This window comes from Elgaria multicarinata, chromosome 10, assembly GCF_023053635.1.
Source record: "Elgaria multicarinata webbii isolate HBS135686 ecotype San Diego chromosome 10, rElgMul1.1.pri, whole genome shotgun sequence".
Lineage (NCBI taxonomy): Eukaryota > Metazoa > Chordata > Lepidosauria > Squamata > Anguidae > Elgaria > Elgaria multicarinata.
The window spans coordinates 31,761,550-31,833,638 of record NC_086180.1 but is presented as its reverse complement, the minus strand read 5'-3'; the positions used below and the strand labels follow the sequence as shown (position 1 = coordinate 31,833,638).

Below are 72,089 nucleotides of genomic sequence, written 5' to 3'. Positions count from 1 at the left end.
TATGTGATTTTTCTTGATTTGAGTGGCCCAGTCTGATCTTCTCTGACTCGGCTTGCACAGAATAAGAACCCAGAGCATGAGATGAATATGGGTTATCATTGACTCGTGAGTTGTTTTGAATCATGTGTTGTCATTAATATGCAAACCCTAATCCAAAAAATATTAAAGACAAACATAGAAATTAAACTGGAAGCTTTCTTACTTGGACTAATGGACAAACAAATAAAAGAGAAGGGGGAACTTTATTTTTGTATATGACCACAGCAGCAAGTTTGCTATATGCACAGAACTGAAAGAATGTAACAATACCAACAATGGACGAATGGATGTTGGAGATGTTGGAACTTGCAGAGATGGCAAAACTTACAGCGATAATGAGAGAAAGGTCAACAACTATGTTTACGTTGGAATGGAAACCTTTGATAGAACATCTGAAAGAGATAGAGAAAAATGATGTATTTGTTTGTGGATTTTAGTACAACTCTGTGAATATAATGTATGAGACTCAGATAAGTTATAAGAAAGAACTGAATTTGATTGATATATAAATGGTAATTAAGAAATTAGTGGGCATTTTTGTTATGAAGAGCGCTAAAAAAATGTACTTTAACCATATCCTTAAAAGTTTCTACTGTAATTGTAGTTGTTTTATGTATACCTTTGTTTGTATGTATTATATGTGATGTCTGTGTCGGTGCTGTTAAAAAAAAGAAAAAGAAAACTTTTAACATGAAATATGCAAACCCTACACTGTCTTAACTTCTTAACCACCAACAACCTAGAGTTCACGATCCAACAACAAACTATGGTTTTTCTTCCTGGGTTGTTGTGGCTAACAACCCATACTTAAACTATAGCGCAGGGTTTGCACGTAGCAACAGCTTACAATTCAACAACAACCCATACTCAACCCATATAATGGTTGTCATTATATGAGAACCAGGCCTCTGGGTTACTTTTGTCTGGATCATCCATCCATCACCAGCACAATCACTACTGTCCTGTTGTCTTCATCATGATAATCATCAGCCACACCTTCCTTCTTTCTTTCAGACACATATTACCCACCAGTGTGCTTTTGCTTTGTAACTTCTGGGCAGCAACACCTGGAAATCATTAGTCAGCAGCCTATCCTCCTGCAACCATAACAATTAAATAACATTTGCCACACATGAATCTAGATATCTACTGGATTGGATCCCAGGAGTGTAAGGTTCAGTGCCAGAGAGAAAGAGAGAAAGATGTGTGAAAAGCGAATTAGTGAAATTAGGTTAGCCTAGTAAAAAACACACACACCACCTTTTGAGCCTTGGGCTGGAAGTGATCCGATCTATTGTTTCCCACCCTAGCAGGGGGTTTATTGTGTGATAAATAATTCTCCCTCCCCACCCTTTAAAAGTGTACATTTGCATAATCACTGCTTTGATGTGGCCAACAATCTAAGACTGGGACCCCCAAATCTTCCTATTGGCCAGAAGGGACAAAACAAGAGCCAATTTTTCACTACCATGACAGTGTGTGAGGCTGTGTATCAGGACCAGCTTTACATTCTGTGGTTAAAAAAAGAAGACCGTCCCTTTTAATGATTAAACTCTGGGAATGCTAAAGGGAAGTGATAAGGGGGGGGGCAGTGTGTCTCTTTCTCACTAAGAGCTAGGCTGAGATATGATCGTCCTTCACAGTTTCATTCTTCAATGGGCTCTTACTTAAAAGGGACTTGAAGTGGGCATTTGTATATCCTGCAAGAGACCAAGACAGATCCTTTCATTAATGAAGTTATTAACAGTTTTGGGTACAATCCTGTATATATCTAAGCACACCTAAGCGCTACAAAATGAAATGTAAGCACTTTGAATTGTGTCTTTGATCCTGCATCCAATGAAGTAGACTCAGGTCCATTATATTCATCAGTCTTAAAGGAGCCGCAAGATTCCTTGTTTTTTGTATTCTGGGTTGTGTCTTTTGAATGTGGGGGTGGGGGGATTTCATCTGTCAAAAATAGTAGCAGAACATATTAGACCCCCAAATCACTGTGATTTCTTAGACTCTAAGATGTAGAGTTCATTAGGATGATTTTAGTGTTTTAAATTGTGTTTTTGATTTATTTTTTATGTAATGTTGTAATTATATTGTTGTTTTAGATTCAGTTTTATAATTGTTAACCACCCTGAGTGTCATTTTTGGTGGAAAGGCAGGATATAAATTTAATAAACTTTCATAAGCAACAACCAACCTTCATCAAATGCATAAAAACAAGGTATTAAAGAAGGTTTTTCTTTGACACAAATATCTAGTAGGTTTTGTTCGTTATCTGTCACTGAAGTCCAACAGCCCTCTTTCTTCAGGATTTTCACTATGGTTTCTTCCCTAAGGTTTTGCAAATATGTAACATAAGTTAAATTAAATTGATTAATATTGGATAATGAACTGGCTAAGAGCCAGATTAATCAAAGTTTAAAATACATTTAATCAAACAGCAGTAAGGGATCATTTCAAATAAATGCAAAACTCACCCTGAACAATGGGCAAAGTGAGATACAGGGCTGCTGATTTAATTTATATTCCTACCTGATTGTATAAATTATTATAATGAGTTTATATAGTACTGTTGGAAGCACTTCACCTACATTATAAAAGTAATCATTGTAAGAACCCTGTAAGATAGGTCAATGTTGTTATTTTCAATAATCAGAGGGAGAAGCTGAGGCACATGCCAACTTCAGATTTGAGGGATGGGTCTTCTTGGTCAAGAAGGTACCCTCAATGGGCCCTTACCGCTGTCACCACTGTCCACTGGCTTCCCTTCTTCCCGTGGGCTCAATCTGCACAACCACCTAGACAGAGACTGCAAGGCGAGTGGAAGAGGATGCGGCTCCACTTGTCACTGCTTGCATGCTTGGAGAGGGCAGGTGAACAGGCGGAAGCAGAGCAACAGCAGTGCCAGGAGGCACTGGGCTGTGTGTGTGTGTGAGAGAGAGAGAGAGAGAGGGAGGGAGGGAGAGAGGGAGGGAGGGAGGGAGGGAGGGCAATGCCCCCCCGCAGAGAGGTGAACCATAACAGATGCCCAATAATGCTGACCCCTGACTATGTCAACGTGGCTGAGGCCAAGAGATGGTGACTTACCTAGGCCACCTAGTAAGTTTATGGATAAATAATGTTTGAACAAGGGACTCCGTGGTTTACAAGCGACTGGGTTACACAAGAGTGGTGAGGGAAATGTCTGTTTTGTTACTGACTGTAAACATAATGGCTGTAATACAGCAGGCAGTTGAGTGTGCTTAAGCCAAATGGACTTCACTGGGGCTTCTGTGTACTTCGCCTTCTCTTGGACTATAAAGTGTTTGATATCAGATATTAAATGTGGGTTATGGGCAGAACGGAAGGAATATTTTCCACTCTTCTGTAAGCCTTTGTGTTCACACATTAGTTCTCCCTGACGTCCTTCAGCTAAACAGGGGTGGGCAACTTGTGGCCCTCCAGAAGCTTTTGGCCAAAACGCCCATTAGACCTAGCCAGTGTAGCCAATGGTGAAGGATGATGGAAGTTATAGGGCCAAAGCATCCAGAAGGCCAAAAGTTGCCCACCCCCTCGCTAAAAGAATTGAGGTCAGAAGCCTTTTGTTCCTGCCACTCAGAGATCTTCATTTCAAGGGGTGCCCCAAAATTGGCAACACCAATTTCATCGCTCTCCAGTAGGGATGCCAGAGAGCTTCAGCTATGGGTTAGTATATATATGATGATTGATGATGATGATCATCATCATCGTATTCCACCTGCCTTCAGGAGGGTTAAAAGAAGGGGGGAACCTCTTCATTGCCATCAATTTCAGGGGAAAAGTAAGTGTGTGTGTGTGTGTAGAAGGTTTACCCCCATCTCTCAGAGTGCTGTTGGTCCAATTTGAATCAGGGCCACCCTTGCTTACATGAAGGTCAATAAATCTATCATGCATAGATACACTATGCATGATTAGAGGACTGTTTATAGTTTGGCAACTATAATGGGCTGAACCCAGCCTAACTAAGCCATGGTTTAGTCTCATTGGCCTTGTTCAGAAGACACCTTAAACCACAGCTTTAACCATGGTGAATAAGGCAAAAAGCCTTATTCATTGTGGTTTAAGCCATAGTTTAAGGTGTCTTCTGAATGGGATGCCAACAGGCACACAACTGCATAACAATTTTAACAATAAAGTCAAACAGTGGTAATATATAGAGTCAAAGTAATGCCCTATTTTATATAGTGCTCTCAAATAGAACAATTCAAGTATACAAAATTATAAAGATGACAACACAAGGCAAAACAAAGCAGGACAAGGCAATAGTTGCTTCTTGTAAAACCTTGGCAATAAGATATAACGGCAGACTAATATACTGTATTATTAATTATGACAGGATTCCGGTTATCTATCTTTTCCCATTTCATCAGTTCATTTCAGACTTCCTCAGATGTATATTCTTTCAAGTCACCGCGTGCCGTCAGGAGCCGTGGAGGTGTCGACAGGAGATAGTACTCCCTAAATTGCTTCCAGCTTATGCCCCAGCTGAAAATTCATTAGCTTCCAAGCAGCAAAGAAACGGTCCATCAGCTGATCAGTGGTATATTACCACTGTTTGACTATATTGTTACACAGTTGTGTGCCTGTTGGCATTCTTGATATTTGATTATTATCAACTGCAGCCCTCGTGTGTTTTGGTCTTCTGAATGGGGCCATTTAAATTTATGGGACTTTAAGTCAGTCATGACTATCTTGCACCACTGGTTTCAATGGGACTAAAGGAAGTCATTGTTTGCTCCATCGGTTCTTGTATTACAAACAGAAAACCTATATTGGTCAGAATGGACATTTGGTTCACAGGTAAAATGCCAAAGCATTGTGTAGCACCTTACTGAATTTATTATGGCGTACGTTTTCATGGCACGGAGTCCATTTCATCAGCTGCAGGTTTTCATGTGTCTTTTTTCTGCTTCCTATTTGACTTTCGTAATATCAACCCATTGTACCAATTGTCTCATGGGCGCTTCTTAGTTTCCTGCATGAATGTGTGTTTAGCCTTTATAGGTTTGGAGTGGACGCCGTCCCACAAGAACGCTGCTGTGGGGTCGGCTTTGTGAAAGGGAATATAAACAGACAACTCTCCATTCAAAATAAGTGTGGAAAAATAGGGGCCACTTGTTTCCATAGCAGCTCTTTGACATAAAAGCTTAATTTCTCCTAACAAAGAGGTCATCTTCCCTTGAAAACATCTTTATGATCCCTTTGTGCATTGTGCTTTTGGCATAAAGGCTTCTCCCCACTGTCAAAGCTCAACTGGCAGTTCTGTGTCTCTCAAGGGGGTTTATTGCCCTCCTTGGCATAAGAATAGCATGGAGAAGCCAAACGAAGTGCCAGCGTGACAAAGGCTCAGCCCCAAGGGGCTGTGTTTGCTTTCTTTCGGATAATGCATACATCTTGGAGCATATCAAATTAAAAAGAGTGTTCCTGACACACAACCATAATTTGGCTGTGTAATCTTAAACAAAGGTATTTCCCCCACCCCTTTAGACAAATGTGTCGCGACAAAGCCAGGAGCTGCATGGATGGTTATCGCTGCTGATCAGCCGTTCCTCCCCTCCATTTTCTTTTACTGATCACAATATAAAACAAAACGTACCATGCCAAACATCAGAGACTTGGAGAAAGACAAATCTTCAGTCCATTCCAGTTTGTGATTTTACAAACGAATACACAATAAAGCTCCAAAAAGAATGGAGATCCGGAAATATAATTTCTGTAAAGAGCATACTTTTAAACTTGGAAAAACTTCAGATCTGACCATAGGTGGATTCCACCTAAAAATGGTTTAAAAGACAATGATTTGGCACTTAATATTCTAACAGGTCTGCAAGTTTACTTAGAAGTAAATCCACTGTGTTCAATAGGTTGAATACAGATTTAGGCATCTGCAACTGGGCCCAAAAATGCTATTCAGAGGATTAGGGGACCCTTCTAAACGTATTAGGCAGTGGGGTGGGCAGAGAGATCCCTCATAATCAGGCGTAGTCTATTTCCATGAGTGGAGCTCTACTCACTGAAGGTGTCTCCATCTGATTCTGGCAGATTTACTTTCTTCCTGTTTCACATTTTACCCAGTGTTGGAATAAGACATGTTGAGGCCCTATCAAGATTCAGAGGCCTCCTACCATAAAAATAAAGAGAAATATGTGTATTGCATTATAATAGGAAGGGTAATGAAAGAGTATCACCCTCACTGTTAGGGTATGCTTATAGTGAAACAGTGTTAGATTAAACCTAGGGTGACCATATGGAAAGAAGGACAGGGCTCATGTATCTTTAACAGTTGTGTAGAAAAGGGAATTTCAGCAGGTGCCATTGGTATGTGTGAAATTCCCTTTTCATCCCAACAGTTAAAGCCGCAGGAGCTATACTAAAGTGACCAGATACAAAAGAGGGCAGGGCTCCTGCAGCTTTAACTGTTGTGATGAAGAGGAAATTTCACCAGGTGCTGCATGCAAACAAATGACACCTGCTGAAATTCCCTTTTTAATACAACTGTTAAAGATACAGGAACCCTGTCCTCCTTTTCATATGGTCACTCTACATTATATAACAGCTAAACATGTCTACTCAGCAGAAAGTCTAATTGAGTTAAATGAGGCTTACTCCCAGGTAGTAAGAATGGAGTGTTCTTGGTCCCTCCAAGTATGGTTTTCCATTCCACCCACCTCCATGTTCCATTTTTCTTTTCCAACTATCGCTCTACATTCAATGGCTACTGAGCATGCTCAGTGCTCATTGAAATATTTTTATATGATGGGTTTGCCACCTTAGTTTAAAGGGTTTTTTTTTGGTAATTCCCCAGCTTGTATACAGTCCAGTTGGCACTCACCACTAGAGTTTACTTCATCACTCCATTAGAGAGAGCCACTGTGGTGTAGTGGCTAAGGTGTTGGACTGGGAGTCGGGAGATCTGGGTTCTAGTCCCCACTCAGCCACGGAAACCCACTGGATGACCTTGGGCCAGTCACAGACTCTCAGCCCAACCTACCTCACAGGGTTGATGTTGTGAGGATAACATGGAGAGGAGGAAGATACAAAAGTATGCTGCCTTGGGTTCCTTGGAGGAAAAAAAGTGGGATATAAATGTAATAATAAATACCTTTTTCACCTTTTTATCCTTGCCTCTCCCTTTTTCTCCTCCCACTGTTGATTTGCCCCTCTGTCCTCACCATTCTTGCCTGTTGTTTCCCTACCTTTGTCAACATTTAGATTGTAAGCTACTTGTGGCAGGGACTTCTCTTCTTTTCTTTTCTCCATGTCACAATATCCCCAATTCACACAGCAAGTGCTGCTAAACATTACAGTTGATATATGCATGTAAACCGCATTAGAGATGCCAATCCCTGTTCATAGAAATGATACAGTAGGTGAGCTAGTTATTTGACGGCCACCACACTGCCACGGTAATGTATGAGCACCACTACTTGTTCATCTCTGAACACATTTAGGGCCTGTTCAGACAACACACTAAGCAATGGTTAGGCTGCTAACCCTTTTGCAGCAAATGGTTAGTGATCATGTTTAAACCATGGCTATGTAGCCATCATGGTTAGGAATGGTTCACACAACACACTAAGTCATGGTTCACAGGACACTCTAAGGCCTTAGCTAGACCTACTGTTTATCCCAGGATCATCCCGGGGTCATCCCTGTTCATGTAAATGACACTCAGGGGATCCCGGGAACAAGCAGGGACAACCCTGGGATGATCCCAGGATAAAACTTAGGTCTAGCTAAGGCCCCAGCCATAATTTTTAGCTCAAATGCTTAAATACCATGACTTAACGTATTGTCTGAACAGGGTCATACTGATTTTATACTACATTGACTGACATGATTTTCCTAAAGAATGCTGGGTTTTGTAGTTTGGTGATATGCTCAGAATTCTCTGTACAGATTCCTTCCTTCTACCTCTCCACCCTACCATGCCTCCTGTACTCCCTCCAATTCCTAGGGTTTTGTGAGAAGAGGGAATTCATGATAAAATTAGTTATCTTTTGTCATTTCAGAACTTTCAGAATTGGCAGTTGAAACAAAGTATGCAAGATTAAGGGTACAATCCTAAACACATTTACTTGAACGTAAGTTCCAGTGAACATGGAGGGACTGCCATGAGCACACCTGCTTAGAGCTGCGCTGCAAAGTCTCTAGAAAGGCAATGCATGCATTGTGCCTTCTAACGAGGAGGTTGTGCTTGCTGTACGTCAATAGTCATTTTCCATTTGTTTCCATGACAGAAATGTGTATAACGCCAGCTCCATTCAAGGCATCTGAACGTTCCTCTAGTGCTTATTTCTGCCTCTTATTTCTGAAATAGTTGATGAACTTCTGCCACACATGTAACCAAAGCCTTCACTTGAGGGTGTCAACAGGCTTTCTGTTTCACTTGACTGAAGTAATCAGATAAACTCAGCGTGAAGGAATAAAACAGAGCTCGAAGCGAGGCTGGAAGATAAGCCTGTGTTTTCTAGGCAAGTGCTGAAGGCTTACTGGGTAGACGTTGACTCCATGGCAGGCAGCTCAGGACAGCTGCACTCAACAACACAATCAGGCAGTCGAACAACAGAAAGGAACTGAGTCTGCCTAATCTTATTTTCATAGGTATGAACAATATTGTGGAGAATTAGATGCTCTCTTTTTGACCAGTCAAGACACCCGGCGCTGAAATAATACACTTTTGCTTGCAAGGGTTCCTTTGAAATGTATGAGCAAAAGCAAACTTTATTCATACTCTCAGACTAGTCGTTTTTCAATACAGTTCACAAGCAATAAGTGACTAGAAGTGTCTCTAAATGTCCCTCAATTCAAAGGAAATGTCTGAGCTAAAATGTGTCCCAAATGCTCGTCTTGCATCAAAGATTAATCTGACTTGGTTTTTCTATGCGGAAATTTAAGCCATGACTTTTTTTTCCTGCTTGGTTTCATATTTTATTTTAAAATGTCCACTGTACAACACAAGATATGTGAGCTGTTTGTATTACAGGCAAACTAGCTTGGACTACAGTCTCCCTGAATGGTGTGAAAGAATGTCTGAACAGGAAGGCTTCAAGATCTGGCACATTATTTCAGATTTTGTCTGAGTAATTCAATTAATTTCCAACCAGAATTTGTAAAGACTTGTACTGATGTAAAAAACAATTGTAGTTGTCTGTGCATCTTGTACACTACTGAAGACTCCATTTATGACAGATAAAAGTAATAAATCTTAGCATTTATATAGTGTGTTATGAATGTTCACAGCACACTCCATATGACAATAATACTTAAGAGTCTTTATAAGTAACTCTACAACTAAGGCTGCTCTTATTAAGCCATTACCACCAACACGCCTGAGCACCCCCCCTGTCCACACACCCATTCATCATATGTGAGAAGGAGCTCTATGTATTTAGTGATGTTTTGTGTAGAGTTCCTCCATGCAAGGGTGCATCCAGACCCAGTCAGAGTTCTCCATCAAATGAAGGAACTCTGTGTGCAGACATTAGTATGCAGATAGGGCCCTTTCTCATGTGCACCAAACATCTGGGCAGTGGTGCATTAGGGCTGCATGTAGTTCTTTGACTACTCTCTCTGTGTGTGAGAGAGAGAGGGAGAGGGAGAGGGAGAGGGAGAGAGAACGAGAACTGCTATAGTGGTATGTTCAGCACCACCAAGATCCTGGCAGACCAAATTCAATATGTCCCTCCTTTCCCTGAACTATTTCCATTCCAGCTGGTCATTATAAGGGTTACTATTTAACTTTAGGCATTGCTCTGTAAACTGCCCAGAAAGCTTTGGCTATGGGGCAGTATATAAATTTAATAAATAAATAAATTTAATAAATAAATATCCAAGTTTGCTTTACCCTTTCTTCCCTGTCTTTTCTTTTTCCTTCCATGTTGTCTTTTAGACTGTCTTGCTTTTATTGATCATACGTAAATTGCTCCAGGAGCCTTTTCAATGTAAGAGTGGAGTAGAAATGCTTTAAACAAACACATAATTTGAATGGAGGACTTTAAGTTTAAATTAGCTCTTGGAAGATGAAGTAATCTTTGACTCCAACAGTACCCAGCCTTTATCCACTTCATGTAGCTCTAATCATGGCCATGTTTTAAATGAAGTTATGCTAAGAGTGAATGGCTTCTCCAACATAACACCATATAACACAAATGACTCTTAGGGTACAATCCACCAGGAAGTTGTCTGTGCAAGCCCCATTGAAATGAATGGGAACTGTGCAAGAGAACTTGCTGTGACTTTGTTCCATATAATTCATTTTTTACATGATGTTGTTGGGTATTAAAATCCAAATTTATAGCAAAATGTAATGGTAGTACTATTATAGTGCTCCAATGGGAGGAAGAAAATAAATAATCGACCCATCTGATATGTCCTACAGTCATATGTTTGTGAAAAGAATATTATTTTTAGTTAAATCTTTCTGAATTATTTTAATTATGGAGTCATTTCTCCTTTGGCATTTTGAGAATTGCTTCACATGTTCTGTGCCTGGGACTTCAGGCGAGAACATAAGAGCCATTCTGGATCAGACCAAAGGTTCATCTAGTCCAGCACTCTGTTCTCACCATGGCCAACCAGCTGTCAACCAGGGACCCATAAGAACAACATGGTGCAACAGCATCCTCACAGTCATGTTCCCCAGCAACTGGTGCATACAGGCTTACTTCACTTCAGAATCCAATATAAACTTCTCTTGTTGACCTACAAAGCTTTTCACTGTCTAGCTCCTTCCTATCTCTCCTCTCTCATCTCACACTATTGCCCCGCTCGTGCTCTTCGCTCCTCTGATGCCATGTTTCTCACCTGCCCAAGGGTCTCTACTTCCCTTGCTCGGCTTCGTCCATTTTCTTCTGCTGCCCCTTATGCCTGGAACGCTCTTCCAGAACATTTGAGAACTACAAGTTCAACCACAGCTTTTAAAGCTCAGCTAAAAACTTTTCTTTTTCCTAAAGCTTTTAAAACTTGATTTTGTTCTGACTTTATACTGTTAGTTTTACCCTACCCAGTGCCTGTTTACTCTACCCTGTGCCTGTTTGCTTTCTCTTCCCCTCCTTATTGTTTTATCATGGTTTTATTAGAATGTAAGCCTATGCGGCAGGGTCTCGCTATTTACTGTTTTACTCTGTACAGCACCATGTACATTGATGGTGCTATATAAATAAATAACTAAATAAATAAATAATAATAATAATAATAATACTTCCTCCGATACTGGAGGTAGCACATAGCCATCAGGACTACTGGCCAATGATAGCCTTCTCCTCCAGGAATTTATCCAACACCCTTTTAAAGTCATCCAAATTGGTGGCCATCACCACATCTTGTGGTAGTCAATTCCATAGTTCAACTATGCACTGTGTGAAGAACATGCAAGAGAAATCACAGGAACTAGCTGAAAATTGTTCTTATTGGCATGGAAATTGATAGTCTTAAAGCTTCTTGGAACCAAAGTGGGGATTCCCTCCTCTCTCTCCCCCCCGCTCTTGCCTTTATTAAAAAAGAAGAGAGCATGGGCCATCACTGATGGAATATTTACCTCCATGAGTTTTTTTTTTTTTAAAAAAAGTTAATTACTGCTCCGAGCAAGTTGGTCTGCCTGTCCTGAGCTGTCTTTTATTAGGAGACTCCTTCATTAATTTCCCTCGCTGGATTTGCTGTTAATAGCTGCCTGGTCTCAGACAGCACAAAGCAGCATCTGTGCCATTGAGCAGAAAAGCGGGAGTCAAGCAAAGGGGGGTGGGGGGAGACGCCGTTTACAAATCAACCCTGATTAACATGACGGCCTACTTTGAGGGGGGAGTGGCATCTCTCACCCACCAGCAGCTTCGAGAACATCCGTTTGGGCTGCAACTCTGCCGAGATCAACTGGTGCTGTTGAGTAGCGGAAGGGGGCAAAGCAACATCTTGCATGTTAGCAGAGGGTGAATAGCGTGACTGCACTGAAATGCCACTGGGCAGATTGGATGGGGGAAATGATTGAACACATAGACAATTAAATGAAGTAAAGAAATAAGGTTTGAGCAATCGTGATGGCTATTGTGGGGGCGGGGGGCGGAAAGAGAAAATATTTCTTATCCTAAACATTTCTTGAAAGTGGAGAAGGAGAAAAAAGTGCCCTGCTGAACTAGACCAGAGGTCTATCTAGCCTTGTTTCCAACAGTTGCCAGCCAAATTCCTACAGGAAGCTTTGATGTTAGTCCCATTGCAGTGGCAGTTCCAGGTTTCTGACAAGGTTTCCAGGTTTTGGCAAGACAGCCTCAATGGCCACCTCCTCCAATGAGCCTTCCTTCTTACCATGATGGACATCAGCTGCTATTGCTCCTCATCCTCTTTCCCATCATTGCTACCACTTTGACAGGCAGAGAGCCAATGAGGAAGTAGGCACCGGCTCGGGCTCCTCCTCCTCGCCACCACTGTTGCCTGGGCCAGAGTGGCAGTAGAAATACAACAACAAGATGAAAACCTAATAATTTTATATCACTCACAATTTGCTGCCTGAGGCGACTACCTCACTCTGCCTCATGGTAGGGCCGACCCTGTCCCATTTCTTTAAAAGATATCTAGCCTGGCTTTTATCTACAGATTCTTCAAAGTGACTAACATCGGATGAAAACAAAACAGCAATAAAATAAATAAATTACTAAAGCAAGGAAAACACCAAACAAACAAATAAAGCAGCAGCGAAATTAAACAGCAGATGAAGGTAGCAAAACAATTCCAAACAGCCTTGCAGCCAAGGATTCTTAGCTTGGTGTCAGAAAGAAAAAGGATTAGGTGCCAAGTGATTGTCTTTGAGAAGGGCATCCCACAAACTGGGTGCCTAGTGCTTTCCAATTCATTTTAGCTTTGTATTCATTGTCCGGAAAAATGGGAGATCAGAGCTGGCTTAATTCTTATCAAGCAAACAGCATCCACACATTTCCCCTGGAAAGGCTAAAGTAGCTTTCCCTAACTTGGTATTGTCTAGATGTTTTGATGGGATTAAAGTCCAAAACATAAAAGCTCAACCAGATAAAAACAGCAGCAATGCAAAATTAGAAATTTAAAACACCAAGTTAAAATGTATTTATAGACTTTTAAAATGCTGGGAGAATAAAAAGGACTTCACCTGGCGTCTAAAAGCATATAATGTAGGTGCCAAGCGAACCTCCTTAGGGAGCTCATTCCACAGCCGGGGTGCCACAGCAGAGAAGGCCCTCCTCCTGGTAGCCACCTGCCTCACTTTTTAAAGAAATTAAAACTGAACATTCAGTGAAGATGCCTGGACTATCTGTAGATTGGGGTCTAGGCCTCCCCATCACCAGGTAGCCACAACCTTGTATGCAAGCCAGAGTTATCCATAGTCATAGAATAGTAGAGATGGAAGTGGCCTATAAGGCCATCGAGTCCAACCACCTGCTTAATGCAGGAATTCACCACAAAGCATCCCTGACAGATGGTTGTCCAGCTGCCTCTTGGATGCCTCTAGTGTGGGAGAGCCCACGACCTTCCTAGGTAACTGATTCCATTGTCATTCTGTAGTAGAGGAGAGGTACAGAGCCATATAGTCCTAACCCACAATTCACCCTCTCCAAAGCCACCATTCCACCACTGTTAAACATTGCTAGAACTAGGCAGTCAGGAGCTTTTCCCAGGAAGCTGCTAGTGGCCACTGAGATTCTCAACAGGGCTCTGCTGTGGAGCCGTAGCGCCTTCAATTCGTGCCTCGCAGATGGACGGGGAGATGATTTCATCATCATAGCTGATTACACCCAGGCAATCTTTAATCCAAAGGGGAATGCAGGTCACCCTGCCACATCCTCCCTGCCTGTTCTTCTAAATGAATAATTAACACAGTTTCCCTTTTAATTGTTATCCGAGATTCATGCATGCTGAGAAGCAAACAGCGCTGCAAATATTAATGCACTTACTATTCAGGTGAAGGATGAAGTGGTGTGTAATTCAGAGGATAAGTGAGATTGACATGGCATTGGCACGTTGGTTCTGAGATGAATACGAGCGTACGACTAGAGCTGAGCACCAGCCTCTCCCTCTTTTTCCATCTAGATATTGGCCTGGGACAAATAAATCTCTCCCGCTCGCCCTGCAAATCCTTTAGGCATGCAAATCTGAGCATCTCAACGTTATTCAGGTGACATCTGATTACAGCTTTGCGCTGCTTCTTGTCATTAGGGATTTTTAAAAAGTATATTCTATGGATGTGCAAATATTGGGCAGCTGAAGGTAAGCATTTGCTTAATCCCCCCTCCCAACTAAATAGATAGTCAAAATAATTACCTTTGACTGGAATTTGCCCCTGCGCTGGGCCAAACCTAGTAGAAAGGGAGTTATTTTATAAATATAACATTGGATTCTAATGTGTGCTTTCATGTGCCTTGGATTCAAAAGATCTAATTCCAGCCACCCATTGGGGAATCATTAAATTTTAAATAAAAGAACGAAAATGCAGGTAGTGTTTTATTTATAAAGGTATACACAACCCTAAAGGAAATCAGTGCTTATTTTTCAACTGAAGTTATTGTGAAATATGTTGTTCCATATTGTTCTTCCAAACAACAGATGAGATTGGAAGCATGTGTCACTGTCTGGGCTATATCACTTCACATTGTAGGTGAGCTCTCTCCGAGTTTAATGCTTTCCTCATCCCAAACATTCTTACCTATAGAAAATTAGCATGTCAGCTAGGATAGAGCCCCCACTCCCTGGCATCTTGTGCACCAATTATTATTTTTTGGCAGGGGTGCATTCCATCGGATGAGTTCTCACCTGCAGTATGAATTGGTACTCAAGGCACAGGTTTACCACCTTGACTGCTGTCTTTGAGAGGGAAGTCTTGAGTTAGGCTTTGTAAAATTTGCATCTTTTACATTACTTTGGACCGTTGAACTTAAAATGTGCAAAGCTTCAAGCACAACATAGGATATAGCTTTGCTTCCACCTAACATTTGCATGTTTACTTAGAAATTCAACTGAAATGAACAATGTATACGTCCAAAGAATAGGAATGGGGAAATCTGTTTTGTTCACTTTCTGTAACATTCTTTTTTTTCAAGAACAAGTTCATTTCATCCATTTCTGCATCAGTTCTTTTTAAAAGTCTGCAGAAAAATGTGTGGCAATTTTCGCATGCCATTTTCCGCAAGGTACAGATATTTGAATGCGTTTCCCCCTAATGTATACATCTGTTTGATTGCAAAATCAAAACTGCATTGTGAAATTTGGAGAAGTGTAAAAACCAAAGGATAATTGTGTTCCGGTTCACATATTAGTTTGGGAAGGGTGAATCAGGTTGGTTTGTGTTGAAATGTGACCCAAACAAATTTAACCCCTACGAAATAATTGTGTTTTGGGCTGCAAAGATATGGTGTCATAGTAAAACAACCATCAAACAGTTCACTCAGCAGTACTTACTCTTATAGTCATTTTAGGCATACAGTAAAAAGAAAAAAAAAGTCCACAGTGTGATTTAAACATCCTAGGGATGGAGTTCAACCTGAGAAACAAAGATCAAAAAGCTCCAAAAGAAGATTATTAGCCATAGCTCTGACAATCAACATAGAAAGTGAGGAACACCGTTCTTGCTCCTGTGGTTGAGTATTGATTGATTGATGTTAATAGATTTATACACTGCTTACCATTTTTTAATATAAAAACCCCATCCCTAAGCAGTTCACAAAAAAATTCATTAAAATGGAACGTTTATAAAAATAATTAAAATCCATATTAGCAACCATAATTAGCAAACTGGATAAATTATGGAAGGCCTAGGTAAAGAAGGGTCTTTAATTGGTGCCTGAAGTATGCCACAGTTGGCACCTCCCAAATACTAAGAGAGAAGGGATTCCATAAGCTGGGTCCACTACGGAGAAGGTCTGTTTCCAGTTTACTGAAAGATGGCAATCTGCAGGTCATGGTGCAACCAGCAAGGCCACCTCTGATGATCTTATTGATTGCCCAGGTCTACATTGGGAAAAGTGATCTGCCAGGTAACTTGGTCCCAACCTGTTCAGGGCTTTATATGCCAACAGCAAGACTTTGTACTTGGCTTGATAGGCAGCTAGTGCACTTGCTTCAACACTGGTGTAATATGTGCATGGCCAGGCACCCTACTCCGCATCCTGGCTGCTGCATTCTCCACCAACCGCAGCTTCCGGACTACAGTGGCCAGGCTATCCCTGGCCAGGAAGGGGCATAACTGACATACTAACCAAAGTTGGTAATAGATGCTCCTCGCCACTGAAGTCACTTGGTCTTCTAGTGTTCATACATGGTTTCCTGTGTAAATCAAGACATAAGGTAGGAGGGCACAGGTAGGAGTGAACACCACCACAACTCCCCATCCATGCTTCTCTAGAAATTCCATTATGATAAAACAATATGGAGGTATTGTAGACCCAGAACATGAGAAAACAGGCACACTTCTAAACTACAACCTAGCCTGCCTATCCCAGCAAAAGTTATTCCCCACCAACCCACCCTTAGTGTCTTTTCTCTCTACTCCGAGGTTTAACCCAAGATTTCCATATCCCAGTCCGGAATTGGTGCCCTTCAGCTCCATCACTGTTGCAAACTAGCCTTTTGTGTCCTTCTGCTTGTGGTTTCCTTTCTTTCCTGCCTTGCCAAGGTACAGCTGTGACTGAAAGTGCAGAATGAATTTACATGTGCAGAAAAGCCATCCTTACAGCCCCTGGGGCCATGATATAACTGTACTGCTGGTAGGGAAGGTTCATCTCCATTAGTTTCTCCCCTGCTACTCCCCCCCCCTCCGTAATGTTAGGACACCTGTAACTTTAATACCATATTGGTAGCTGCATGACAGGCAAAAATTCAAGCTGAAGTTGCATGATAGGCAGAAACTCAACTTCCCTGGATCAGACTTAAGCTGCACTAGCAGATGTAAAGTGTAATTTCACTAGTACAGAATTCTTTTTACCGCACAATCTTATGCCCATCTGCTTAGAAGCAAGTGCTATTGAGTTCAATGGGTCTTATTCAAAGGTGTTGATAGGAATACAGCCTATGAATCAAGACATTGGTATCCAGCTTATTTGTGGGGCACATCTGATCTTAATGCTTATAGTTTGAGACTTTTTCAGGGCAGCTCCACACTTTAAGCAAGATGTAGCTGTAGTCTATACACATCAAAGGGCTAAAGTGCAGATGACACATGTTTGCTTAAACATCTGTGAGTCCCTGATTGCGCTAAGGTCTCAAAATGCATGCCCAAAGTTTTTTTTAATGATGTTGTAGGTCATCCACGCTCAGTGTTGTACTAAATTTTGACGTGTAGGTCCTCATAATGACAGTCCCCATAGGCATGTCCCCAAGAAAAGTCCAAAAATGCAAGCAGCTATGTTGATCCATACCTTATCTGTGTGTGTGTGTGTGTGTTTATGAATACATACTATACCACAGCAAATATATGCAGTATGGTATAGTGTGTGCACATACACAAACAAAACACACACACACACACACACACACACACACATGGATAAGATATGAATCAACAAAGCTACCTACACATGGATCAGATATGATCTATCTATCTATCTATCTATCTATCTATCTATCTATCTATCTATCTATCTATCTATCTATGCATTTCCCCCCAGCTACTTTGAGGAATGCAGCTAAGCTTATAGGAAACTGGAGTGTCTGAAGGTGATTATCCCTGCTAATCAAAACTCCTGGTGCTTTGACCTTGTGAGTCCTATGACAACCACAGCACTGCCCACTTTTTACACAATTGTTTCATGATATAGCAGTGTAGCACTGGAGAACACATACACCAAATCATGGTTTCCATAAAAAAATGAGAAGCTGCCTGCCATCTGTGTTTGAAACAACTATGAAAAAACATCCACACTCAAGCAGGGAGAGAAAAAGAGAACTATTTTAGTTTAGCAGCACCGGTTTGGAAAGAGTTAGTACCTTCCTTCTGCAAACAGAGCATTTGATACTTTGTTAAATCCAGTGTTTTCGAGGCATCCCTCTTTCTTGGCTGTGGAACAAGATAACTGACATAATCTTCCCAGGAACACGTGAGCTGTCATGTATCGTTTTAATCTGCGAAACCCTGGAGCCGAGTGTACCGTCACATGCCGATTTTACTTTTCTATGAGAAAGTGACTCAGGGTTCATTGATGGATTGTTTGCTCTCTTTTTAAAACAGTCAAAATGCTGAATGCCCTCGGGTGATAGACAGTGTGCACTGGGAGCGAAAGCAAAGCTGATGGCCCCGTTCAAGTTCACCTGACAAAGCTGGAGCAGTCTGCAAGCAAGACTCTAGAAAAGGATTATTCACACTAGCATTATATTTTTTGAATGCATTTTTTCTTCCTGCGCAGCTGCAAAGCTCCCCTACCCTGAAGGTTTTACGCACCATGATAAAGAGATTTAATTTTCTTCTTCTTCTTCCTCTCCCCAGTTTTCTACTCTTTACTCCTAATTTCCTCTCGGGCTCTGGACTGTGACAGGGCATTTGTATACCCAAACAACACAGAAAACATCATCTAGATAACAATAGCAGCATCAAGAAGCAGCCATGCAAAGTCTGAGCTCCCTGTAGCCTCAGAAACAAAAGCTGAAGCTTTTTGTTAAGCAGAACTTTGTAGTAGGGAATCTGTCCTTTTATGAAATATTACTGAACAGCTCAAAAAGTCCCCAAATGATTGTAAAGGCACTGCAATTAAATGTTGACTGCACCCAATTCTTAGAAATGAAGTGAAGGAAATCCATTAAAAGTGGTTCTGATCAGAAAATGTTCCTTCCGGTTTCCACACTTACAGGGCAAGAGATTTCACCCTCTTATAGCAGTGCATCTTTAACCGTAAACATCTAAGTGCAAACTACATTTGGAACACTAGTATGGGTGGTAGGGAGATTCAGTGGTGAAACTATGGACAGAGCAATAATGGGGGGAGAGCTTTTCCTTATATTTGGGGTGGTGGTGGAGGGATTCTTTTTCCCCTCTTCCCTCCCCCTCCCATTTTGGTCAATGGAAGAATCCAACAGTGTCCAGCCACTAGCAGTATTTACATTGCGCTAGTAGAAACAAACACTTGTGCAATGATAATAGTGCTTGCTAGCATGATGGATTTCCTGGGAAACCCATCATACTAGCAATAGGGTGACTACATGGAAAGGAGGACAGGGCTCCTGTATCTTTAACACTTGTATAGAAAAGGGAATTCCAGCAGGTGTCATCTGTATGCATGCAACACCTGGTGAAATTCCCTCTTCATCACAACAGTTAAAGCTGCAGGAGCCCTGCCCTCTTTTGTATCTGGTCAAGAGGACAGGGCTCCTGCAGCTTTAACTGTTGTGATGAAGAGGGAATTTCACCAGGTGCTGCATGCATACAAATGGCACCTGCTGAAATTCCCTTTCCTATGCCACTGTTAAAGATATAGGAGCCCTGTCCTCCTTTCGAAATGGCCACCCTAAGGCTAGCAAGTACTATTGATGTTACTCAAGTGTTGATTTCTTCTAGTGCAACATAAATAGCGCTAGTGGCTGGTCAAGGTTGGATCTTTCCCAAAGCAAAGGAATTAACTAGGGGTGCTTCCAAACAGAGGATTCCTACTTTTACAAATTAGAAGGCATCATGCATCAATTCTACCCCCTTTCCCCCCCCTTATTGGTTTTTCTGTGATAAGAAAAAAAAGATGGAAGAAGAGGGAGGAAAACACAGGAGGGTTACAACTGAAAGCTAATGTTCAATTTAAAGAGAATTGAAAGACCCTCTGTAAAATTCCATGAATGAGGCAATGGTGCAATAAAAGCCTTAAGAACATAAGAAGAGCATCACTGATGGTACATCTATGCCTGCCGAGTGTGACTGCTGTTCCTCTAATGGGCCTCTGTCTCTGCTCACAGAGCAGCACTAGCACCATCATCGAACAGCCCTTCAGCTGGCCTTCACCTTTAGGATTCAGCCTAATCCTAACCAACAGCTTGTTCTGAATTCAAATATGTCGCATGCCCAAACCATTGGGTAAATTATTCTAATTTGGATTGGAACCAAGGCTTTTAATGTACATCTCTTCTGCAACATTGCAGGGAACTGTAGATGCTTAGTTCAGGGGTGCATAACCTTTTTGGGCTGTAGGGATATTTGGAAATTTGTGAAACTATCGTTAAGTATGACCACAAAATGGTTGCCATGGGAGGCATGGTGAAGGACTAATAGCCTGCCTAAAAGACTGAGTACAAAGCTGTCTGGGGAGTGTTGTGAGCTTTAGGACTTTTTCGCAGTGAAAACATGCACAGGATTGCGCCATAGATCTCATAATTCTCTCCTGCTCTCAATTTCTGTTGTTGGTGCTGTTTTAAATTTCTTTTACAGTTTAAAATTGTTTTTAAGTTTTAATTGTAAATTGCCTTGGTTACCCCATCTGGAACGAAAGGCAGTTCATAAATTTATGAATAAATAAAAGATTTAGGAATGATTCATGTTATGTGATTCACACAATGCTGAAGTATGAGTTGGACTTTATGTTTGCAATGCTTGCTGGGTTTGTTCAAATGGTTTGCTGCTCTGGGACTGCAACATCTTGGTTATTGATTTTGTTTAGTGTAGCCAGAGTGTAGTCTAACACATGCCCATATATACCATATTAAAACAAACAGTGTAATGGTGGCATGGCAAAATGGAGATCTGAATGGAAATATTAGGAGAATTGTGTCCATGGTAAAGCCATCACACAACTGTTTCTCTGCACACACACCCAATCTGCAAATTGTCGACTCACATTTTGGCTGGGATCCAAGGTCATGTGAAATGGCCTTTAGATCTGCTCAAAAGAAATCCAAATGACAGGGTGGTATAAAACAGATGTCTGGTCTATAGCAGAGATCCCACCATTGTTTAACATTGGGGTAAGCTGCACTTTTTCTCCTTTTAATAGAGAAAAAAAATGTCTTGGGGCACTATCCACTGGGAAGTTCTTGTACACCAGCCACTCCGGAAGAAATGGGAATGATACAAGAGCTATTGCTTGTGTGTAGCTCCATTCATTGCAATGGGTCTTGTGCAGGAGAATGTCCCGTAGTACTGAGCTTTAGAGCAGGAACAGCACTGTCATCTGTGACATTCGAATATTCCCCAATGAACGCTTACGAAGTGCAGTGGCATAATTCCACTTTTGCTTCTTTCCCATTCCCCAGGTGGCGGCTGACAGAAGTCCAGGGAGGTCACATCCATGAATTACAAGCTTTGATCTAAAAACACAAAAGATTGCTTCATAAGTAGTAAAAAAGAAAAAAGCGACAGCTGCTTTTACCCAGGGCAAGCACTGTTGATGCTTGTGGACAGCGCACATACCACAAAACATTCAAAGAGGACGAGTGTCAAACCAGGAGGGGTTTGAATATATCACATAGCTGTGAGCGAAAGGGCCATTCCCCCCACCCCACCCCGGCCAGCACAGCAAGTGAAATGGCAGTGGTCAGTGTGGTAGGACGGATGCTGCACCCTTCCTAGCATTCAAAAATATTTTACCCAAAGTCAGTTTGGGTTCTCTACCGCAGGTCTTGTCAATGACAAACGATGGCAGATTTCATTGCATTTTGTGTGCTGATTGTTGAAGAAATAGTGAATCCCTTTCTTCCCAAAGTTTGTAAGGCATGATGCCTCCTTCTGAGAGATGGAATGGATCTGCGGATCGGTGAGGTAAATGAGGCCTTTTCCATTACCGGTCACCCAGCCTGTAAAGAAGCAAAGAAAAAGAGGAGGTTTAGGGTGCATATGCATATTTGGACAGAAAAAAAGTCCTACAGCCCCCAGCAGGCATTCACAAGTACTAACTTTGCTAAAGATTTATTATTGGATAAAACGATGCTTTAAATTTTCATGACTTACTTTTGTTCATTGTCAATGAATATCTGAATTATGTGTGTTTTTAACTTTTGAGGGCCTTTCCTTCTCTTCTGTGTGCATCCTATACAATTTTTAAAAATATGTTCAATATTTAATAATCAAGTATTTTAAAACCTCAGTAAAAAAATAAGAAAATATTATACTACAGATTTGTGCTTAGAAAGGCTATTTCAGTCTGACATTTCATTTTTCATGGTATTTTAAGCTTTTTCTTTTTCTTTTTTTTTTAAAAAAATGAGCCCTGAATATTCATGGAGGAGGAGGGCCTTCTCTGCTGTGGCACCCCGGCTGTGGAATGAGCTCCCTAAGGAGGTTCGCTTGGCACCTACATTATATGCTTTTAGACGCCAGGTGAAGACCTTTTTATTCTCCCAGTATTTTAACTGTCTATAAATAAATTTTAACTTGGTGCTTTAAATTTGTAATTTTGCATTGCTGCTGTTTTTATCTGGTTGAGCTTTTATATTGTATTTTATATTATGGTTTTATACTGTTGTTTTATACTTTGAATGGTTTTAATTTTTGTGAACCGCCCAGAGAGCTCCGGCTATTGGGCGGTATAGAAATGTAATAAATAAATAAATAAATAAATAAATAAATAAATAATGCCTGATGAAGCTTCTATTTTTTGGGGGGGGGGAGAGTACACCAATTTTTTCACTGCGATCCTATGTACATTTACTCAGATGTAAGTCCCACTGTATTCAACAGGACTTATTCCCTAGTAAGTGCTTTTAGGATTGCATCCACAAGAACCCATTGGTCCAATAAAGTACTGCATTATATCAATCAATGTCCTCAAGTACAAACCTTGTAAATCAACCACCACATCTCTGCCTTGGGAAAACTCGTAGCAGAAGTGGCCATAAGCAAGTCCATATTCTGTGGCTTTGTATTCCAGTTTTACTACTTTGGTGTTATTGGATAACTTTACAAATTCCCCCAGAATGTAAGGCTCCACCGTTATACATCCTTGAACAGACTTGCCTTCTAGTATCTGGAAAACAAAAAGAGGATTGTGATATGCATAGAGTTTCAGTTCACACAAGCCTTGCCCAAGCTGTGCCCTACAAATGTTTTGGACTTCAACTCCCATCAGCCCCAGCCAGCATGTAGTCAAAAACATCTAGAGGGCACCGGATTAGGGAAGCCTGGTTTATATTTTGCCCACTGCTTTGATTTCTCCCTCATCTTCCATCTGCTCCTTTCTTCAGCTGAATCCCTTAGAGCAGTGGTCTTCAGCTTGTCCAAACCTGAGACCCACCTTGGACTCCCAACCTGCAACATGGGACCCACTTTCACAATTTTCTCCATTTCCAACATGGCAGCAACAGCTTTGCTGCAACCCATCTGAACTGATCTTGCGACCCACTTTTGGGTTGCGACCCACCAGTTGAAGACCACTGCTTTAGAGCCTTCTGTTCACTCCTTACCAAGAGTACCACCGATGGGATGTAAAAGATTTGCGTCTGGATTTTTTGCTCGTACAGCCTTTTGTTGAATTCCGTCACGTAGTACTGGGCAGTCATTTGCCGCTCCACGTCAATGAAATGGTGAAGAAGCTCCTTCTCTTCTTTGTACTCTTTCCCAACATACCTGTGAAAAATATATCACACTCTGCAAGTAGTTATCATCTATTTTTCTGGGAAACCCATTCACTGCTTTTCTACGATAGCCCTCAAACTGGTGCACAAACACACACACCCATTCAATCCAATCTGGGCTGATCAATCTTATGGGGTATGGATGAGGGTCGAGAGACACCGTAGGGAGAAAACCCGTCACTGCCTAAGCCCTGCCAAGTTTGTGCCGGTCTGGACAAAAGAGGAGGGACAAGTTTTGACCTTTTTTTTGCCCTCTATTTTTCCCCTCCTTAAATTTGTCCCTGCTGCTAATTACAATGGGAGGGGAAAACACTGTGTCAACTCCAGAGCTGGCTTGTCCCCCCACCCCCACCCATTTGGTGGTGCGTCCAAGCAAGGAAGGGGCTTTGGATTTGGTGGATCAAAAACCTCCCCATATCTAGTGGTGGAGCACTGCTGGTTGGGCAGCCCTGGTAGAAGACAGCTCTGTCAGCATCCAGAGAGCAGCCCTGTGGGTGGACCTCATATCCACCAGTGGAGCGGGAAGTCGGCAGTATTCTATGGCCTTCGGGATGCCCTGGCTTGGACCACAGTATTGCAAACAGGGAAGCACTCTTGGGGGGGGGGGGGAAACGCGTGCCTCTTTATGATTGTAGCGGCCACCATCTCCAAGATTTCCCAGCCTTGAAGTCAGAGGCACTTTAGAGCTATATGGCTTCTTGTGAGTAGGGAAATAAAGCCCCTCTTTCTTGCCAGTCTCCACTAGCCAGACTCAATCCAGTTATTCCTGTTCACCTCATCTTAATTTGGAGCAGTGAGTATAAAACCAAATCCTAGGCAACTTAATCAACTCCAGAACCATGGCAGGGCTCAGGATGGGCTTGAAGGGGTTCTTTGGCCCCCCACATCTTCTGTGGGAGTGAAGTTCTCTGTGGAATCCCAACCCTACTCCTCTGATGCATAACTTTGCAGCCTGATCTTCTGCTTGTTTACTCAGAAAAACGTCCTGAGTTCCGAGCACGCCACTGCAAGCTAAATAAACTGTTCACCCTATTCCACTACACTGACTTGTCTACCTCAGCCCAATCCTATGCATGCTTTGTCATTTGTATTTTGTTTCCTTTTTGCATGGACTGTATCTTTGGTAGTAAGGCAAAGCCATTTGGTGCATGCTCAGAGGTAGTTTCTCCACACTTTAGCCATAATTATGAAAACAGTAGCGAGAGAAAAGCATTCTGCGTATGCTTAGAGGCACTATTTATTTCACTGTTGCTTTTGTTAATGTTGTTGAAATGCAAATAAATTCCAGCAATTCTAAATTTGCATGTGTGTGTGTGTGTGTGCGCGGGAGTGTGTATGTGGGTGGAATTTCTCTACATATTAGCATATGCAAATTAGTGTCATGGGCCTGGGCCCCAGATCTTTTAAGTACCTAGCAATACCTGCATGCCTGAGCACAGGTCAGCCAGAGCCTGACATCAGTTTAGTGGGACTTACTCCTAGTGATGTGTTTACGAATGCAACCTCAAAAGTGCTTGCCTTTGGCCACATCATGCTTTTATGTGATGTTACAAAAAGTATGAAAAAGCCTGGTGGCTCTGTTGGGTTTTAACCAGGCTACAAAAAAATAAATACAGCAAAGGCGGAGCTTGGTGGATCAACACAGGGAGGGCACTCCAGAGCTGTAGTGCCACTGCTGAGAAGGCATCGTCCCAGTTTTCCTCCCCTGAAAAATATGCACGACAGTCAGTTCCAAAGAGAGATAACAGTAAGGGACATTCCAGAGGCAGTGCTGCATAGGAAGCTGCCTTATACTGAACCAGACCATTGGCATAGCTAGCCCAGTAGCCTGACCGACAGGAGCTGTCTAAGATTTGCGGCAGGGCTCTTCTCCATCAGCTATTACTGGGAATGCTGGAGGACTTACCTCTGCATGCTAAGCATGTGGTCTACCACTAAGCTATGGTCCCTGCCCCAACTCCAAATCTAATGTCTCCAAACGTCACACTAGTTTCAGCAATACCTTCCCAGCGTCTCTTCTTGGTGCAGAAAGTGTATCCAAAACGCATTCCTTTGTTTGCCTTTCTTTGCCACACTCAGGTAGTCTCTGATATATACAGCTGTTTCCTGAGCTGTCCAAAGCCCAGATCTCTTAGAGTATTTCAAAAGGAGAGCGGCTGGAAAAGAAGACAAATGATTTGACGCTTTCTTCGGCAAAGGGTTGTTCCGTACCAGTGACCAAGAATGAGATGACAGAGCTAAGGTGTTTTCTTGCTAGGATCAATGTCCTTTCCCAGACAGAGTCACAGAGCTATGATATTTTTCTTTTACAGCTTGACCTGAAGTTGCATTCATTGCTACAGTGTAGTGTTACAGTCAGACCGATCTATAAACAGAGAGGCAGGAAGGCAAGGTGGGTTGAATTGCTTGGGAACTAATTGAAGGTGGGAAGGTATTCCTCGCAGGTACCTTGCAGAATAACAGAAGCCAAAATAAAAAATAAATGGATTTCTAGTTAAGAATGGAAGATGACAACAAAAACATTCAAGGAGGTATAAAGTAAAGTCTAAAACGAAGGATTTGGGTATCAAAGGACCAAGGTACACATGATGAGGAGATCAGATCTCTCAACGTTATTCCACTGCACCCTGCAATTAAAAGTGGCCATGGAGGGAAGAGAAAAACTGATGGCCACCAACCTGAACAGCTTTAAAAGGCTATTAGGCAAATTCATGGTGAAGGCTCTCAGTGGCTACTAATGATAGCCAGTATCAGAGGCAATATGCTTTTGTATGCCATTTGCTGGGAAACATGAGCGGGAGTTTGTTATTGCACTCATGAGCAAAACTTTCTTAAGTTTTTATGATATTTATCATAGAATCATAGAACAGTAGAGTTGGAAGGAACCTATAAGGCCATCTTGTCCAACCCCCTGCTCAATGCAGGAATCCACCTTAAAGTATCCCTGCCTCTTGAAGACCTCTAGTGTGCATATGACCTCCCTAGGGAATTGGTTCCATCGTTGTACTGTTCCAGCAGTCAGGAAGTTTTTCCTGATGTCCAGCCGGAATCTGGCTTCCTGTAACTTGAGCCCATTTGGAATAGGGCCACAACACTGGAGACGGGAGGGTATTGATCTTTCCCCTTGGGTCATTTAACCCAATTGGAATTGCTTCCCTGAAGCTAATATTAGCTGAGGAGGAAGAAAATGACAGACCCCCTGTATTATACCTGTTGCCCACCTCCCCAGTGCTCACAGCAGCCTTGATGTGTCTGTGATTTAAGTCTGTTGTGGGAAAGAGTAGCACCCCTTCCTTGGTACCATCGCCTGAGCCAAATTCTGGCTCCATGCAGTTGCTTGTAATGAAAGAAATGACATTCGGTGATCCATTCATTGGTTGCTTGTAACATGTGTAGTTTGGCCCTAATTTCCAGTGAAGTCCTCTATTAGGACTTCATTTATCAAAAATGAAGTCCTACTCCAGTGCTTCAATGACTCACTTTTCCTAGACTGGGCCCAAGGTCTTTCGTACGTACACTGGGAAAAGGTCAAATGTGACTATAACCAATACATGCTTGCAAATGAATTTATCACAGATATATTTGCCACACTTTGAGCTTTCTCCCATGTAACACATGCTGATCCCAAGAGAAGGTAGGCAAGATGGGTACAAGAAATGCCAAGGGTAAAAGAATTGGCATAGTGTGACAGCGAGAGAGTTAGTTTGGGATGTTGGAAGTCCTGTTGCAAATCTCTACTCAGTATGTAGCTGGTTGCTAATTGGCCTTGGACAAAAAAATGATCAAAGTAGAGTATTTCAGAGAGTGTGAGGCTAACAGAACAACCTTCTGCATGTTTACTGAAAAGTCCCGCAGTGTCCACTGACAAGTAATGAGCATAGGACTGCAGCCTAAAATATTGTTCTAAACTCAATGGAGAGGCAAAAATGGAAATGTAAGGAAAGATATCTTCCTTATAATCATTATTTATTTATTTATTTATTTATTACATTTATATACCGCCCCATAGCTGAAGCTCTCTACTAAGCGTCACTACTAAGCCGATACATTCAAGTCAAATTGGGTTGATTCCATCAGAAATCTTTATTTTTGATTGTGGTATATAAGATGGGGTGTAGTCTTTCATGTGCATCAAAAGTTAAGATGATGGGGGAGGGGAGAAGGAAGGAAAATGCATCAACATTCCAATAGTTCTCCTGAGTTCTGAATAAGAAGGCTAACAGCAAAGAAGGCCCAAGACAGGTGATAATTTGGAGACAGAACATCCAAATTTTATTCCTCCTCCCCCGCCAAGGCTCAAAGCATGGTGGCAAGCATACAACAAACTAAGCATGGTGGAAAGTAAAAACTAAGGCTGCGATGCATATTGACATATGAATGAGCCCAATTGAATTAAATGGGCCAGTTCACATGATTGCTGTGGATTAAACAAGCCACGGTGGCTTGTTTAAGCCATGCCGCATGCCTGGTGTAATTTGCCTAATCACTCACTGGGTGCAGCTTGTTGTGTCATCTGAATCCAGGCGGCATGGCTTCTTGGAGGGAGAAACAACCCTTAAATAACACATCAGTCCATGGGTTATTTGAGAGTTGTTTCTCCCTCCAACAAGCCATGGTGCCTAGGTTTGGGTAACACAAGCTGCACCTGGGTAGGTGATTAGGTAAATAGTACCTGGCATGCACTGTAGCTTAAACAAGCCACTGTGGCTTAACGTAAGGTAGGGTGACCATATGAAAAGGAGGACAGGGCTCCTGTATCTTTAACAGTTGCATAGAAAAGGGAATTTCAGCAGGTGTCATTTGTATATATGGAGAACCTGGTGAAATTCCCTCTTCATTTCAACAGTTAAAGTGCAGGAGCTATACCAGAGTGACCAGATTTAAAAGAGGGCAGGGCACCCGCAGCTTTAACTGTTATGATGAAGAGGAAATTTCACCAGGTTCCCCATATATACAAATGACACCTGCTGAAATTTCCTTTTCAATACAACTGTTAAAGATACAGGAGCCCTGTCCTCCTTTTCATATGGTCACCCTAGATTCAATAGTATCCCCAAATTTCCCACCTGAGTAGGGGCATCTCATCCTGCCTAATAGTGGGGTTAGCCTCGTTAAACAGCACCCATAAGATGGCTTTGTCTATTACAAAGAAGCCTGAGTGATTTAGGCATCCTGATTTTGTGCTTCTGTGATAACAGACGCACAAAATCATGCTGTTAATCCCCCCCACCATATTTTGGTCTGCCCCTTTTGCCTTTGTCCCTGTTCACCCTCTCACACTGCAGTGAGAGCTTCTCCAAAATTGAATTCAGCTCTTGAGGTCAAAACCCCTGCAGTTCAAAATTCTGGGGATCAAGTTAGTATAAAGGCATAGTTTAGAAAGCTCTACTTACAGTGTGCTTTACGGAGCAGGTTTGGCTTAAAGAGCCCTGTATTCTTCATCCTCTCTACTAGCCAGGTATGTTCTACACCTGCTAAAAGCCTGCCATAGTCATCGTCGCTCAGGGTGCGAGCTTGTAGGGTCTGTTCTTTGGTCCTACTCATAAAGACAAAAGAGCTCCCACTAGAGTTCAAAAATGAGGGACTCCCCAGCTCAGAAAAACTGCTAGAAAAATGGGACCCTTTGTACCACGACTTTAGTGAAGAGCTTGAGCTATGTGTCCTGTTCAAAATGTTCCCTAGCTTTTCAGCTTCATCGTCTTCAGTTGTAGTACAATCACTAGATTGATTGGCTAATGACTTGTTGTCTGTCCTTGAAGGAAAATTGGTGGTCTCAGGCCTGCATTTTTGTTGATCTCTCATTAGGCCCATGTCAGCAAGGAGATTTACTTCTTTCCTTTCACTATCAAGAGCAAATTCCCCATCATCTACTGTTTCTGCTTGTGGGTCAACTTCGGGTATTTCAGAGGATCCTCTTGGAGGCATCATAGCAATCGATTCATTAATCCAATTTTGTACAAAATGATCACGCTCTGGACTTAGCATGCTGCTGTTTATGGAAGCAGGTGACATCCTTTCATCAGGTAGGTGTGGGTTTATTTGTGCATCTTCAGTTGTGTCTAGAGTTTCTCCTTCTGGATCGACCAATGGCCCAAGATTTCTAGGTATTGGTTCTGTAAGTTGTTTGCAGCTTTCAGGGTTTCCAGGGTTTCCATTCCTAATGTTGCACTGATTAGGGTAAGAAATAGCATTGGGATTCTTGGTGCTGTCCTTGGTCCTGGAATCCATTTCTGTAGAGGAGACAATAATTCCAAATGAATGTTGTTCAGAAGGACCGTTACTTGAAGGGCCTTTACTATTTCTGGAGTTAGTGCTACTAGCTTCCCTGAGTGACTGTTTTAAAGCATCCTCTGTGCCTTCCAAATGCCCCTCTTTGAAATTTGGGTATGATTCTGCTAGCCTATTAGTCAAAGTTATATTATTATGAAAGGGATGCTTCAGTGGACATATAGCGTCACTTTGAGCTTCTTGAAGAGAGAGCTGATGCGTTTTGGAAGACAACAAGCCAAGATCACACTCTTGAACATTTCCTTTGACATCTTCAGTCACAGCTACAGAGCGATCTTGCTCTTCACCTGTGGTGCTCTTTGTTTTATGCACCTTATCTTGGGGCAGGCCATTTTCATTGCAGTCAATCTCTTCCCAACTAGCAGAGGAACTCAATTTGGACACTTTGCTCCAAGATCTCAGTGAACTAGAAGTTTCACTCCTGTTTTGAGAACTGGTTCGCAGGCCATCAGCTTTGCTTTCACCCCTTTCTGAAGGTTCACTTTCTGTCTCTTCATCAGTGGAACCATTCAACATAGCAACATGGCTTAATTTCTTTTGCACTTGGTCTTTAAGCCCCTCTGGACTTTTCTTTGCCTCTTGGGAAACAGAGAACTGCACAGTATCTTTCCTACGGTGTGATCTTTCTTCAGTCATACATGCAGTGTCCATATTTCTGGTTTCAGTTTTCAAAGCTGTGATACAGGCTCCTATTTTGCCTTCTCCTGGCCTCATGTTATGGCTCTTGCAAGCACTTTCAAAAACGTCACAGATGGCTTTGTGATGCTGGGAATGTATTTTGAGGACTTCCTCAAAGCTCTGTTCACCATTCACAATCTGCTTTTCAATATCCATTTTGTAGCTATCTGGAATGTAAGATTTGGCATCTGAGTTAGAAAAAATCTGCACTTGCAATTGCTCCTTAACAGACATGACCAGGCACATAATATCCTTGGCAAGCTGTTCATTGTCTTGCTCTTTAGTACGTGGCAAATGACTATAAGCATACAGCTTCTCCAAGGCTTCCTGGCACAACTGGCTCACTTGATTAAGTTTCTTGCTCTCTCCATAAAGCCGCTGATGCACTTTTGTAAGGCAGAAAGCTGCCTTGATAAAACTGTGGAGTTCCTGTTTGCTGGTGACTGGTTCTTTATCCTTCTTACTAAGGATACCAATTTCAAAGGATTCCTTTGCTTCAGACAAATAAAACCTTTGCTTTTCTGAAGGACATTTGCTCGAATAGCTGTAAGACAGCAAACATGTACCTCGGATGTTCTGTAAAACAAATACAGCTGAAATGAATAGGATCTTTCAGATTCATGTATCAAATTTGAAGTTGACATCCTTTATAGAATATTCAAATTTGAATTTATACCATTGGAAAGCTTTGGTTTTCCAATGATTTTCAATTACTCGTGTTTTCTACATTTGGTCTATCGCATTTATTTATTTATTTATTTATTAAAACTGCTCTTCATCCTTATGGGTACCAGGGAGATATGCAAGAGATGACTGCATGTTTAAAAACAGAGTGCTGTGTAAGAAATGACTGCATGATTTCATGATACCAGGGTAATTGCATGATCAAAATCATGCAAAATACAGTAAAAACACTAAAATGGCACAATCATAATAAAAAGGCAACAAGTATAACAGAACAAATAAAACATTAAACACGCTTGAGTTGGATAATTTTGTTTTACGCTAAAGAAACAATGAGCCAGCTCGTTCTGAGATATCTAGTGATGATTTCATTCATGTCAGTTAGAACTGTGCATTAGGTAACTGGATCTTTAGTGATCGAGCACAAATCCTTGCAAAACATATTATCACCTCTGAAGGACTGAACTCTCTAGAGTGGTGGGCAGGATTGAGGTGGGTGTGGTCAGGGAAAGACAGCCATACCCACAAAACCTTTGGAATGAAATCACAGGATTAAGGGTACAGAGTCCCCTTGTTTTCTTGAAGATTCATTTTCCCCAGAACAAAAGATGCATCATATAATTTGCGGCTTGTAGCTGCAATTCTAACCACCCTTACCCTAAAGTAAATTCCAGTGAAATCAATGGGTTATGCTTCGATGTATGTATCATATTGGAGCATTAGTTATAGGCAACAACAAATAGTATACAGGAGATGTGGGCAGAAGGTAGATCTGAGTCTACTGATGGATGTCTGTGTGATGTGCAGTAGATCAGCAAAGGATTCTGATTCCTAATTGTTTAACAAAAGCAACAACAACAACAATTTCCTCCCCACAACAACAACAACAGCAAGGTTGCTGGAAAATAAAGTTTGTGATTAGGGAAACCAGGAGTGGATTTTTATGTAAGCTTGTTTCTGCCAATGATCACAATTTTTTAGACTGAGCATGAACTCTAAAGCAACTGGTTCATTAACTTTTTGTGTAGGTCTGCTGGCCGGAGTCACTATTTAGCACCTGGCTCTTGTTAATGAATTTCATGGTTCTAGGAAAAACCCAGAGTAGATCCCACAAGACTGAAGTTTGCCCACCTCTAGTTTATAGTAAGCAGCTCTCCAAAAGGAGCAGGTTCCGTATAATAAAGTCTATATTGCATTTCACTTTCATCATTACTTTTCAGTGCAGTGTAGTGGGCTAGAGTGTTGGACTGAGAGTTGGGAGATTTGGGTTCTAGTCTCCACTCGGCCATGGACACTCAATGGGCAACTTTGGGCCAGTCACAGACTCTCAGCCCAACCTACTTGTGAGGATAAAATGGAGTGGAGGAGGATTATGTACGCCGCCTTGAGTTCCTTGGAGGAAAAAAAGTGGGGTATAAATGTAATAAATAAATAAATAAATAAATATTGCATCTGAATCTGGAATATAGAGTACAATTCTGAATCTGGAACATAGATCACACAGCAGCGCATTGCAAGTGTGCATACTGTCAAGGAACAGTAGCACTGAATATTTAACCTACCACTGCTGTGAGTACAAACAATGGTGTGAACTGGCTGAAGACAGATGCCAGTTTGCAAGCTTCAGCAGCTGAAAGCAAACGATGGCCAGAGTGTTTAAGAAGGTTCTGTGGAAAGAGCAAAAATAAAACTTCAGTTTAGGTAGGTTTGTTTTCCCAGATCGTTTTTTCTGCCCCCCTCCCATGCCATAAAAATATGTTTTCGAAGAACTGATCCAGTCACTTGTATTACTACATAGATCAGGGGTGTGCAACTCACATTACATGGGTTGCATGCAGCCTCTGTTTTTTTGTGATAGCTACTGCCAAATCTGATGCCCAAATTCAGTGGCACGGCAGCAAAAAAGGGCTGATTTTGCAGTGTGGCAGCAAAAAAGGGCCAGTTTGTACTTGTTTTAAAGAAAAATCTGTCCTTTTCTGCAGTGGTGTGCCTCCCAGTGGGTTCTGGGGTGCATGGGGTGAGAATTCGCTCCAGGACTGTTGGAACTTGCCGACCCCCTGATATAGATGCAAGCCATCTATATGAGCCAGCTTCTAGTGTTTTTCTTTCCTTGCAAATATATTTTATTGTATTTTCAAAACATAATAAAAGTCTGATCTGATATAAGGCGGCTTCCTAAGTTTCACCTTGTTTCTGCTGTGGAAGTGTCAGCTTCAGACACCACACTTAATTTACTTAATCAGGTCAGTCAAACATAATATAGGCAATTTGGGGTTATCAGCTGTGATACAAGAATAGTTACCAGGTTAAAAAACTGAGAGTTGTTTTTGAAACGGTCGTAATCATGTTCACTCATGGATACAAAGATGTCTGCCAAAATACCCAATGAGGTAGCAATCCCCTGCAGGAGAAGCATGGAGAGACAGATTTATATTTTATTGCTTCTGTTTTGGGTTACTTTGAATTGTTATGTTATGCAAACAAGTTATGTAAAAAGCTGAAACACAATCTCAGGCTGTTAACACGGCAGCTTCTTAGTGGGCCAAAGACAGTCAGCTTTTCCACTGGTTGAGAAGGACTCTAGGCTGCTGCTTGAATGGGCAAGGGCACCAGTTCCTTGCAAGAGGATCTAGCAGTGGAGGCTGCTGGCTCTGATGTTAGCGAGATGTTGAATCCGCTCCAGGCTGCAGTCAGAACTCTAAAGCTCCTTTAGAGTATTGCGTCCAGTTCTGGGCTCCACAATTCAAGAAGGACACAGACAAGCTGGGGCGTGTTCAGAGGAGGGCAACCAGGATGATCAGGGGTCTGGAAACAAAGCCCTATGAAGAGAGACTGAAAGAACTAGGCATGTTTAGCCTGGAGAAGAGAAGATGGAGGGGAGACATGATAGCACTCTTCAAATACTTAAAAGGTTGTCACACAGAGGAGGGCCAGGATCTCTTCTCGATCCTCCCAGAGTGCAGGACACGGAATAATGGGCTGAAGTTACAGGAAGTCAGATTCCGGCTGGACATCAGGAAAATCTTCCTGACTGTTAAAGCAGTATGACAATGGAACCAGTTACCTAGGGAGGTTGTGGTCTCTCCCACACTAGAGGCATTCAAGAGGCAGCTGGACAACCATCCGTCAGGGATGCTTTAGGGTGGATTCCTGCACGGAGTAGGGGTTTGGACTTGATGGCCTTATAGGCCCCTTCCAACTCTGCTATTCTATGATTCTATGATTCTAGAGTTCTGACTGAAACCCGGAGCAGATTCAACACCTCGCTGACATCGCAGCCATCAGCCTCCATTGCGATGTAGTTGTGTGACAAATGGGCATCTGAGGTAGGACAAGCTGCCAGACTCCCTTTGTTAGCTATTTAGGGGTATTAATGATTAAGTCTGACCCTGAATGTGCAGGATAACTGGACATTTACATGTATGGAGACAGACAGGCCCCTGTTTCAGAGCTTCCTTTGATCTCAGTGAAAGCCAGGTTGACATGTAGGCTAGGGATGCACAACATTTTTGGCCATGTGGTGCTGGCTTGTGGGCCACTTGCGTTTGCAGCACATATACACATACACACAGCAATGATCCTGACAGAGAGTGCTCTTTCCTTGCTGCTCGCAGTGGTGGAAAAAGAGTGAGGATCACTGGGGAAGGAAGAACACAAGAAGAGCCATGGTGGATCAATGCAAGGGTCCATCTAGTCCAGCATTCTGTTCACACAGTGGCCAACGAGCTGTTGACAGGGGACCCACAAGCAGGAGAAGAGTACAGGCGGTGGGGAAATCAATTGTGGTGAGGGAAAAATCCAGCAGTTCAGGACACCCTTGGGAGACCACAGTAAAGGCCTTGTGGGGTAACATGCAGCCCCTGGCTGCAGAACTACAGAGAGGGGTTGGAAATTCAATCTGACCAATCAAGAACCTGAGATGACCTGATCGTATATCCTTCAGGTGATTCCTTTATATACTTTGAAAACAGATGAGTCATGGTGGGGTTGAAGAGAGAGAGAGAGAGAGAGAGAGAGAGAGAGAGAGAGAGTCAGCCTCAGATGTGTCATAATGCAAATTTGGTACCCACAGATGCCTGGTTATATGTGCTCATGTTTCCTGGTCAGGGATGTTGAAGAATGGATGGAGGAGGGGTGTGGTGGTGGGGAGTTCAGGGTTGTTACTTCTTCACAAGTTGTCTCCCTTTCCTTCCCACCCCTCCCCTTCCCCCTGCAACCTCTGTGAACTATGTTTGCAGCAAGCTGTATTCCTCTCTTCATGACTAGACTTGGTTGTGAGGAATATGATTTACATGAAGAAAATGTGTGGTGTATTGGTTAGACTGTTGGACTAGGGCTGGGAAAACCATAGTTTTCATGGCTTCACTTAGTCATGAAGCTCACTTGGTGACTGTGATGTCCGGGTATGTAATGTGAGTTATGGTGCAGGTTGGTATGTATATTTATGGCAATGTTGTTTATCTCCTTTGCATATAGTTAATATGGTAAGTTAGCCAAGGTGGGAGTGGGGAGAGAGTGTGAATGGAATGTTGGTATGCTGGCATTTGATTGGTGGAGAGCATAGAGTGAGTGGGGTTTAAATAGGGGTGAGTCAGTTAAGAGTTCAGTTGTGGTTTAGAGCTAGAGAGTACAGGGACAATCTGTTTGTTGTTTGGGATAGATATAGAGGGAGGAGTTAGATTAGGTTAGTAATAACTGAAACACTGATTTCAGAGATTGAACACACAAATAAACGTTGTTTACCATTTTACATGTAATTAATAAATTATAAGTTCTTTTGTTCACAGCACACAGTGTGGCATCTTTCATTATAGGTAGTCTCTCAGTGAGACTAAAGGAATTCAATAAAGGTTATATGGTGGCAGCAGTATTAAGGGAGTGGTCAAGCCCAGTGGGGAAAACAGTGTTCCACAAACTGTTTTCAGTGTGTATAAAGGGTGTCAGTGTGTATAAAGGGAAGGGCTGAAGTGTAACGAGAGGGCCCTTTTTTGCACAGATCAAAAGTACCCTTAGCCTCAGGGAAGGGATCCCAAGGGGAGGGATACAACAGTGACTTTGGGTCAATCACTGACCCTCAGCCTAACGTATTTCACAGGGTTGTTTTCACGATACTAGGAGAAGAGTAGGGACATGTACATTGCCTTGGCTCCTTGGAGGAAAGGTGGGATATAAATGTAACAAATAAAATAAATGCATAAATAAATTCTGTGGACACCAGTAAATAGCAGGGAATATTCCAGATTTTTTTTTTAAAAAAAGTCCATTCATCACCTTTTTATCTGGTTGTGGAAGTGTGAAATAACCCAAAATTGAGGCCCAGATCAGCTCTGCTGCTTCATACCACATCCCTGAAACACATACGCATAAATGAACTCTCCAACAGGTTAAAAAAAGAATACATGTTCTTATAGACTTCTTTAACTCATCGGTATTTAGTTTGACTGATCTGACTACGGAGATTTTAGGATCATTTCATGACTTTACCGTTTTCCAATTCAGGTTTAGTAAATATTTATTCATTTTTCCTTTTCTATCATGATGCCTGTTAATTTGGGTGAGGGTTGGGAGAAGTTTGCTAGTGATAGATCTTAAGGCGAATTTACAAGCTCAGATAATGACCTCAATCACACAATCATTCTGAGCCACAGTGGCTTAAATAACCACTCATAGGTCATTGTGTCATCTGAACCATTTGAGGGTGAGTTGGTGCGGTTATCAAACCACCCTCAACCACAAAACAGCCCATGAGTTCCGGGTGTCTTCTTATCCATGCTAACAACCCACCCTAGCTGGATTTGGATGACACAACAAGCCGTGTTAGCTTATTTAAGCCACCATGGCTCAAAATGATTGTGTGAATGAGGCCAATGATCAGAATTGAAGTTTTCATGGGATGAAGTTTAATTATCATGTGTTTTTTCATTTGTTTAAAAGTGCTATCATTGATTTATCATCATTTCCCAGACTCCTATCTCTGTTAAGTGATGAGCTGTCCACTCTCCAGGATATGGAATGAATTAGGCATTCTTCTGAGAAACTCAGCTTTGAAAATTGTTCTTAAAAACAAGTCCCTAGTCCTCAAAGTAACAGACGAAAGTTTGGAAATGTGTCTTAGGACAAGGCTCAAAAACGCAGAAACCTTTTCTCTTTTCTTTTTATCTTCTGCAAGGCAACATTTTGCAATTTAAAAGAGAATCAAACCTTGATTGGAAAGCAGAGCGAATTATGTAAGGGAAGCAACTTTAGGCAATTCTGGGCATAGTATTTCTGTTACACTGGTGCAGAAATTGGATTTTTTGGCAATATGTTTTGCTTTGTGCATAAACCAACTAGGCATTCAGCTGTATAGTAAGATTCTTTGTTAGGGGATGAGGAATACGTTGTGGCCAGAAAAATCACTAGCTACTAGGAACAGGTCTGTGCTGTTACGTGAAGCCCAATTAATTAATTAATTAATTACATTTCTATACCACTCAATAGCCAAAGCTCTCTGGGCGGTTCGAAAAATAAAGTTTAAAAACACGTAGAACTTACATAAAGCTTAAACACAATCTAAAAACATAGTAAAATATATCAGTATAATCAACATGATGCTAGTGGAAAAATCACAAGAGATGGCACTATTTTGCTTGTGGCTGCACAACTGCTATCATTACTAGCACGACTAGTGCAGGCAACTCTTAATCTAATGAAGTTTTAATGGCCTGTGCAACACCTTGTGCAATGATATGTGGAATGCCTTGCACAAGAGCTAGTGCAACAGCTTGTGCAAGTAGAACCAAAGTACTGGATCTGACACTTCTGCAAGGATAATTACAGCTTTTCCATAAGTGATAGAAGCTTTGCATTAATTGACTGATACCATTGGATAGAACCCAATGTAAAACAGGAGCATATACCAGAGACAGATCAATTGAAATCAAAGAAAGTGGGATTGCTGCATGAATCTAACAACAACAACAAAATCCTACCCAATTTCTGTAGAATCTGTCCTCTGATCTGTATACAGACTGACTGAACAAGGATTCTGTCACTTTCTTCTGTATACTTCCACACACCTGAGAAATAGAATGAAAAGACCAGTTGAATATAATTCAGTGTTTTGGTAGCGGAACAAGTCAAAAGGTGAGGACATAGGTTTCAGGGCGGTTTGTAAACCATCCCAACCAATCACACTCGCTGGGTTTGGATGCCACAACAACCAACACAGTCCAGCCAGGGTAATTGTGCTAAATAGACGGCTCAAGACTGTCTGCCATGGGGAGGGAAATAAATCACTGTGACCCCAGTCCCTGGGTGTGTTTGGATGATTGCAGCAGGGGAAGAAGCCGTTGTGGCTATTCCCTCCGCCCCTGTGCATGCTGTGTGCACGACCGCCATTTGCATTATTCCCTACACTGCAGCATGGGTTGACGTGTCTTTCAAACCCAGTGCAGCAGGGGAGGGGCTTTGTAATCACACTGCAACCTCTACTGCATGCCTAGGGTGTAGGGTGAGTATAACTATTTCCCCGCTGCGCACTAGTTTCAGCCAACCTGCCAACCCACATTGTAGCGCAGGGAATAATGCAAATGGTGGGCACGTGCACAGCATGCGCCGGGGCAGAGGGAACAGCCACGATGGCTTCTTCCCCTGCTGCGATCTTCCGAACCCAGTCTCTGTCACTGTACTCTGAAGTCATCCTCAGTGAAGGTGTAAAGACAAAAATGGAATCTCCCTCTCATCCAACACTTTTACAGCTTAAGGAACACACACCAAAACATTGCCTGTCCTGAGTGAATAATAGGCTTTAAATAGCTCTGTTTTGAGGTCTGAGTGAGGCAATTCATACAAGTATAAATGAGAATTCAAAAGCAGTGTAGGAACTATAGGTACCTGTTGCTCCATTGTCGTTAATAAGACTGCTAAGGATATATTCAGCCTTTAATAGTTTCCCTGGAAAGAGAAAAGAAACATTTCTATATTTTTAAAAAATATAAACGTAAACTGCACTACATGGAACTGTGGTTTAGTGTCATTAATGGGCAGGGTGGGAGCTCCAAGGTAGAGAAGAGAAAGTTACTTCCTAGTGTCTCTGGTCCATTGCCTCTATCTGCTCTCTGAAGGAGGCAGTTAGTTTAGTCTGGGAAGAGAGATGGGAGCAGGAAAGCCTAGTTCCCTCCAGTTCTAATTGCAAATTTCACTTGTAGTTTATGCAAGCCAATTTGGAAAAAAAAAGTAATCAACATCAATTTAGTCTGGAATTTTCCTTCCTGAGATAATTAGGAATATATCTTTTAAAATCGAGCCCAATACCATCCATTACTTTTTTGATGGTGCCAAAAAAAGAAAGAATGAAAGTTAAAAACCTCCGTTTACGTGAGTGGGTTAATTGCATTATTTGCGTCATCATTAAATAGGCTAGGACAGTTCATGGAAAATACCAGGAGTGTTTAATCTACTTTTTAGAGGCTTTTGCTCAGACGTATAGCAATTCACACACAGGGCAGATTTGTCAGGAGACAAAAGCTCCAATTAGTAGTTTCCACACCCTTTCACAATATTCTCTCCTGCTTCCCTCTCATCCCATCCCCTCCGAAACCGTTTATGCCTGGCACTTTGTGCAGGTCAGGAGAGGTGGGTAGAATGTGGAGGGGGGAAAGCAGGCAGCAGGCAGGAGCAGGGCGTCCGTTTAAAAAGGTGGCACTGGGATCATAGAAATGTCACCCACAGAATGGGACAAAGTATCCTCTTGAAAGTCAAGTAGCTCCTAATTGGAACTGGGTAGAGAAAACGGGGAGAGAGAGAGAGGGGCGGGTGGGAGGTAGGCTGCAACCAGTGTTGTATTACCTGAATTTAAAGAGACCCGAGCTTGGCGAATCACCAGCTGAGGGGCAATCGGTGTTCTAGGCTGAAGCTTGTGCAGCCTTTTGGCAATCTGAAGGAGCTGGATGGAGCCATCCACCCAATATAAGAATCGGTCAATCAGGAAGACAATGGCAGCGGCTGTCACATAGTCCCTGACAGCAATGGAAGCTTTCAAACCAACCTGAAAAGAACACCAAAAACATGTGATGGGTTAGGAATAACCGGCCCTCAAACCAGAACAGGTCTCTAGGGGACTATCCATAAAGTACGCCATTCATCTAAGAAACAGAGGGGGGTAGCAACGTTTGTTTGTTTACTTATTTCTTTGAACCATGCCTATACCACCCCTTGGTTACAGGAACTCCCAGGGCAAAGAAAGGATGTAGTATTGCTTCAAAGGGAGCAAAGTGTGATGGGAGTGGAAGGCAACTTTAGAAAGGTTTTTAAAAGTGTGACATATTTTACAGAAGGTTCCTAAAGGATGGTCTGGTCTTTTATCCTATTATGTGCTAAGCAATGTTTTTTGATATCCTTATCTGCTGAAGTTCAGCATCGAAAATAAGAGGTGCTGGAGCTCAAGCAAGAATCTTACTGAATCAACTACTCATGTAAACATACTGGAGTTGGATCCAGATCTAAGTTAGCTGAACTTAATTCCCATGGAAATCAATGTGACTTAAGCTGTGGTGCCATTGATTTTCAATGGGAACTAAGTTTAACTAAATTCAGTCTGGATCCAAATGACTCAAAAGCCCTTCATCCTCATTTCAGGTTTGTTTAAGTTTGTTCTGGTTTTACTGTATGCTCATGGAGAGGCTTTCTGCAAATGCTCAGAGACACTATACTTCTCATGTTCTAGAGCTGAGCTTTGGCACTGAAAATAGGTTACGAGAATAAACCCTGGAGGCCTGTGGCTCAAATTAAGCTCTGCTAAATAACATTATGCCTTGACAAAGAATTACGAAAAAGACATACATCAAAGTAAGTAATTTTGCTACTTACCGACATCCTCATTCATATTGCAATTGATGTACTCTGGAGCTAAAGGCCAATGGTTAAATATTGCAATGACTATGCATGTTTATTCTGAAACCCTTTCAGCTTGTCTGGGGCTGTCTATTTTTGCTCATATATTATAGATCAAGCTATGACTACATGGCCCCAAATCTATCAGCTGTATATTGCTGTGCAACTGACTGATACAGCCTGCATATGTTGTCATAGATTTATTGTATGCTACTCATACTGTAATACTTTGTTTTGATTTATTTTAAAACATTTATACCCTGCCTTTCTTCCTGGGAGCTCAAGGCAGTTAACAACAGAAATCACAACTTTAACAATTAAGAACATCATTAATTTTTTAAACACCCCCTCCCACTAAACATTAAAACACAAAAACAGCAGAAACAACAGATGATACAACAGCAGTCAAAATATTCAAATGTTTCAAATATCTCACATTTTCACAAGGTAGAGGCAGATTAAAAAAAAACACATATTGAAAAATACATATTAAAAAGGAAGGTCTTCACCAGCTTATGGAAGGTAATTAATGAGGACACCCAAGGAAAGGAATCCCAGAAACTAGGGAGCTATCAAGCTCCCAGAGCTCTTTGCAGGGATAACGCCAGAAATGCTAGTTTAGGGAGAAAAAGGGAGGAAAGACCATTATTAAGGGAGCAAGGAATTAATCCATATTCTATAGCAGTCTTCCCCAACATGGTGCCCTCTAGTTGTGCTGAACTACAAATTTCTACACACAAACACACACACACACATACACCAGACAGCATGGCTGAGTAGGGAATTGAATCTGGGTCTCCCCAATTTTGATTTGACGTGCTATCCACCACACCACACTGACTCTTGCAAATGAGCCATCTACCAATCGATCCATAAATCAAAAGAAAGGGCAAAACATTCCTAAGAACCAGGCCAGTAATCTATTTTCAGAAATGATCAGTCATTTAGAATTTGCATTAGCTTAAATGGGAAAGAGGGAGTGTTATTATTAGACATTTTCCTTCTAATTTTCAAGGGAGATGAAGATGTGGTGTCAATCAAGCCCTGAACATCAACAAGTTGCATTAATATAACAGTAAGATTGCCAGATCAAACATTCCTTTGTACATCATAAAAGAGCAATGAGGTCAGTAGTCCAATGTTCCTCTTTGCAGGTCACCTTGAATGATTAAAAAAGAAAAAGAAAAGGGTATTAACACCCTTGGGGTCCCCCTTGGAGGCTGATCCTTCCCTTGGCATGGAGAATCAGCAGAGCTTATGAAGGGACATGCTGTTAAAAGAGGAGAAAGACCAGCAGGGTAGCTCTGTGGAAGTGCAGAGCCTTCATGGGTATTCAAAAATCCCTGCAGAAGTGGTGACATCTGTCTAAATGCCCTACTTGTGCCTTCGGGGAATGGCGTGTGCGTGTGTGCTTTCCTCTCCTCTTCATCCAAGAGAAAGAAGGAAAATTCCACATGCCAGAATCTAGAATATTATTTGCTAATAGCACTTTACTTGGGATTAGATGCAAAGTGTTAATTTGGTAAAGGAAATGTTCATATGGATAAAAATGAGCAGTGGTTGTAGCACGAGATAATCTTACTGGAGAGCTCCATACTCACTCTGATCCATGCGTGAAGTTTTTGCGCAAGCCAGATTCCCCTCAATGGATGGTACAATTGCTCAAACGTTGTTGCCTTGCCTATTTCTCGAATGTTGCCCTGTCTATTGAATAAATGGGGAAACCCTTCTAAGTGGATGGGTTATGTTTGCTCATTGCAAGACTCTGCTGGATCAAGGTCTGATGCCGGAGTGCTCAGAATGTCCTATGCTCTGCGGGTAGATGCCCGGCAGAGCAGAAGGAGCAAAGGAGACAATTTCCCCCCTCCATCCTATATTTTGCTCTAGATGGCTTCTAAACCCCATCTAAAGAGGTTGTGCTGCTGTGGGTCTGGGACTAGAGAGGCCACTGGATATAGCATGTCCCAGCCTCTCCTCTCCCTTCCCCACCCACCAGAATGCCCCCTTTTTTCACCTCCCCAAAGTGGCTTTTGCGACCTTGGGAAGCAGCTGCCGTGATTCTTTCTACAGTGGCTATGAGGGGGCAGGGAGGGATCAGAACTCAGGGCCCCTCTCTCAAGATCATAGCAATGCCTACAGCCTTGGGAGGAGATCTCAATAATAATAATAATAATAACAACAACAACAACAACAACAACAACAACAACAATAATAATAATCCAATGGTCCCTGGGATGATCTGCCAGAACCACAGGATTGTGCCCTTAGTGACTCAATGGGAAAGGACTGTTAAGACAATAAAAGCAGCCATGTTAGATCAGATGCTATTCCCACAGTGGCCAACCAGATGCCTATGGGAAGCCTACAAGCAACAGCGCCCTCCGGCGCATGTTCTCAGCAACTGATACTGGAGGTAATATATAGCCATTGTGACAGCCTTATCCCTCCATGGATTTGCCTCATCCCACTTCAAAACAAACCAAGTTGGTGGCCATCACTACACCTTTTGGGAACTGAATTCTATAGTTGAATGATATGCTGTGTTAAAGTAAGCTTTTATATGGCTTCAGTTCTGTAGCAGCTGAGTGCATAACTGGCAAAAAGAAGGTGCCACACCTTCAGTTTTCACTTTGGAAGCCATCCTCCTGAACCAAAATGTCTGCCCCCAATTTCAGATACATGGTGGCTAGTAGTGCTTATTCACTGGTGAAATGAACCATATTTTTAAAAGCCTGGGGAAATATATATATATATATTTGCCTGGTGCTGAAAAGACTAATGCAGGTGCCAGGTGCATCTCACTGAAAAGGGCATTCTGTAAATGGGGAGCCACCACTGAAAAGGCCTCTCACTCATAGCCATCTGCAGGGGTACTATGAGAACAGCCTTAGTTGATGATTTCAAAGCTTGAGTAGGTGCATGTTTTCAAACATGTATCTCTGCTTCAAGTATTATATCATTTGTTGCTGTAACCAACATTGTATCAACAAGCAACTCTATACATTGCATTTTGGGCCTCTATTTACAAATATTTATAGTTCTTGCTTGTAACTAAAAATTCACATTGACTCTATATTTGCTTCCACATAAAAAGCCAGATAGAAATTTTAATTTTACATATATGTGTACATGCAACAACCATATATACACAATATATCAGTGTACTGACTCATTTGAAATTATCTTTGTGGCTGGATAGTGTTATAATATAGTTTATACACTAGGTAGTGCTGGACTTTCTTGTATCTGGGCACAGAAAGGAGTCTTCTGTTTTTTTGCTTTTGTTTAGGAGAGAAGTTCTTGCCTGGCTTCCTGACTAGTGTGTCCTCTAAGTCTTTCATGACAGCACCTGCTCTTGCCATGAAAAGGGTAACCTGGCCCTCAGACCAGCAACACTTTGGCATAATTAGGGCACAGCAAGGAGCTGTCCACTGGGACTGTGCTGAAACTAGGCAGCAGCCCTGAGGACCTTGCAGGATCAAAAGAACTGGGACAGGATGTGGCTAAAGCGAAGTCATTCTAGATTCCTGACTTGAAAGGCCAAGCAACACTTACTTCTACTTACCACTCACCCATCGTCTTTATAGATGGCTACCACTTTTAGCAAGTATACACAGCATGAAATCACCTCCAATTGGGACTTTATGTTGGCCACAGTGGTTTGTATCCAATATTAGTCTAACTTAAGTCCCATTGATTTCCATGGGTCTACTTTAAGTAGGACTAACATTGGATACATCCATGTGTATTTGTGTGTTATTTACTTTGTAAGAAACCAAATACATTTTCTAAGTTCTAACTTCTACTCTACCTTAAATTACACACAATCAGGAGAGCCTTCTCAAAGATCAACATGAATTAAAATAAACAAAGTAGTATCAAATAGACAAAAAATCTAACAAGAAAAAAAGGAAGGATTGGGCAATTAGTTTTTATGGTTGAGTCATAATTTCTCTCATGCCACCATAGCTAAAATAAACAGTCTGGTTTACTGTTATGGCTGAATATGAATAGCACACAAAATGTTTTGTGTAGCAATATTCTGAGCCAGTTTGCATGATATGGTGGCAGTTCCTGGTTTGTTTAAGGGATGAACAAAGCAATGAGCATGCTGCCTCCTGTGTGTTCATTGTTTTTGCTTTCAGTTAACAACTCAGGAATGGCATCCCATTTATGGGTTGTTTTGTGATGTATGAATCTAGAAACCCTGGGTGGTTTATGGATTAATCAATTCAGAGTTAACCCAACGACACACCATGGGCAATTGTTGGGTTAACTCTGGGTTGTTTAGCCCATAAACAACCCAGAGTTCTGGGTTTGTATGTCACAAGCCAGGAATGGGGGGGCTCTTAGGTTGTTAACTGGAAGTGGAAATAATGAGCATGTGGATGGCAGCATACTCATCACTTTGCTCATCCCTGGCAATTCCTGGGCTATTCCTGGAGTAAAAATCCCCACCATGATGAGTTGTCACCATGATGTTACTGTCATTGAAAAAAATGGTTGCATAAGTGGGAGAAAAATCTTAGTCCCTGATCTACTTATGGGGTTGTTTAAAATAAATCCACATGTCTTCAGGCCTTCAACTTCTATTCATATTGTCTGTGTCCCTTTCATACTCCATAAATAGCTACCATACAGTATTCTGGATATTTTTCAGCCTTGCATGTCATCATAAGAAGCCTTCCTACAAGACTTTCTTGAATATTTTGTTTCAAAAAGTAAAGGCAAATATTTTGACTTGGGTCATCATCTCTTGCTTTCCCCTGGTAAGACAAGAAAAAGCAGGAGTAATGCCAATTGAGCTTGGACCTTATTTTAAGGTAGCTGAAAAGTGCTGTTAGGAAAGCCAACGTCTTAAATCCTATTGAGAATTGACATAAAAGTCTGGGGCAGACCGTTGGCACTACACTGATCAAGAGGGTACTTTGCCTTTAAGCCAGTTAAAACATGGACCTCCTCTGGCATTTGTCTACAAAGTCCCTAGGGACTAGGGAGGCTGACCTTACACTTCAGGTACCACTGTTTTAATGAGTTGGAAGTAGAAAGCTCTGGCCATGTGATAAACTAATCAGGTGTGAAACTGAACTTCTGTCAACTAATTGCTTGCTATCCAGTTTTGGTAAGCAGGTGAACAAATACATACAAATAATCCCTAGACAGAAATATGATACACTGCATCAACATGGCAGACTTTTGTGGACTAAGCACTATTGTATCTTCTCGGCAGCCACTTAAAGAACTGGGTATTGCATGATACTGACACACCCAGAGCTGCATTATACCTAGTCCGATAAGGAGCTAATCTAGCCCAACAGTATGTTGACGCTATTTAGAACAGGGGTGTTCAAACTCTTTCAGCTAGAGGGCTACATTTCATTCAGGAGACGCTCTCAGGAGACGCGGCATTACAGTGGTGGGCAGGGCCAAGGGGTAGGTCCAAAATACCAAAAATACCAGCATAGCTTAATTTTTTTACTGCCAATAACTAAGGAGAGGCGGGGGGTGGGGAAATGCGCACCGGAGGGCGGGGGGCAGGAACTGCATAAAAGCTGGGAAAGCACCAAAAGAGAGGTGGTTGGCGGATCAGGGGCAGGGTCACTTGTGGGATGCTAATAGGACCAGATTTGGGTCTAAAGTTCTGCACCCTTGGCTTCGATGTTTTGCTACCTGAAAACTTTTAAACGAAAGATGGCAGGGTAGTAGTCTTCGTACAAAGCACATACTTAAGTCACAGCTACAGCTTAGATTTCCCCCAGAAAAAGAAGTTCACATGGACGGATCAATAAACATACAAAAACATTCTGGCAATAATTTCCCCCCAAATTATGGACAGGTTGATAGTGCTGATGTCAGCCTGTCAGCTGAGATTTATAATGGCTTCTTGCAAACCATATAAAATGCCTCCTGCAGAAATGTCAATAACAACAGCACGGGCAGCTTGGATTGGAATGTATACAACATGTATTTACCCCACAAGATCAGGATATCAGTTGCTAACAATATCGATTCTTTGGCCCACTCATGCTTTTTGAAAGGGATTCCTGTTTCTCTACGCACATGTGCCTCTTGACAATGGAGGAATCCCTGTCTTTAAGCACCTGTAAACTGACACTGCCAACTAGAAATTCTCGCCGTATCTTTAAGCACCCAGCCATTGCCTAATGTATTTTTTTCCACTCTGCTGCTGCTTCGTTTTCCTTCGCCCCTTAAGAGACTGAAACACAAAAGCATGAGAGAGGGTGACCTGCCAAACAAAAGCGCCTTTGAGTTCCTAGGAAAAGTAGACTTGGAGAAGGATGGAAGGGATCCAAGTGGCCCTATTATTTCCACTTGCACTAATTAGACATTTTTCTGTCAGCTATTGAGCACCACTGAGAGGCCAAACTCACTGAATTCATTTCTAAAGTGTTTACAGAAGTTTGCATCTGTTTGTGTCTCTTCAGGAGGAAAATAAGCACTTCAATAGCATTGTGAAAAAATCTAAACCAAGTATCCTATTCTGGACAGGCTGGCAGCTGCATAATTTAAGTCTCCGCTCAATGCCGAAACCTCTTGTGTTCCTCTCCAAAACCGAAGGGACACAAAATGGAGAAAAGTCAAGACAGGGCAAGAATATCACCTACTTTCTCTTCGCCTTTAAGAGAAGGCGCCATGCTGTGTCACACACCGATAAATTTAGCTTGGTGTCAATTGTTGAATTTATAAGGCTGTTCCCCCACACTCCCCCAAGAGCATGCTGAGTAATAGTGCACGACTCTTTCCCTGCCTGTCAAGTCACACAACAGCTCTTAGCCCACAAAACGATGTGGAACATGGGGCCAAAACACCTTCCTCTAGCAACACCTCTTATCAAACAAAAATAAAGTAAATTTGGTGGGACAAACTCACAGCAATTCCAAGGGGTAAGAATGACTTCACGCATACAGCCTGGAGGAGGCAAACTGACTTTTCCTTCCCAACGTAAGATAGGTAGAGAAGATAATTTTTCAAGGATTTGAAACTATTGTTGCTCACAGGCCCAGACATCAATCTCTTTTGTTCTATTATAGTCACTGGTCAACCAGTTTTGCAGGTGTAAAATCCAGTAAAACATGATTGACATGCTGTTAAGATGCCAGCATTACTTAGAGAGGATGCATGTCAGAAATTCGCAGAGCAATGCCAATGTAAAGCAAGCTTCCTTCTCTTGCTGGCACTGTCATGCAGAAGCATGATGAGTCAGGAATTGAAGTATCATGGTTCAGGAATGCAATCTATCTCAACCTGTTCACACTTAACACTAAACCATCGTTTAGCGTTATGAGAATGACCTGTACTAAGGCTGTTTATGTGTTCCCCCTTTCATCCCTTTCTCTGGTGTGGCCATGGGGCAATCAGAAGCTTCACTTCCATTTTAGATTAACTGCAGTTTAGTGTTACAACTGAACCCTAAACTATGGCTAATCTTAACTATGGTTAGGGAAAATAAGCCAGCTTCATAAACTGATATGTTTCTACTAACCATAATAAGGACTAGCCACAATTTGTCCAGTTTAGGATGTCACAACAATACACAGTTAGTTTAAATGGAAGTGAAAACTTCTGTATTTCTCCTTGCATCTGCCCCAGGTGAGGAGGGCAAAGCACACAAGCTTGAAAACTCATTTCAGCTTCTCTTTGTAACACTGAATCATGGTTTAGTGCTATGTGAAAACAAGGCCCATGTGTATAGATGGATAAAACTAAATATAGTGACCGTGATTTCTGAGGTGCACGTGAAAAGCTTAGAAAAGGGTGCTTATTTGCTTTGAGATCAGTTGGAAATTCAGAACTCATAAATCAGCATTATACTCTTGATGTCTTATATCAAAATTAAGGGCTGATGAAATCTGCCCCATGTGGCAGATTAGGTATGGCAGGAATAGCTAGTTTCTGTGCGATTTGTACTTGGCATTGCCATGAATGGCTCCTGCAATCCATCATGCCGTGATTCACTTCTGGGTTTCTTCATTCACAAGTTAGTACTTCATTAAACAGGCACCAGGCTTCCCTTGCATATGTTTGTACAAGAGACACCATCCGGGCCACAGGCCCATTCTAGTGCCAATATCACAGCTGTTTCTCTTTAAATTTGTTTTAATGCATAGGCGCCCATTCACCACAGAATCTCGCTATTCTGTTGCTAATTTCTATTTTTGAGGGATAGGAGGGAGTCTATTTCTGACCTTGCCCAACCCCAGTTTCTTCACAATCCCTTGGAGATGTCCCAAGGTCACTCTCTCTCTCTCTCCTTTTTTTCTTTTTTGCACCCTGCATAAAAGCTATTGCTATCTATAGATGTGCATAGCTGCCTCTGTCGCTAGTTAGCACAATTTAAAATAAAACAATCCGAGGACACAATCCTGAAAGGAAGAAGTTTCATGGCAAAGACACAACGAACAAAATTATAGAGATAACAAAATACAAAGAAGGGCTAAACTTAACCAAAATGCAAAAAGAGGAAAGAAAGAAAGAAAGAAAGAAAGAAAGAAAGAAAGAGGGAGGGAGGGAGGGAGGGAGGGAATTTCTGGTTTGGATCCACTATCAGGTCTTTCTGTATCCATGTATAAAAAGAAAGAGAGACATAAATGTGTCCTGTGCCTGAACATCTGTTTCCACAACACCGAATGTGGATGTGTAATTGAGTTTAGGAGCACAAAGGGAACTTCATGGCTGGGAAGCCGAGTCAGGTGGAGACGGAATTAGATTTGCGGAAAATTTCTATACACCAATTACAGGAGGGGGTTTGGGTGAGGGGTGGGAATGCAAAACAGCCTCCCCTGAAGGGCTTTTGCTAAAAAGCCCAGAGTGGAGGAGTGTGCTGCTTTCACGGTTTCTCGCATTAGTGCGCTGGCTCCTCCCAGCACTACACCTTCGTGTTTGGGTCCCCACTTTACATTCGATGCCAGGACACCTTGCCGTTGCTGACAGCCACAGCTGCTCCCAGGAAGGGAGAGCACACTCTTGACCAGAGCCATCTGGCACTTAGGTGTCCATTACAAAATGTGCAACTCCGACATCGCTTGCGCACAGTCATTTGGGAAGAGGATAGAAACAGATGATGGCAGAGGAATTTTCAAGGGAGCAAGAATTAAAATGATCAGGAAGTGAAGCTTACAGGCTTTTTGTTTGTTTGCTTTCTTTACGGGTCTGGGAATACAGATCCCTGCATTGGCATCTCTGATTTTTCCAGGGTATTGCCTTTTAAAATATATTGTGCACAGAAACATCCAGTTTAGTAAATGGCTGCTGCAAACAGGATGGCAACCTGTGCTGGGTGGGTAAGTCAACTGAAATAGGAAGAGAGGGGAGAACAGAACTCCAGCAACCCTACACTGACCATATGGCCTAGTTCTTCGTGTGCTTCGCTTGCTAGTTCATGAAAACTAATACAACTGCAGTTACATTTGTAGTGCAAGCAATTCAAACAAACGAATGCGATTACATTTTTATCCTGCTCTTCCTTCAAGGAAGTTAGGCACGTGGCAACCTTCAAGGAGGTTAGGTATGTGAGAATTACCGCCCCATTGCTAATATCCCCTTTGGGGGCACGGTGCTTGAGCGTGTGGTGGCCGGGCAACTTCAGACGTTCTTGGAAGAAACGGATTATCTGGACCCATTTCAGTCTGGTTTCAGGCCAGGGCACAGCACTGAAACAGCCTTGGTGGCTCTGACTGACGACCTACTCCGGGTGAAAGACAGGGGGAGTGCTACCCTGTTGATCTTCCTGGATCTCTCGGCGGCTTTTGATACTATTGATCATGGTATCTTACTGAGTCGGCTCTGCGTGATGGGAGTAGGAGGCACTGTGTTACAGTGGTTCCACTCCAACTTGCGGGACCGATCCCAGAGAGTGGTATTGGGGGATTCCTGTTCCACCCCATGGCAATTAAGCTGTGGGGTGCCACAGGGTTCTATTCTGTCCACCATTTTGTCCCCCATGCTATATGAAGCCGTTGGGTGAGGTCATTAGGGGTTTGGGGGTTGGGTGCCATCAGTATGCTGATGATACTCAGCTCTACTTCTCCTTGTCGTCGGAGTCAGCTGGGGCTGTGAAGGTGCTGGACCAGTGCCTGGAGGCTGTAATGGGCTGGATGAGGGCCAATAAACTGAGGCTGAATCCTGAAGCTCTGTGGATTGGTGGTTCCCGAGTCCGGGAATTGGGTAAGCGACCTGTTCTGGATGAGGTGGCGCTCCCTCTGAAGGAGCAGGTACGTAGCTTGGGAGTACTCCTAGATCCATCATTGTCACTAGAGGCCCAGGTGGACTCCGTGGCACGGAGTACTTGGGGTCAGCTTCGGCTGATCTGTCAGCTACGGCCTTTCCTGGACAGGGACAACCTAGCCACAGTAGTGCATGCACTGGTAACTTCCCGATTAGACTACTGCAATGCACTCTACGTGGGGCTGCCCTTGAAGACAACGCGGAAGTTGCAGCTAGTGCAAAATACATCTTACAGAGCCCACATAACACCGGTCTTAAAGGAACTGAACTGGCTGCCTATACGTTTCCGGTCAGAATTCAAGGTGCTGGTAATGATGTTTAAAGCCCTAAACGGCTTGGGACCTCGATACTTGAGAGAGCGCCTCTCCTTATATATGCCTGCCCGAGACCTTAGATCTGTTGGAGGAGCCCTTCTCCGCATCCCTTAAGTGCAACATATACATTATGATGGGACAAGGGAGAGGGTTTTCTCTGTGGTGGCACCCCGACTGTGGAATGCCCTCCCCTTGGAGGCCTGATTGGCACCAACATTGATTTCATTTCGACGCCAAGTAAAAACATGGCTTTTTAACAAAGCCTTTGATGGTTAAACTCACTGGCACATTGTTTTAACTGTTTTAACTGTATCTATTGCTTTTAAATTATATATTGTTTTAACTTGGATCAAGGTTTAATTTGTTTTTAACTGTGTATATTTATTGTTTTATACTGTATGTTTTTATCTGTACACCGCCCTGAGATCTTAGTGATATAGGGCGGGGTATAAATATTTTAAATAAATAAATAAATAAATAATGCCTCCCCTCCCCCACCCCATGGCACTTTTATCATTACAACAACCCTGTGAGACAGGCAAGATAGAGAAATTAAGCTTTTCCAATAAGGGAAGCTTTGGGATGAGCAGGGATGTGAAAAGTATTTCCTGGCCGGAATCCATCATTCTAGCCACTCACATTGAACTGGTTTTATGGTATTTTCCTACTAAGTAACAGAAGTGAAAATCTTGTTTGGTTCAACATACCATGAGAAAAGCTCTTTGGCAGAACCTCCCCTTTATAGTATGAAGGCAGTAGAAGTAAGGGAGGAGGGCAATTAAGGGCACAATGGATAGGAGGTCTGCCCCCTCCAATTGCAAACAGGCAGAGGAAGGGGTCTAGCTTGGTCCCCGAAGTTATGATTCAGCCATTGCTATGACTATCACTGTCACCCTAGGGCCAAATAGGACAGTTTAGTGGCTAGAGTGTCGGCCTGGGAGTAGGGAGATCCGGGTTCTAGTCCCCCCTCGGTCATGGAAGCTCACTAGGCGACTTTGGGCCAATCACAGATTGTCAGTCCAACCTGCCTCACAGGGTTGTTGTTGTGAGAATAAAATGAAGAAGAGGATTATATACGCCACCTTGGGTTCCTTGGAGGAAAAAAAATGCAGGATATAAATGTTTTTATATCACTGTTTTTATATCCTTTTTATATTAAGATGCTTTCCTGAGAGCTGCACAGATACGCCCTGGGAGAGGATGTGATCTGCTTGTGCAAAAGAGTGCTCTGTAGGATGTGCATACCACTCCCCCATTGGATTGCTACCCGACACGCACCTGCTAAACAGATTGTCAGCACTGACAACATAAACAGCAGCAGTCGCCCACAGGGGAGGGAGAAGTGTGTGGGGTGGTGGTGGTGGGGGAACAGGTGATGAGCACTGCCAAAGCCAGCAGGGCTAACCATCTGCTCAGAGACGAGATTGAAATCAGAATGTTTTTTACAGTCTGCGGATGTGCGGGAGAAACTCCAGCATCTGGGTGGGAGCGGGGAACTTCCCACAGCCCCATTCATTTATTAAAAGAAAACGCGAGATCTGCAGCTATAGATCTGTGCAGTTAGTTAATGCATGGACATTAGGGTGACCATATTTTAGAAATCAAAAAGGAGGACAACATGGTCAGCCCCCAAGGGGGCGTGTCCAGCACCAAGGGTGGGGGGGTGCCCACTCGAACATAACCTTGGTTAGGGTGACCATATTTTGGAAACCAAAAAGGAGGACAACATGGCCGCCTGCAAGGAGGCGTGCCCACCTCAACATGCCCACCCCCTAAGCCGGGACCATCTTGACATGGGGTATGGTCTTGGTCACATGACAATATGGCCACCCTCAAGAAGGCATGCCCACCCCAACATGCCCAGCCTTAGAAATTCCTTGGAAACAAAATAAAATCTCTTAGTGCAATTTGCCTACCTTAAAGGGCTGTTGTGTTGCTAAAACAGTTTGACTAAATGCTCATCATCATCATCTAGTAACCACTTTCCACAGATAAACATGCACAATTTAGGGAGCATGGTGAGAAGAGAGGAAAGACCAACCTCAAAGCCCCGCTTTCTTGCCACTTGTGACTATTTATTATTATTGCATTTATATCCTACCTTTTTTCCTCCAAGGAACCCGAGGTAGCATACATAATCTTCCTCCTTTCCATTTTATCCTCACAAAAACAACCCTGTAAGGTAGGTTGGGCTGAAAGTCTGTGACTGGCCCAAAGTCACCCAGTGGGTTTCCATGGCTGAGTGGGGACAAGAACCCCGATCTCCCAATCCAACACTTTAGGCACAGCACCACACTGGCTCTCTTTAAATTATTATAACTCAGAAGCACCTATATCTCCAGCCAGCTTCAGTAGTTCTACAGCAGCCTTCTTCAACCTGGTGCCCTCCAGGTGTATTGGACTACACCTCCCAGAATTCCCAACCAGCATGCTGACTGGGAATTATGGGAGTTTCAGTCCAACACATCTGGAGGGCACCGGGTTAGGAGGAGGCTGATAGACAGGAATGGCTATGAGAAACAATTAAATGGGCTTATGGGCCATCAGAGATTTATGCTAAAGGAAATAAAATAAAATAAATCCTTGCTTCAAAAGTAAGTAAGTAGGTGAACGGTACTGAGTTGATAACGTTATTATAGTCATATGATATAAAAAGAAAATGATCACAACGAATGCTCTTAAAATACCAAGTAATTTTGCAAATTAAGCCTTAAATGTATTCAAGAGTAGGCATTACCATTCTACAGCTGAAAACTGAATAGCTAAGAAAGCTTCAACACAAGCAAACAAGACCAAACTCTGCTTTTTCTTTCTACACTAGTGGATATTAATCTCTCAAAACAACAACAACAACAGCCAAGTCAAAAGGTGGCACCTCAATAAGATCACAAGATAAGGTTTTGTGAACCGCCCAGAGCTTCGGCTATTGGGCGGTATAAAAATGTAATAAATAAATAAATAAATAAATAAAACCTCCTGCTCAAGTTCTATTATTCCAATATTTAGGAAGTTATTTATTTGTAACTATTTACAGTCAGTGTTAGATTACGATCTCTGCTTTACCCTTGAACATACATTGAAAAAATGAAGGAAAATCCATCTTCTTAATTCACCTTAAAAACAAGTTCAGCACCTAAGAGGTGTTAAGTTGTAAAATCCAAAATTCATAATCACTAAAACAGATTAAAAGTATCATGGTACCAGTAAACTGTTGCATTCTCTATTATGCCATAGCTTTGTTATGTGTGTAATCTCTTCTAGAGCCACACAAGACAACACAGACTTTAACATTGTTATAATTTCAATCCAGATGACAAAGTATAAAAGTATTTAAAGTGGCTTGAGAGGTGATGTGTAACCATCCTGCACCTGTGGGCTCTAGACACGTGCCATCCCCATGACATAAAAAGAGCCCCCCAAAAGGCACCACAAGAACATCTGGTCCAGTACTCTGCCAGGGATGAGTACCCATCTACCCCAATGTTCTTAATGAAAGAAAGAAATATCAACAGTCTTGTTAGTTTGTGCAGCACAAAAGTAAAGACTGGAAGGAAGGAACTCTAGGTCTCTCCCTCCCCCCACCCCAAATAAAATCCAAGATACAAAAATGTCACAAATCAGATCCCAGACAAGAACACTTTTCAGGGGGGCATCCTCTCCTCATCCGTACCTTAAGGAGAAATCTATCTCCTCAACCTGTCCAGACTTGTGAATCTTGCCATGTGGAGTATCCTGAATTCAACTCGGAACCAAGATGAAGCTTCAGGGAAACCCCTTCCTGCAGACTCCACCTCTTTCATGCCATCTCTTCTCATGTTAGCCCATAGAAATTAATGGGAGCTCTGGAGCCCTTCATGCCGCTGCAGGTGAGTGGCTGCTCCAGCTGTGGCTGGTCTTCCTCTGAGCTCCATGGCAGCTAGCCAGCCATCATTCTTCTTGGAGCACACATGCCCCACGCTTCTCCCAATACCCACAACCCCTTTCAATTTGTGCGAGGCAGGGAGGGCGTGCGTGCGTCTTCTATTTCTCTAGGAACTGCTCAGATCAGCTACGCTAATGGCGTAGCACCTACGCTATTTGCATAGCCACCACGCAAATGGCATAGCACCTATGCCAGTTGCGTAGCCGCTACACAAATTGCATAGCTGATCTGAGCACCTCCGGCCATCCGGCAACTTATCTGGACATTTAAGAGGATTTTGAACTCTCCCCCTGGATCCTGCTTGGGGGTGGGATTTCTGGACATGTCCGGGCAAATCCAGGCATATGGTCAGCCTAAATAGCTAGTGTTAGGCTTTCTATAGCCTAAAGTGTGATTCCTCCTTCCTGCTTTTCCCCTTCCTTCCCTGTTTCTCTCTCTGCCTGCCTCCATTGCTAGGAACACATTGCTTGCTCCTGACCGTGTAATGGAACACAAAATGGACTGAACAGACACTCTTGCAAGAATATTTGAGAGTAAAGCATTTTTTTTCTTTTTTCACTAAAGTAAGCTGTGTTCTCTCTGTCTCTCTAGCTTTTTGTGTGCATGTGGGACTGGAAAATGCTCTGTTTTGCCTTTTGTTTTATCTCTATTGATTGGCTTTCTAACAAGAGGCAACAATACCATATAATCCCATCAGAAAGCCAGCTTTCACTGTGATTTTTTTCAGCGGTGGCAGCAGATGAAGGGCAGGATGCTAGAAAAAATGTTTGGTGGTGTGCTCGTGGTGTGAAGACTGCACATTTTGCACCCTTGCTCTACAGGATCTGCACATCTTAGTCAATGGCCACCAGAGCCCCTTTCCCTGCCTTGTTGTCCTGTGACATCACAGCAGCTCAGCCATTCGCTACTAGAGGCTTTGCCACAATCACCAAATCCCTTAACACTTTACACTACATATGGCTTTTGGAGTACTGATAGTGGTACAATCTCTCTGTCATCACTCTGGATGTTTTGATTTCTTGCACTATTTTTTAATTTCGAAGATGTTAGCCAGTCACCTTGAGTGCTTTGTCCTGGAGTGGGTTGGTGGAAGAAAAAATAAAAGCTTCTTCCCCCTCTTTTTTTCTTTAAAAAACACACAACCAAATAAATAAAATGTAAAATTTGAATGAACTCTTAAGATAGCTATTTGAATATCCAGGTGACACTACATCTGAATGGTTTCCTCACAGACACAGAATTCACGAAGATTTGTGCTAAGAGCTACCATAAAAATCCTTTGACTTTTCAAATGCCTACTCAAGAGTTCCACGTCAAAAATCATGCTCCAGAGGAAAAAATATTTCAGGGTGCACATTTTGTGTGATTTCTGAGTTTCTCATTAAACTGGGCAGATACAGGATTTCCTCCCTGCTCTTTTATGAGCATTCCTCTCTTTTGGTTGTTTTGGACAATAGGATTCTGTAGCCAGTGCCAAGCTGAACTGTTTAAAAGAACGATGTAAGCACCATTGGTTGTTCTGCATACTCAACAGAGCAATGGTCTGCAAACAAAGCATCCTTGGAACAATGCGAGGCTAAATCAAACTTTCAGACTGGAGACCCAAGTGCTCTCATAGAGACACTTTGAGATCAACGAAGCTACTCAAGAAGTAAGATGCTGCACACTGTGAGTAAGGACCACAAAATCTGACCTCCCAGAATAATAAACACTTCATTCAAGGATCCCAAAGCACTTTACAAACACTGGCTCATTCCAGTGGAGAGCTTATTCTAAACTTGCCACTTTAGAATAAACTCAGATGAAACGTGTTAAAGGTTTTCCCAAACAATATCAACAAAGGCTTCGTTTTCTTTCAGAGGGAATTAAAATAATTCCCTTCTCCCAGATCATATAAAAAGGGAACGTTCAGAATGTTATTCTTTGCCATCTAATTGTAAACTTTATTATTTTCAGTGTAATCCCAACCACTCCCTTCAGTGTCTTAATCAAAAGTTTGGAAAGCACTGTTACTATTCCTTGAATTTTTTTTAAAAAAGAGAACAGAAGCAAAGAGAGCAAAGGAGGTGGGGGAGAAAGTTTCTTGAATAATACTAAGAATATGGGTCAAAATGTCAGTCTATCTACAATGAAATGGAAAACCAAAAAAGAAAAAGAAAAGAAGTGTATCCCTTTCCTCCTCTGGTACAATAGGGTGGAATATAAATTACTGACGAAAATGAAATAATACTTCAAAGCACATGGGGAAAGGAGCACAGTATTTAGAAAGTATTTTTTATGGAATGATGAAGCATTGACGATGACGGTAACCTATGGACTTTGGGGCATGTTAGTGAATAGTTTCAAACTAGCATGAGGTGGGATTGTAGGGCTCATAGTCTGTGACCCCATGATATGCTTTGTTTCGCCAGAGCAGCTGCAGTTATCAACAGATGTTTCGGCAATAAATAATTGGTATCATCTCAGAAAAGGCCCATCTACCTGGGGTGAGAGGATAATGCGTGCAAACACTGCTCTGCTATTACAGCCACATTAATCTCCCATCTATCCAGGTTTCTTGGGGAGTTTACTGCAGGTGTTGATCCTGGGAGAGAGCAGACAAACACTCTCATGTCTGAGGGCTTTGTGGGTATTGTAAAAGGGGTCAGCCCCCACCATAAATTTCTGTCTGAAGGCCACACACCAAAAAAGTAAAGGAGAAGAAGAAAGGGGGAGGAGAGGAGGAAGAAAATAACCAAGACAAATTCAGAATCACAATAAAATTCCACTTAGCACTTGGAATTTGTAAAACAGCAACAAACCCCTCCTACTTTGTCAAGGCATGTAAGGTGCTCTGTGCAAGTTAAATCATATGCTTGCAGAAGCGGACAAAAGGGATGATTTTGGTCCTGATGAGGCAGTACTGTATCCCAGCTTGCACCTGGGGCAAATGATACCTGGCTGTAAACAACAGGTCTCTCACTTAGATGCTGTATGTGCACCCACATATTCCCAAACTGAGCAATTCTGATCCAGTAGACTTCAACTGCATCCAAACTGACGTGGGTAAGGGTAAGCAGAGCACCATGAAGCAACCCAGTGATTTTGCTTTGGAGCAGTCAGTGACGGAATTAACAAGAGGAAAGTCTGATGTAAAATGAGGCCTGTTGGCCTGTTTGGAAATGGGCTGGGACCATAATGCGGTTAAATTCAAATATGATGGGAAATTGCCCAGATTGAATTTAAAAGGACGTTCTTGTAAATAAAACAGACAGCCAATTGTATCTTGAAAGTTAAAGTTCAGGAAAGTCAAATCCCTTCAGGAGGTTAAATAGGAGCATGAAGGAGGCTATAAATAAAGATAAGAAATAAAGGTGGAGAGCTCTCGCTCAAGATGGTGATGATAAAGCAAATTTATTATCACCATAGGCAACAAGGGAGAGGGCCTTCTCAGTGGTTGCCCCCGACTGTGGAATGATCTTCCCGATGAGGCTCTCCTGGTGCCAACCTTATTATCTTTTCGGCGCCAGGTCAAGACTTTTCTCTTCTCCCAGGCATTTTAACAGCATTTAACAAGGTTAAGTTTGTTTTTAATGGACCCCAGAATTGTTGTTTTTAAATGGATACTGTTGTTTTTATACTGTTTTTTATGTTTTTTAAATTTTTGTATACTTTTAATGTTTACTATTTTTAATTGTTGTAAACCGCCCAGAGAGCTTCGGCTGTGGGGCGGTATATAAATGTAATTAAATAAATAAATAATAAACACTGAAGTTAAAGCATGGAATAATTTCACCCCATCCCAACACAAATCTTCATTTCACAGGAGAGCAGTGTTAAGGCACTGATCAATCAAACTCAGAATGAGGAATGACTAAGAAAAGTATTAAAAATAAAGCCAGAAGTATTATCGCCATTATATAGTTGGCAGGCTTGTGATTAGAATACAGTGCTTAGTTAGGGTTGCTTTCTCTGAAAATAGATATAATAGAGGTGGGAATGCTGGGAGTTGTAGGACTTTTTTCTTTCCAAACATGCATAGGATTGTGCTCTAAATCAATCATTGGGAGTGAAACATATTCATTCATTCATTCATTCATTCATTCATTCATTCATTCATTCATTGCATTTATATCCTGCCTTTTCCCCTGCAAGGAACCCAAGGCATAATACATAAATCTCCTCTTCTCCATTTTATCCTCGCAACAACAAGCCTGTGAACTAGGTTGGGCTGAGAGTCTGCAACTGGCCCGAAGTAACCCAGTGAGTTTCCGTGACCGAGTGTCGACTACAATCCAGATCTCCTGACTCCCAGTCCAACACTCTAGCCACTACATTGCATCTTCCTCATTAAGAACATTTTAAGAAACGGGGGACTTTTAGGCTAGGAAAAAAGATGATTGAGGATCATATAAATAATAAACTAAATAAATTTGTATTTTAATACAGATATATACATAAGAATTTCATGTTTCAAAACACATATGAAGCTCCTGAATTGAGTGGGCTTCTTCATTCCCTAGAAGAGGAGCCAAGAGGGTTAAGTCCCTTGTGCAGGAGCTCCGTCTGTGCATCAGAGTGTTTGCTCCATTTTGGATCACTGTGCATATCTTACACTATGTGAAGAAAATCAAGCCACTGACCCCAACTCTACCAGTGAAAATAACAATTTAGTCATTAACCTAAATGGAATCTGAATGGCAACGGTCATCTGGCGGAAATAACAGGGAGGAACAGGGAAGCTACCACCTGTTAGGCCACTGTACATCTAAGTGCGGTGAATGCAGGTTTCAAGGGCAGGTGCCTTATGCTTCATACCAGTAACTCGTGCAGCCTTGCATTGATCATATCTTGCAGGTTTGTTTTGTCTTCGAGGTCTAGGGCTTGTTTGTATTGCCACCTTTCTGGCACGAAGGGCCACTTCATTTCCTTTGCCTCTTTGATGAGGGTCCTCAAATCTTCAGGGAGCAAAGCTGGAAAGGTCAAAGTGCAGGTAAGCGATTCAGCCACGGAAGTTACAAGGTAGCACCTAACACGCTGAAAGCATTCCCTTGGCCGCTTTGCTTCTCGTTGGCTACAAGCTGTCACCAATTCCAGCCACAGACAAGTAATGAGAGGCTGCCTGTCATCAAGTGACCTCTGGTGCTCTGCCCTGCAGGTAAACTGGAGCTGTCTGCCATTAAGGCCAGGAATTCAGCAGGAAGCGAAAGACTCCGGTCACTTTGGAGTGAAGAATAGGAGACAGAAAGGAACGGACGAAATGGATTCCTCCGTGTGAAAACGGGAGTTTGTATTGGGGGAGTTAATGTAACAACGTAATGGCTCGAACCTTCTTTCTGACAATATCATTGGCATAAAATAAATGTTAAATGTTTTTATTTGTTACATTTGCATCCTGATTTAAGGGGTCAGAGCAGCATTTTAGCATCACAGTGGGTTGGATCCAGACTTGCACTTGGCGGTGTTCCACTTATGCCAGAGGAAGGGGCAGGATGGCAATTTTCTCTAGTCCTTCCTTCCCTCTGCAGGTCCTTGTGGCCCCTAAAAAACTTTCCAGAGGTATATGGAAGGAAATAGACTGAACTAAGTAACATCCAAAACTAAGGCTCAGTTCAGACAACACGTTAGTCAATGCAGTGTGAAAACTCCACTCAACGGTTGTGGTTTTAGGGGGTACTCGTGTTCTAACTCCACTGTTGTGTGACTGTGGGCTACCGTGAAGTTGAGTGAAATCCATTGTGACATTTGATTGACAATTCCTCCCCCCCTCTCCTCCCCCAGTCCTCCTGATGGTATCCCATCAGCCATTGCTGCTAAAAAACAATCCTGGCGGCTCTCCTAGAGCTCTTGCCAGGGAACTCTGCAGCCAATGGGAAAAGTCAACTCAACTGAAAACTCTACATAGCCTTCCACACAACATGCAACGTGATGGTTGTGCAGGAACGCTCCTCTGCACAGTGTGGATATTCAGTGTGGAGTGTTTTCCAAAAAACCTCCACCGCGGGGTAGAGTTTTCCCACCAGACAACACATTTCTCAACGGTGGTGTAAAAACTCCACTGTAGAGTTCTAAAACTACTATTGAGGAATGTGTTGTCTGAACTGAGCCTAAATAGATTATTTAGCCCAGTCCAGGAAGGTAGCTTGTGATAGTGACTATCAGTAACCCAACAAGCTTCATAGTTGAGCAGTATGTAGTAGTAGTAGTAGTAGATATGACTACTTTGAGAATTCTTGGGGAATGCTCAGACCTTTTCAGGAAATTGTCCTAAAGACCCAGCTCAAGTGAGCTTTTCCACTATCATCAGTCCTCTCACCAGCCAGATCCCATGCTTCCTGAGTTGCATGGGGTCTACGGCAAGGATCAAAAAAGGAGTCAAGGAGATTGGCAAAACCTGAAGTTCTCCCTCCATTTTCAGCAAACTGAAATGAAGGCTTCTGAGCATTCTCAAGCACCTCCATTGTTGGTCAGAATTCTGGAAATTATAGAGTTTCTTTTTTTTTAAAAAAAATCTTCCTCAGAAATGAGTCAGAAAGAATAAAAACTGGCAGTGTAGAGTCCAAGCAATCTCAAAGGTCTTCAGCGCAGAGCAAAGGCCATCTTAAATAGCCTTTTCGCTTAGCTTTGGAAACTAGTTCCTTATTATTCCTGGCAAATGAGTCAGGAGGATTTTTTTTTAATCTACTCTTCCCTGTGTTCATATTGGCAGGAACAGCTTCTAGGTTTGGGAAAGACAAGGAAACAGTGATGAATGAAGACCCTGGCAGACGGGTGGGGCTAAACCATTCCAAGTCAAGGTGTGTATTTGTGTGTTTGTGAAATTTGTAACCAGCCATTACACCAAATGCTGGTGGTGGTGGTGGTGGTGGTGGGTGGGTTTGGCTTAGCGATTTTCCAAAGTGGGAAAGTTCATTTCCAAATCCCTTCCCACCCCAATTTCCTGAATTCATCTCCATCATACATAGTAAGTAGTATCCTGGGAAGAAATGATAATGAGCTTCCGGGTTTGAGTTCAGACAATTCGCTTGGTTCAAAACTGCTGCTATAAAAGATGCTGAGCAGTTGCTACATTTATCTAAGCACATATGCCTTTGGTAATCATTACAGGCTTTTTAAAAGAACCTCCCAGAGAAAAGACATCTGCAGCTTTGCAGCATTTAAGTAACCTGCAATGGATTAGTCCAATAGGATAATCACTATTTCATTGGATAGTGCACATTTCATTGGATCCAGATTTAGAAGACATACTAAGAGTAGTCCCATTGAAATCCATTGGACTTAAGTTAGGCATAACTAAAAATAACTAGGTCTGTACCCAACCCATTGTGATATTACTAATACTGCCGATTCACCTTTATCTTATGGCTAAAGTGCACACTATATTAAATACGTAACATGCAGCTGTTCCCCACCATTCTGGTTACCTTAGTATAAGTGCATGGAGCCCCAATCTGGATTGGGATCATTGTGCACAAGTATGGGAGAGGTTTAAACCTTCCCACCCTGCCACTCTCCCCCAGATGTGCTCCCCACTGCAGGGACTAAAAAAAGAAAAGAAAAAACCTCCCATGGTGCTAATGGAAGACGTGTTTCCCCCCTTTTTTCATCTACACTGGGGGAGGGATGAATGATGGGGTGAGCACGTTTAAAGCCCCCGCTATCCATGGTGGTCCTGATCTGGATTGGAGCCCTGTGTGCTTGCACTAAAGTAAACAAAAAGATGAAGATCAGCTGCATGCTGCTTATTTAATGTAGTGTGTGTAGCTTAGCCCTTAGATAAATATAGAAAATTCTAGGGTATCTCTGGGCCCCTGATACTTTTCTTCCTGAAGCAAGCTTACCTGAAGGCCCATGTCTAATGTAATGATTATAAGGGCACTGATGTACCTTATCTGGAACTAAACTGATTATTTATCATGCTCTGCAGCATTTAATAGGAGAAATAGAAGAAGAAAGAACTACCTGATTAGAAGTTCAATAGCCCATTCTAACGAGTGATAATAAAGCTGAAAGGAATTTGTGATGAGGAAACAAAAGTGCCTTTTGTGGGATGAAATGAAAGGAAACCTAAAACACATATTATAAACTATATTCCTAAATGTTAGAGCACTATATAGTTTTCATCCTAGTCAAGAGAAACAGAAAGCTGTGCATAAACAGAATTGCCCCAAATGAGGAGGCTTTAAACTTTACGACTATCATCATAATTGATTCACCCGTGTAAAGTGGCTGGTACTACAGAGATAGCAAAACTAGGAGGAATCACATGATTTCTCTTTCAGAAAGGAAAGTCTAATTGAGGTGAGTGGATTGATGGCTTTTAACAAATAAGCAAGCAAACAAAATTCATTCCTATGTATTAAATGTAGATTATTATCTATTTTTAATGTATAAATACTTGCTTAACAGAGAACTATCCTATCACAACAGGAAAGGGACAAAGAACTAAGAACATTAAAAAGAATTTCAACAGTGACAATTTAATAGTTATCTTATGTACAAACTCAGAACATTTGGCCATTCAAGGTTCTGTACTGAAACTGGAAAGCTTCTTGCAGATATACTAACGCTGTAATCTTATGTACACTTACCTGAAGGTAAGCTCCAGTGAATTCATATGTACCTGCCTGAGCCTTAAAATTGGAGGCCCTGTTTTCTGGACATTAGCAAGAGCTGTTAGTTTGGCGAGTACCAGAGACAGAGCCTTTTCTGTAGTGGCCCTCCATCTCTGGAATCCCCTCCCCAGGAAAATACACTTGCCCCTCTCCTTGTTTGGCTCCACAGACTTTTTTTTATTCTGGGCAGCTTTTGAGTGGTTGTGGTGCTGTAACTCTTTTTATCTGCTGCTGCTATTTTAATGTTTTCATTTACTGCTGTTACTTTTATCTAACTGTTTTTATCTGATTTATTGATTCATTTGATACTGTCATGGCTTTTCTGTATCATCCTATATATTTTAACATTGCTTTTTGTTCTATCTTATTATGTTGTTTTATATAAACTGCCTTGGGATGATAATCTATACTGAAAGGTGGTTTAAAAATCAATTAAATACAAATAAAATTCAGTGGGACTTACTTCTGAGTAGACACACAGAGGTTTGTGCTGCAAAACGATTTAAGCTGCAATCCTATGCATACTTACATGAGAGTGAGTTCCACTGAACTCATGCATAGGATTGCATTGTAGGTATTACTATTAACTTCTTAGGATAACTGTCTCTGGAAGAGTAGCCACTGTTGTCTCCTATAGGAAAAAAGGGGCAGAATTCTGTGGCACCTTAAAGGTTAAGAAATGGATCATGATCTGAGCTTTCATAGGTAAGAGCTTACAATATCAGATGGCATACTAAATTAATCCTCCAATTTAAGTAAATGATATATACTTCATATCATGTTAAAAAAAACAACCCAATGATTTCTATTGTGTTTACAGTGCTGTTGTTCAAAATATTAAATGCCGGGAAATGCTCTGTGCCATTTTATTTTCAAAACCACGTTTCTAGCTGATGGAAACGTTAAAAGACCGAGAACTCAATTGTAGCGAGTGACAGGGGAAACCGCCAAACTACTTTAGTGACAGGGCCGGACATCCAGTGAAAGGAAAGCAAATAACAGCCGGCATTCAGAAGTTGCATTAATTTTTTTCTTCTGTTTTTTATAATTGAAATTTATGCGCATCACCAAACTTTGGGAGCATTGTTTTTCTCAAACGAAAACCGCTCCGCACAGCCTCATGTTTACTGAAGCTTTAAATGAGAACTGACAGCAATTCATTGGTACAAAGTAGGCTTCCTTCCCTGCCTGCCTTCTAGCTCACATCCTATTCATGTCCTAGAAATCCAGTAATCTTTTGACACTTATATCTGCTTGGAGATGGAAAAATAGGGCAGCCTGGGTACGGTGGAAGTTCAGGGCAATCAGCCGCCTCACACCCTGCAGTTGTCACTGGGATCTCACCTCTGTGTTGCTGATGCTTGTTCTCGTCTCCCTTGGACTGGGCCTCCATCTCTGGTGAGATCTGATCCAGCATTTGCTTACATTCTTGCAACAGATTGGTCACCATTTTTCTATTATTCATGATGCTTGCTCCCACTCTGCTGAGAATCCAGGCTGGGGCAAAGAGTGTTTGTGTGTCTCTGGGTGTGCAGCGATCAATTACCTAGAAGAAGATACACACTCTAAATGAAAAGAATCCCTTTCAGGCTGAGATACCTGGTGAACAAAAGACGGGGGAAGATGATTAACTAAAGCATCATCCATTATCTGCAAGGCTCAAGCCGGGTAGGATAATAGGGGATGTACATGACAGCCTCAGAGGACTTTATTAGAGAAGGTGTGAAATTACTCCAGGGTCTCTGTGACAAACTGTGCAAGACAAACATCTCCAAGTGACCAGACCATGAAGAAAGAGTTTGCTTTTCAATACGACTGTAAAGTCCCAAACAGTGCATAGAATCACTTTGCATGCATGTGACTCCAGGCAGTCAAGTGCTTTAAGTCGGAATCCTTTAAGGCAGAAAGACCTTTTAACCTTGCACGGCAGTAAAGCACCATGATTTTAGGAACACTAGCTGGGTTACATCACTTATTCTTTCTAGAGACAGTAGGAAGCATGTTGGGAACAAGTGCTGTGGTAATCTTACACGCAACATGGTAGATGGAAGGCAGCCATCCCCCGCTAACACCCCAGCTGACAAAAAGACACGGTCCAGTTTCCATGTTACAATAGTACAACAGGAGAGAACTAAACCTTACCCCAAAAATATACATGGGGTTGTTGGTGAAAATGGCATCTCATTCTCCAGTACTCTCCCAATTCTCTGTAATGTCCAGTGCTGGGATGGTGAACCTACAGACTGTGGGCCGAATTTGGCCCACCAGACCTCACCAACCAGCCTATGGAAGCATCCATGGTGGCATCCATAGAGGCCACTCTTCCTCTCTGAAGTCCCCACAACCTTGGAGGTGGGAGAGGGAGCAGAAGAGTGGTTCCTAACTGAACTGCCGCCTCAAGAAGCATTCCTTGATGTGGTGGTTCAGCCAGCTTCACTTGCCCCTCGCAGTTCCCTTGAAGGGTTGGCTCCCAAAAACTCAAGCCAATGAGGAAGGTGAGTGTTGAAGCTGACTCTGTGTGTATGTATGTATGTGTGTGTGTGTGTGAGAGAGAGAGAGAGAGAGAGAGAGAGACAGACAGACAGAACTTTCTTGCTTGAAACTTTGCCTTGGCCCCAAAAATATTCTCTACCCCTGTTCTAGTAGAACTCACTGTGCGACATATCATCATGTCATGTATTTCCCCATTCTATGGAGAAATAACGTAGAGTGGGAGCGACAAAATTCACAGAATAATGACATGACATGATCTCACATGGATGAGATGTACTAAACATTTTGGGGAACCTGGAAAACACCAAGATGCCATTTTTTGTGGCTGCCCCATGTCTGTTCTGGACTGAGAAATGAAGGATCACAAATAAAACAATGCAAATATACAAAGATTTCAGGAGTGGGTAGATTTCTGCCAAATAATAAACATTTTAGTCTTTTCCGCTTGAAAGATGCATCTGTCTCCAAATGGAGAAAGTCTCCATTTTTCTTTCCGAATCACATCATCTTTTTAAATAATAATAATAATAATAATTCTCCAATCAGTTAAAAGATATCCTATAGTTAAAATACCTTGTTGCAACATATCCATTAAGAAGAGAACTTCAGAAAGTTCTGACCAATTGGCTTTTTCCTTATTCTACAGTAGTGCTTCTCAATTAGCTGTTCAGTGAGCAACCTTTTAACCTACAGTTCTTTCAACAGTGATGCCTTAGTGTGCTCTTGCACACTCGCAAGAACAAAAATAAATAAGACTTGGTATTTCAGATAATGTCCAGTTATAGCAAAGTCCAAAGTCACTTTGGACTTTGCTATAACAGAGTCTCTCCGTATATCAATTTTAGTACATCACATTATTCCAGCAAAACAGGAAACTAAAAAGAATGCAATGAATGAAGTCATGTGAATAGTATAGTTGTGGGTACAACTGAAAGTTAAGCTTATGTGTGATGTAATTAACAACTATCCAAACTAGCATAGTGCACATACTATGGAAATATATACAGACTTGTGATGGAAAGCCAAGTGTGTCTTCCAAAGCTGATAGATCTAAAAATCATTACCATATTAATGGTAATTTGCAATACAAGCCAGAGATAGAAATGTGAAGGTCCTGAAGAAGAATAAAACATGCTTTCCATTATTATATAGTCTTCTCCGTTCTTACCCTAGTCCAAACATCTGGGAATGGAGAAAGCTACCTGATTAGCTCCTTTCCTAAGGCCCATTTTCCACATTATGCAGCAGCAAATTAACTAGGTTTGCTACCAAATGTACTCTCAACAGGTAGCCAATCCCAGCTTCCTGACATTTCACATACTTAGGTACACACCAAGAAAGGGTAATGAGTGAAGCAGCACTTACAGTTAACATCCCAAAATTTCACCAACATCCCAAGATCTCATCAGTTTTGTCATACATTGAGTTAATTTTGTCTCAGTTGCATTACATATGTCCTGGTTACATCCAAACTAAACTATTGTACTGGGCTCTCTGAGTGGTGGTGGTGCGTGGTTCAGAAACTTCATTGGTACAGAATGGAGTTGCTTGGATGCTTGTGGGAGCCAAATGGCCAGAGTATATAAACTCTATACTATACCAGCTACATTGTCTGCCTCTTTGTTTCCTGGCCCAGTTTAAAGTGCTGGGTGGTGACCATTAAAGTCCTAGACAGTTTGAGACCAGATTATTTGTAGGATCTCCTGCAGCCTTCTCAGTACTTAAGATCTGATTTGGAAAACCTGCTTGCGCACCTGCCATAAACATCTACCAAACCGGTGGGCACTGGAGAGAGGACCTTTTTGGTGATTGCCCCATATCTGTAAAATTCTCTCCCTAGGCTTTTAAATGGACCTTGAAGACCTTTTTATTTCAAGCGGCTTTTAATTAACATGTGTGGTGCTCTGTAATGTGTCTAACTGCTGCTGTTTTAATGCTTTAAAATCTTTAGTTCAGATTGTTGTTTTTACTGATATATGATGAATTGTGTAGTATTGTTTCATATTTTTTAGTGTGAGCTGCCTTAGGAGGGATCTGCCCTGAGAGACGGCCGATAAAGTATGAAACAAACAAACAAAGCAATCTCTGTGTCAGAAAACAGACATATATCATTTGAAGTTTGTCTTTTCTGCCCGAAGTACCGGTATTGGGCATGCATTTACTTGTTTGTGTAGGAGACCTGCAGTAAAATCTTATATCTACTCAGAAGTAAATCCCATTGAGTTCAGGTAAGTGGGTTTACTGCTGCAACCTTAAACTGCTTCCAGGGTGCTCACTTTGACACATATGTAGGTTTCTCTAACTGCATGATGCTTCATGGTTCTTTATTAAGGAGCAATGCATAATTCTTTGCTGTTCAAGAAAAAATATTTTTTAAACTCAACAGACATTGAGATATAGATACCCTGTTTCCCCGAAAGTAAGACATCCCCCGAAAATAAGACCTACTTCCAGTTTTGCCTCTCACTGTAATATAAGACATCCCCCCGAAAATAAGACCTTTTTTTTGTTCAACAATAAATGTGTACCATATTCTTCTTCATGGAAAAATAAGACATCCCTTGAAAATAAGACCTAGCGCATCTTTGGGAGCAAAAATTAATATAAGACACTGTCTTATTTTCGGGGAAACAGGGTATATAAGAAAGTGTATCTGATTGTATCTTGCAACAAGAAAATGGATATCCATCTACCTGAACTGAAACAAGGAGTAGCTTCAAAAATATCACTCATAAATCACCGGTGATCCATAAAATTGACAAGTCAATTGATATACTCAGTAACTCTCTGCTCCCATTAGAGTCTAAGTATGTGAAAGGGATAAGCTGCCAAGGATAAGAGGAAGAAACCAATTTTGCAACGTACTCTTGGGGGCCATTTGCAGTGTACAAAATAGAAAAGTGGAAACTGGATAGACCAGCTGATTGGAGAAGCAGTGCCTTATCTAATGTGTACTCAGGAAACGAAAGCATGAAATAAAACCATTGTCATTGTGGGTATAGCATATCCAAGAGAGCCAGGATAACATGATGTCTTACTGAAGGAAGGCACTAAACAGCTCAACACTAGGAAAGGAAACACAATAAAAGTAGAAGATCTCTCAGTGGGGTCGTTCGCATGATCATCAGGCGGTTAACCACACTGTACATGCCAGTAGCATGCCAGCTCGATTTGCTTAATTACCCTTGCTGGTGTGGCTTACCATGTCATCCAAATCTGGCAAGGATGGGTTGCCGCCATGGTTAGCAAACCACCTCAGAACCCGAAAACAGCCCATGGCTTCTAGATGGCTTTTTAACTACAGCAGGAACCCACCCTCATTGCATTTAGATGACACAGTAAACCGCACTGCTGAAGGTAATTATGCAAATTGGGTCAGCATGTGACCGGCAGTGCAGCATTGTTAAGCCACTGTGGTTTGTTAACTGTGCTGCTGATGGACGAATTATTTTTGAGTACTGGAAGAACTGAAAGGGGCTCCCAGACCTCCCATTCAAAAATTCACTCCTGGTTACCCCCCCTCCCCAAGATTTCTTAATTTCAGCAGTATAATTCAGGGTAGGGGGAACATTTTTGTTGTTATTGCTGCTGCTTTTAAATAATCAGGAGTAAAAAATCCTTGGCAATCTACTGCCAGTTACTCCAGGAACTACCTTTGATCTAGATCCTGTCTTCATGCCACTGCAACTTTTGGCTTGTGCTGGTGTGTGATTTGTGATCTGGGTGCCTGGTGACATAAGCAGCTAACTCTTTTGTCAGTGCTCAGCCCTTATCATGTTAGAAGTTCTGTGTGAATCAGCCCTGGCATATACAATCTCCTTGCATGAGCGACAGCTGCAGCTAACATGTCAAGTACACATCGATCTGCATCCTCTTGGACATCCACAAATATTGTAAGCTGTGTTAGAGTGGTCAGCAAGCACAGGGGAATTAGAAGCTATAATGAAGAGGACTTAGGCTGTAACATAAAAGAGCTTCTGTGCTCAGTTTTCCAAAATTGCCACCCAGTATTACTTATTTTTTGCAAGCCAGTGAGTAGACATATGTGTTTCCATATTCTTCATAATTTCATCAGAAAAAACAGTGTCATAGATCTGATGAAATGGACTCTAGTTCATAAAAGCTTAATCTGTAATAAATGTCTTTTAAGGAATCACAAGTCTGTTGCTTTTGCTACAATAAACTAACACAGCTACCCCTCCAGCAAGTCTTAATTTTGTGTTCCTAGAAACTAGATTTGAAATTCTGAAAAACCAATTAAAACCCCTAAGCCCTTTCTTTCCCAAGGAAAAAAATATATATTATTATCCTAATTTTGATCTTCAGGCTATGCAACAATTCCAGAGAGACCAATGAAGGGGAAACAAAGACCTGATGAGTTCCACGTGGAGACTGCATTTATGGATTAATCCCAACAGGGAACAAATAAAGCTCATCCCAGGAGTGTTCAGTGGGGGCTTAGCACAGTCAATTGAGAAAAGCAATCGTTATTTATGGCCAGTGCTGTTTTGACTTTCAAATAAACATTTTAATTATTTTAAGTGCTACACTGAACCTTCCCCTTTCTCTGGGTGGAAATGTGTGGTGGCCCTAGAATGGATGCAATGGTAATTACACAAATCTTTTTGTCATGTTAGGAATCATTTGCAAAGCCGAGTAGGGAATGAGTGATGCTTGAATTACCTGGGGACCTGGCAGCAGCAGGAAGCACAAAGCTCATTACTAACATGAAGGGGCTCCCTTATTTCCCTTCCGAGGTGGGGGTGGGGGTGGGGGTGGGCCTTCCCTTCTTTTTCTTTAAAGTATCCAAGTAAAAGATCTGCGGTGCGGTGGGGTGGGGTGGGGTGGGGTGGGGAAGCCTTCTCACAAGTATCGCAAAACAAGGAATCCACACTCTGGCTTTGGCTATAATCATGAGTAACTCTGAGAATAACACAGTCTTAGGTCAAGAGTAGCTCAAGAGGAACTCTGCTTGTATAACAAGGCTTCCCACTTTTGTCCCCTTGTGCTCCCCAAAAGTGCTCAGGAGTGCCAAGGTGCCTCTGGCATGGCATGGCAAGGGATGTGGTGTTTGTGCAAGGAGAGCCTACCTCATTTTTTATTTTTTTTTGCACTGCTTTTCCCTCCCACTGCAACTTCCCTTGCCATATGCTGTCAGCCTTCCCCAATTTGGCACCTTTCAGATGTAGCAGACCACAACTTCCATCAACCCTGGCCAGTACTGGATTTCCAGGAGGCATAAGGGAGGCAATGGTGCTGGGAGGGCGGGACGTGTTTTGCTAATAGATTGCCATCCTAGTATCTAAGGTACTTTACATTTACTGTCTATTGTTTATTTATTTATTTAAAGTATTTTAATTTTGCTCCTCAGCCAGAGCGGCTTACATACAGTCAGTTAAACAAGTCCATGCGCTTTTCTACATGTGGGTATTGACTGGCTGTTAATAAACTGTA

General features: G+C 42.1%; 1 protein-coding gene across 1 annotated transcript; it reads right to left on the bottom strand.

The window, feature by feature from the left end:
- Window positions 1-20,706: 20,706 nt before the first annotated feature.
- Window positions 20,707-65,684, bottom strand: ALPK1 (alpha kinase 1). The gene is made up of 14 exons (XM_063136276.1): window positions 65,487-65,684; window positions 60,346-60,500; window positions 40,024-40,222; window positions 39,070-39,129; window positions 38,166-38,252; window positions 36,466-36,542; window positions 33,497-33,595; window positions 32,757-32,861; window positions 28,938-31,086; window positions 25,547-25,700; window positions 23,374-23,536; window positions 22,751-22,937; window positions 21,563-21,768; window positions 20,707-21,282 (listed from the first exon to the last, which is right to left on the bottom strand). The coding sequence occupies exons 1-13, from the start codon at window positions 65,605-65,607 to the stop codon at window positions 21,569-21,571; spliced, it is 3,756 nt and encodes a 1,251-aa protein (XP_062992346.1). The 5' UTR covers window positions 65,608-65,684; the 3' UTR covers window positions 20,707-21,282; window positions 21,563-21,568.
- Between the last annotated feature and the right edge of the window lie 6,405 nt (window positions 65,685-72,089).

What these genes read in the sequence shown, in the direction of transcription:
- ALPK1 (XM_063136276.1), bottom strand. Translation starts at nt 65,607, where the DNA reads ATGAATAATAGAAAAATGGTGACCAATCTGTTGCAAGAATGTAAGCAA. An exon ending in CAAGGCTGCACGAGTTACTG is followed by an intron (nt 40,223 to 60,345) that starts GTATGAAGCATA and finishes TGTTCTTTTCAG; the next exon opens with GTTGGTTTGAAAGCTTCCAT. An exon ending in TGTGGTGGTTGATTTACAAG is followed by an intron (nt 21,769 to 22,750) that starts GTTTGTACTTGA and finishes GCTTCTTTACAG; the next exon opens with GCTGGGTGACCGGTAATGGA.